We start from the raw sequence: 72,089 nt of genomic DNA, 5'->3' as shown, positions 1-72,089 counted from the left end.
TAGAGAAGAACCCTTGGCTACCAGGCATCATATAATCAGACACTTCTATCATGCAAAACCTGAAGATCCCTAGCCTATCACTAGCGTGATATCAGATAACAGTAAGGTATTTTCGGCTCTACTTATTGGCTCCGGTTGATCGTACACATCGCATACTCCTTGATTATTTTGAAAATTGTTTGAAAATCATTTTAAAAATCTATTTCCTTAGTTTGGGACTGGATTCACATGAGTGTTCCTCCAATTCACTCAAACCAAGACTCTTATACCAACTTGTAACACTCATAAAAATTCATGAAAATTTAAACTTTTTCAACCAACCAAAAATCATAATTGTTTACATTGTAGTTTTCAAAACGAGTTTAAACATCAAAGAAATCCTAAAATTATGAAAAAAAACATGAGGATGTGCACGATCACGCCTTCACTAGCTAACATGTACAGATAATCATACGGATCTAACATATCACTAACATGACAACCATCCTATAACCAGGATACAGATCTAACCGATCACTAACATAGCAACCATCCTATAACCAGGATACCGATCTAGCAGATCACTAACATAGCACAATCCTATAAACTGGGATACCGACCTACCAGGTCACTAAGCATATCACCATCCTAACTACTAGGATGTAAATCGATAAGCATATCATGCAATAAACCCGGATACAAATCATCCGATAAGGGTCAGCATTGGGGCCTTAGACCCCGTTGATATAGTGAGGAGAACTCACCTCACAAGTAGCCCGAGGCGATAAACTCAAACTCCACCAAATGCATCTCCAAGTCCAACACCTACATCCACCTCACAAGTAGTGCATAATTGATAATGTATGACTCCGAATCTCAGCTCCCGACTCAAATGCCTAAAATCATCATGTGACCAATTCCATCAAAATCCCGAAATACCCAAAATGCCCTCAAAATTCAAACTTGGTCAACCATGGTCAAAGTCAAAGTCAACGGTCAAGGTCAACAGTCCATGTTGACCCAACCCGTCGAGTGTACCAATGAACACACCGAGTTTCTATAGTAATCAGAAGGTCAGGAAAAACCCTAGCCAACACGCCGAGTTGGTAGGAAAACTCCCCGAGTTTTCCCCATCTTAATACACTCAACTATTTCTTCGATTCCAGGGACTCTAAGGCTCAGATCTAAACTCAAATGCTATAACAAAAGATAAAGTTTCCAACTTTATCCTTGAAGGCTACTCCATGTGCTTAAAAACCCATCCACAAGGCTTGAAGACTCAAGGAATTTACCATTAAGCACAAAATCCTTGAGATCTGAAACCCAACTTTTCCAAAAGAGATTCTAGCCTTAAAATCATCCCAAAGTTGGTGCTTTATAGACATGCATGTCCAATGCATGTCTTGAACCCAAAATGGGTCAAAAGGGAAAATATGGCTTGAACTCCATGCATGACATCAAAACTTGGCTAAAGACCAGATCCAAGCTACTACAAGGTCACTTTGACCTGGAGATTCATTAAGTTGCAAACATTATGAAGTCCATCCATAGCAACATCCAAGAATAAGGAGAAAAGGGACAAAACTCAAGATCTAGCTACATAGAGGAATAAAAATTGGATTTTGGACACTTACAAAGGTCCATAAGAGATTCAAACTGAAGATGAGAGCTTTGCTTGCTAAATCCTTGCTTCCTTCTTCCAACTTCCTTCTTCTTTTGCTTCAAAATGTCGCACAAGTTCACAATATGAGTGGGGAGGACGATTAGGGTTCATAATGGCCGATATGAGGGTTTGGAGGCTAATAAAAGATCAACCTTAAGGACTTAAGGAGGTTATATTGGGTGCAAAACCCTAAAATTTAGGGTTTCTAATCTAGCCATCAACACGCCGAGTTCCCCTCACCAACTCGTCGTGTTGGTCCATAAAAATACGCGCCCCAAAAGTCCTTCAACGCGATGTGTTGAGGCTACCAACACGTCAAGTTCAAATGGAAAAACATGCTTAAGGAATTAAATCTCATACTTGGGAATTGGGATGTTACATCAATTCTATATAAAAAGTCAAATAATGTTAGTATTAAGAGCAAAAGACGAGGGTTAGATGGAAGAAACAGACGAGGGTTTTCTTTCTCACCAAAGGGAGACGTCATTATCAGGAAAAGAGAATATGGATAAGTGGATATTACCCAACGGACCCTTTATATTTTAAATAAATCGGGTATTTCGGGTATACCCAAAACTGTATACATATACCTTATACCCGGTCTAAAAAATCTGGTAAACTGAATACCTGAAAATATATACTCGACACCCGAGTTACCCAACCTGATTTACCCGAATTAAAAACGGGTCGGGCGGGTAATTCACGTTTCGTTTATTTTCGACAGAGCTTGGTCTATGTCAAACCCTCTAAGGTTTGTTATGTGGGTTGTTAGTCACATAACTTTGTATTTTTGATGTGTTAGGATTTGAAACATGGACTTTCTGTGTGAAATTTCGCACTTCAACTACTAGGTTTTTACGGTAAATGCTTAAACTAAAAACTAAGTCATGTGGTAAAAGAACAATCGAGTAATCTTATCAATATTTAGTTTAAAATAAAATGTCAACTTACACAAAATCATTATATTATCATTTTTTTTAATATTCAAACTCTATTATTCTTGTTCTAAATCGAAAATCATATTTTTCAATTTCGTTCAACGTTGACCATTTCACCAGGATCCTCCTAGTTACTCGGTGTAACATGTTGACATGACACAAAATTCACCAAATTACCACTTTTTTTATACTCCATTGTTTTTTAAAATCAAACATCTTCATCTCAAAGAGCCTATTATGCTACTTAGATTATTAATTCAGTAACAGACGATTTTGGTGCTTCAAATCAAACATCTTCATCTCAATTATTCTTTTCCAATCGCTAAATGATCCACTTCATCAAATCGGATTAAAGCTAGTCAAGTCCATATCGACTATGGTTGCATTCGTGTTGACCGAGATCAAGAGACTACACACAGATCAGATCCATGCCTGGAAGTGGCTCTGCTTAGGTTATTTTGGTTGGTTCCTTAAATATTCTTTGTGGATACATGGTTGTTATGTTGTGTTTAGGGCTCCTTCCTAGCTAGTTGGGGCAAAATTCATGGTTGCCGAATAATTTGAACAAAATGAAAACTTTATAAAATTTTATAAAAGATAGTAATATAAATTTTGTAGAAACGATCCCATAAAAACAATTTTGTAAAAATATATTAAAGAAGTTGAAAAACAAAACTTCTAAAAATACTTTAAAAACCCTATAAAAGAAGAAAATTGAAAATTTTTTTTATAGAAAAAGGTTTGAACAAAATTTGTAAAAGCAAATGAAAGTTGGGACAAAATTATATAATAGAGAAATATGCTTGGACCAAAACTGTAAAAGAATTTGAAAATTGAGGCAAAGTTATAAATAATAAAACTTGGGTGTGATGGGAATATAGTTGCACATCGGCGGTTTTAGACCAGGTTGGTCTCAAAACCGTCCGATATTTTTGGTGTCAGTTTTAGAACTATCCGGTTTTTCGACAGGATTTGGATTGTCTCGAGTCGGTCTTTTTCGGTTCGGCCTCACAGGTTTTTTGTGCGCCTTTTTTGGTATGGTTCTTGGGTTTTTTTCGGTTCTATTTTGGTAATGTTTGGTTTTTGTTTCAATTTCGAGTTTTTCCGTTAACAAATATGTAATTAACATCAAAATAATAGATTAATATTTATTAAATATGATACACTTAAATTTAAACTTTAATAAAAGAAAAAAAATAAAAGAAGTTAAATAATGTGATTAGAAATATGTAACATAAAAATGATATGTTTATAAACTTTGGTTACTAGTTTTTTTTTGTGACCGGTATGGGTCGGCCTTGTGTCGATATCGGAATGACCGATTGTTTTTGGAACTATTCTCGGAATAGTATGTTTCTTTTACCGGATCTTGGGCCGGTCTTTTTTAGAATCGACCTTTTTTCGATTTGATATCGTTTTAAACTAGTTCGATCTCGATCTTTCTTGGATTCAATCCGAGAATGTTAGTATCCAAGTCGGTTTGCCCAATCCCGGTTTAGATCCACATAAGAAACACAAGGGAGTGAAATAAACCCGAATCTTTTATGTGGCAACACGACTAACATGTTATTTGTGTTCAAATCTACCACAAAATAAATATAAAGATAATCTGAAAATATTAAAATTTTATTAATGATATTTGATAATTATAATATTTGTATAATATATAACCTAGACGAGACAAATAAAAGTATGTATATATCACTTACAATTGATGTCATTACCTCATAAACTCATAACACAAACCATTAAATAATGATTCAAGAAATACTTTTTTTCCATAAAGTTAATTAAGAAAACATTTTTTAAATATATCTCGTTTTTTCTTAGTTTAATGGAATTGTGTATCTGGTCGAATATTTTATCTTTCGCTTTTAAATAATTGTAACTTTGTAAGTGTTTTTTTTTTAAATCAACCAAGAGGACATGAGAAGTCTATGTGGCGTGTTTACTTGTGTGAAGAAAGTAGAGGAAGTGAGGAACTGGCTGTTAAAATGATAAAGTGGTGGGGCTAAATTTGAAAATTGGTATAAAGGCAACGGCGGAGCACGACACAGCATAGCCCGTATTTTGAGGGTCGTCTTCTTGGAAACCTAAAAACCCCTTCCAACCCCATTTCCATTCTATTATTTCATTTTTATTTTATTATAAAATTTAAATTATGCCAACTTTTGTTTTTTTATATAGGAATCATCTGATTGACGATGTTTTTTTATACTCAACAAGTGAAACAGATGAAATTTGATGATACACCTAAACTTAAAATATATTATATTGAAGCTACGTATATGAAGATGCCATATTTTCAATTAACCATGCCATATTCGGTTCCATTATGGATATACTCCTCAAAAAAAATTTAGCAACGTTAATTTTTTTTGGAAAGTTTCGTTTTATGGTACGGTTTTATATCGAAAAAATAAATGAGCTATCCTAAAAAATTTCAGGTTATTTCTAAATGGACCAAAATACAAATTAGGTCAAACGGTTCAAAAATTTTAAGCCCACACCAATTAATTTATTGGAACGAAGAGGTATTAAGCCCAATAGTCTAATGAAAAAAAGGGACGTAATCTTGTAATCGGTATTCTGAATTGGATCGTCACTTCATGTATTCGTCAGTCGACTTCTCAATTGTCAACTTCGAAATCATCTTCTGCCCTTGCTGCAATCGTCGACATCGGACATCAAACATTCTCAATTGCAACATTCCGACCACCTCCTCGACTCTTCCATCACAATGAAACAAGTTAGTATAACCAAACTACTCATCCCTATTATGTATTTAGGTTAATTCGAATTTTAATTTTTTGTCATTATGTTTGAAAAATTAGAAATTAACAATTAAATTTGTTAAATTGGGGACTTAGGGTTAATACTTAATGATTATTTGTTGTTGAAACTTGAAATCAAGTTATAGTTGATATATTTTTGTTGTAGGTTACTATTTGTTCATTTGTTATTGAAACTTGGAATCAAGATTATAGTTGATATATTTTGATAATTGATAATTTGACTATAGGTTGTCGTTTGTTGACGATTGTTGAAACTTGAAATCAAATTTATAGTTCATATATTTTGATTGAAGGTTGCTATTAAAATGTTTTTCAAAAGACATTTAGATGTTGGAAACAACAATGGTGAAGGAACTTCCAAAAAAAAAAGGGGGGGGGGGGCTAATAAAAGTAATCAAGTTCCACAAACTAATCAACCAATACCAAAACCACAAGAAACACAATCTAATGAACCTACTCAAGTTCCACAAACTAATCAACCAATGTCAAAACCAAAAATGACACTATCTTTTAGTTTGAATAATCTTCCTTCGGACCCAGGGGATAGGCCAAAGATTATATCTTATAATCTTAATCAAAATAATGAAATAAGGAGAGCATATTTGATTAAAGGGCTTTGTCAACCAAAGGGACATAGTTTTTAATATACACTATTTAGTAATAAGCCAAGATGTTTTGTTGTGCAATGGTTTACTGATTTTCCATGGTTAGAATATAGCATTAAAAAAAAAGAAGGCATATTGTTTTTGCTACTTGTTTGGAGATATGGTAGGGAACAAGGTGGAAGAGATACATTTATAACCAAAGACTTTGACAATTGGAGTAAAAAAGGTTCATTCCGGAAACATATGGGTAATATTCAAAGTTATCACTATAAGACCCAAGAAAAGTGTGATTTGCTATTGAGAAAAACCAATCTATCGGTAAAGTATTGCATAAGCAAACATAACTTGAGAAAAGTAATTATAAAATTCGATTACGTGCTATAATCCGTATTTATAGATTTTTATTGAAAAATGCATTACCATTTCGTGGACATGATGAGACGGAAAAGTCTAATAATAAATGTCTTTTCATTGAAGTCTTATATTTGATTAGAGAAGATAATAAAAAGATTTTTAAAGTTACTTTAGAAAATGATCCAAAAAATGAAAAGTTGACTTCTCCTACGGTTCAAAAAGTTATTGTCGATTGCTTTTCAAAAGAGATAATAAAAGAAAAAGATAATCAAGTCTATTTGTGATGAAATTAGTAAAGATGTGTTTGTTATTTTAGTTGATGAGTCTAGTGATGTTCCCAAAAAAGAACAAATGGCTATAGTTTTGAGATATGTTGATAGACTTAGGATTGTAAAGGAAAGATTTATTGGAGTTGTTCACGTGTTGGATACATCTTTTTTGACTGTTAAAGCCGCCATTGATACCATATTTTCCAACAATAACTTAAGTATGGCTCAGGTGAGAAATCATAAAATATTTTTTCCTTTAAAATTTAATACGATATTAGTTTTATTTTTATTTCTTATAGTTTTTTATTAATTTTTTTTAAATGTATAAGTGAAGGGACAATGTTATAATGGAGCAAGTAATATGAGTGGTGCATTCAACGGTTTAAAATCTTTGATTTTAAATGAAAACAGTTCTGCTCATTATATACATTGTTTTGCACACCAACTTCAATTAGTGGTTGTGGCGGTTTCAAAGAAACATGATGGTGTTGAAGAATTCTTTGAACAACTAGATTTGGTGGTTACTGTCGTTTGTGGGTCTTGTAAGAGAAAAAATATGATAAGAGAGATGCAAAAAGAAACATTGATAGCTAAAATTGGTATTGGTGAAACTGAACTAGGAAGAGGGTTGAATCAAGAGATTTCTTTTGTTCGAGTTGGAGATACTAGATGAGGTTCACATTTTAGAACAATTGTAAGTTTGGTGAATTTGTTTATGGAGAAGGTGTTGCGGTACTTAAATATGTCAAAGAGGAGGGGTCTAGTTTATCTAACCGTAATCAAGCAAAGGGTATTTTGTCATATTTCAAGACACTTGATTTCGTGTTTCTTTTACACTTGATGTTGGAAATTCTATGCCTCCCTATACACTGTCACAAATTTGGAAGAATGCATTGCTAGTTTTTAGAAAAGATGGGTTTCCACAAATTTGGAAGAAGGTATGTGCTTTTTGTGAAAAGCATAGAATTGGAATTGTGGACATGTCAAAATATTATGTTACCCCAAGCAAGCATAAGACCAATAAGACTAATCAACATCATTTTGAAGTTGTGATTTTTAACACAATTTTAGATATGCAAATTCAAGAATTTGGAGATAGATTTAGTGAAGTTGGCACGGAGTTGATGGAGAACATGGCAGCTTTGAGTCCTTGTGACTTATTTTCTAATTTTGATAAAGTAAAGTTGTTAAAGCTAAGCGAGATATACAAAAACAATTTTGACGATTCATAAAGGGTGCAACTTAATGGGCGACTTGATATCTATTATCAATCTTTGGTCTATGATGAAAGATTTTTCAACTTGAAGGGAATTGCAGACCTCTCTCGTTTGTTGGTGGAAACCGGGAAACACTTATCTTTCCCTTTGGTTTATAGATTATTAAAACTAGATTTGGTTTTGTCCGTTGCAACCGCAACCGTTGAATAGTGTTTTTTTGCAATGAAGTTCTTGAAGACCGGTTTGCGTAATAGAATAAGTGACGATTTTATGAATGGTGCTTTCATTTGTAGTGTAGAAAATGCAACGCTAGAGAATGTTAAGACTTGTAAATGTAATTACTCGCTTTCGTAAAATGAAAGAGCGAAGAGGGGAACTTTAAAACATAACTTTGTTATGGAAGTTAAACTTTATATCTAATGAAATTGTGGTTTTTACTTTTTTTTTCTTATTGTATATTACACGCAAAAAAAATTCGAATACCACTTTACTTTAAACCTGGCTCCGCCACTGAACCATGATAAACTATCAAACTCATGAAAACAGATCACGAATTAACGAAATATCATTTTCTGATAACGATGATCATGCTAGATATTCATGAAATTCATTTAATTTAAACATTCGAACGAGTTTTCTTGTTGGTGATAGGGATGAAAATTTCACCCGACCCGGTGGGGAACCCGGTTGACCCGTCCCAATCGGGGACGAGTATTCCCCGCCAAAACGGGTACCGGGTACAGGGCTGAGGATCTCCATTACGTTAAAACCGGGGATGGGGCCAGGGCCGGGTATAACAATCCCCAACTCGCCCCGCCCCCGCTTTGATATATATATATATATATATATATATATATATATATATATATATATATATATATATCATCTATTGAATTTGAATTAAGTCCACTAAAATGAATTGATGTATATTAGACCATCAGAGATAGAGTCCGTATATCAAATTATGTTCTCAATTCCAATAGTTCATCAATCGTCATTTCTTTCGAATATTTGTATACAAATTGTCACTTTTCGTTTTGATGCTTGTTAGACTTCTTTATTGATGTAAACATAATCTGATTATGACATTTGGTTTTGATCGCTTATTAAACTTGGTTTTTTTTGTGTAAGTTGAGTTTATTATGTTGATAGATTGAGGATGGGTTGGGGACATGCTGGGGAAAATGTCAAAATACAAAAGGGATGGGATTTGATTCCCCGCATCCGTCGGGGATGAGGATAAGGATGATGAGGACGAGGTTAGACACTCGAGATGGGACAAAGATGGTCAACCCCGACCCAAACCCACCACATTTCCATCCCTAGTTGGTGATGCTCAATGAAGGTAATATAGGTAAAAAACAGAAAAAGTTGATGTCGTGCTTTGCCTTTTCGGGGCTAGGTTTATATAGAATGCGCAAAATGGTATTCTCTTTATAAATGAAAAAGGAGTTATCATGATGTTGGTGGATATTAGTATTAGCTTTTGTAGTACATAGATATTCTTTAAATTCACATATATAGCGAATGCATAACTTTTTCGTTATTTCCTAAGTTTGTAGAATTTTGCGAATTTTTAAACACGTTTACAAGTTTTTTTTTCTTTTTTTTTCTTTTGTTGATACAATTAATCATTTAAACTATCAATTTTTTGAAATCATTGTATGATTTTATTCATGGCTCTTTTTCATGCACGAATTGTTTTCATATAGATTTCAACTAGATTATAGTTTGCGTTAAACGCAAGAAACACATAAAAAACATATAATCGTCTACAGATATTGCATAATAATTATAAAAAATATATGGTTAGTGGTATTATTAAAATGTTTAGAAAATACATTGAAAACGATAAATATTTATAATCATCGAATGACCTCTTTGTAGACAACATTTTTTGTTTTATTAGTTGAATGGCCTTCATCGTCTCATATAGTCATGATATTGTTATATAATTATAAGCATTTTAATTAGACGTTTCTTCCATAATAAGGTTACCTAATTTAAGCTTAAATTGACAACCAATATACCGTTTTTTCCACTGCAGTAAATAATGACAACTATTTCATTTATTCAAATAAAGTCATATAATATAAATTATAGAATGTAAAATGTTATATGAATTTAATTTTAGTATATCATCAATGAAGATTCTTTTCTAAATCATGATTGGTTTATTTTAAATTGATTATGAATATAATTGCTACTTTTACATTTGTTCTTATTTATTTGGTGTTCGCAAAAACTTTACATTAGTTTTGATGCAACTTTAATAATTTTAATATATCATCAATGTAATTTGATATATTTTTCAATTATATGAAATATCAAATAATGACATTTCATTACTATTGTGATAATTTAGTTTATCTATTGTATTTTTACTGTAACTGTCTTATTTTTTTTTCTAATAACCGTAACGCTTTTACTAATTATACTTTTTACAAATCTCGTAATATCTTATAATTTTTATCTTACTTTATAATTTTTCATAACTATGTTATTTTCAAGATTGACTGTCTTAATAATTTTTTTCAGTCTATTCAATTTTATATTCATTGTACAACATCATCGTTTGTATGTATTCTGAAATTTCACTTTAAAAATGCTTAATGTTTACACCTTGATATTAATTTCTTTTAATAAACCCGTGTAGTAATTATGAAATATATATCTCGTTTTAATTGACATTTACTTCGTTCATTAAATCAAGTTCCTCATTAAACGAATATATTTTTGGAAATTAATAATTATAATGGGGCAGCATTATATAAGACGTAAATGCTTGATATACTTTTGGAGGAAAAAAAATCAGGATCGTTAAAAGATTTTATACAAAGAAAATACAAATTTAAATTTGGTGAAATTATGGATGAAATTACTGGCGAAAATTATTTTGTAGGGAGTTGTATTTTGTAAGGTATAATAATATTACAAAATTCGAAATATGTATGTTTGTTGTGTAAGTTTATAAATTTTATTGTTACTATATAGAGATAAAAAAAGTAGGTTGGTATGATATACAAAAACATAATAATTTCAATGATATTTTAAAATCATGCCAAAATTAACCAGATTCTTATGACATAAAAATTAAAAAAATTATAATCATCTCTAATATATAAAAGTAACATTTTCGTAATTAATGTCAGTTCCAAGATAGTTAATTTCTGTTTTGTTAAAGATACGTAATATCTTTTCCTGTTTATTTGAAAAGTTTCAGAAAAGTAGTTAACTGATTTCATGTAATTTGTGGCAAAAAAAATCGAAATATATGAATACATATATTTGATATAGGAACAAAAAAATAATCGAAAAAAATATAAAAAACAAAAGAAGGTACTGACCTTCTGGTGCACAAGAGCGAATGTTTGAAGAAGAGAATAATGATGGAACTTATAAACAATAAAATTTATATTGTAGGAGAAAGTTTGAAAAAAAAAAGAAACAATAGAAAATAAGTGTGAGCCGCGGATTCAATGATGAATCGTATATGCATGTGATAATTTGAATATGATTTTTTGGTATTAATGATTTCGTAATAAAAATAGATTTTATATTAATGATTTACTAATACAAAAGGATTTATATTAATGGTTGATATTAATGTCTTGATTGAAATGGTTTTGTTAGTAATATGTTTTTAAAATTGACCATATTAAAATCTTCATAACCGGGAAATTCAAGATTTAAAATATGGAAAGCTTTTTTGGAATTAAATACATTCTATTTCAACGGATTAAGTTATTGTTTAATGATTGGAAATCATTTGTTGGAATTAAATACATTCCATATAGGGAAGATGATGTCAGCAATTTGATCTAAAGGTGGAAAAAATAAGATTGAAATACAATCAATGATCCAGATTATTTAAAATGATGTCATAAGCTTTCTCTTTTAATAATATTTAAAGATGTTTTATTTATTCGTGACAAATGACTATCATATTACCGTTAATGTTCTAAGATATGTTTCGCGAATCAGCTTATTTTTCATGAAAAAAATACTTAACTTTTGAATTTTTCGGTTCCAGCTTTGTTTTTTGTTTGTTATCAAGCAAGGAAATATCAACAAAGGAACAAGAAATGAAAGTCAATGAATTTAATAAATCTTTAACATTGCAAAAGAATACCAAAATTAAAACAACTTATAAGAATTCATACATCGTTGGTAGTCTAAAAATTTAGTAACTACAAATTATAAGTGAGATCTACTATGACAGCTTTGCTATCTGGTACAATTATCCACCGGTTTGACAAATATTACTAAAATCTCAATGACTTTTTTCTCGAATGTTGGTGCACCTTCTAAGAGGAGTAGGGTCGGTTTCGGGTCTATACGGCGTGTGTGACCAAATATATAGGGCCATTGTCGATGAGGGGACCCAAATTTTTTATGTATATTATTAGTGACAAATTAGTGATGAATTAGTGTCAAATTAGCAATGAATCAATGACAATTTTTGTTTTGATGAAATTTATAATAATTATCGACTTAGCAATGTTTTTTGCTTATAAAAATATATTTAGGGTCCATCTTTACTTTTCGCACATGACCATCAAAATCAACAGACCGACTTTCAAAAGGTAGATTATATTTATTAAGATTAAAATTTATCTATTAGATATAATAGTTCATTCTATACCATATGTATATATTAGACAAGCTTTTGTTTTCAAGTCATAAAGCACAGTTAGCAGCTGGCTTGTTGATATAACAATTCAATCTCTTTCATGTGTTTTGTCATGCAATTTTATTAATAAAACCAATATATTTATCAATATACGAAGATTAGTTGGAATCCAAAAATTGTTTCGACATATTCTGTTGGAGGAATTAGGGATTATATTGGAGATCTTGATACCCCTTGGATCGTGTGAATACTTTCCGAACTGATATTTTTATCATATGCGTGAGTTACAAGAAACTCAGCCTAAATAATCCAAAAGGACACTTACAAATATAGACACAAAAATCGTAATCCAAATTGCTAGAAGAATTATATGTTCGTTTGAAGAAAAGTGAGCTGATGACCATGTGTTTCTTCTCAAAGAGAAGAGTCGTTTACATAATAAACGAGATTAGGGTTTGCCTCTTAGGGTTGGCCGTCATGGGTTGCTTTGGAAACAAGTCAGGGAAATCCAGAATTTAATGAGGATTTAGGGTTTCCAAAACTAACGAATTTCGTTAGTTTTACCACAATCACCCTCAAGAATTCGATTTTACCAGGCAGGGGTTCTGCCCCTTGGACCTCGCTAAGGGCTCTGCCCCTAGACCTCACCAAAGGGGCGCTGCCCTTTTGGAAACCCCAGACCCCCAACTTGTCGTCAAACTAGTTTCTAATACAATCTTATACATGCGTGCACTCCGTACAAACCCGTACATATATTAGAGTACAAATTATGAAGCTCCTTAGCTCACATGTTACTTCTAATTACATAAAATGACATGTTGACCCTAAAAACATATTCGATATATGTATAACCACATTAACTAAAATATGAATCTAAAAGCCACTAATGATTATCTTCATCTCAAATATCGTCTTCCTATCACGTGCCATTATTATATGTTACTAGGCGAATGCCCGCGCGTTGCGCAGAAACACCTATATAGTTGAAGTCTTTATAAATATATGATTTTTTAAATATCACAATAACGTTGTTGTTAAATTTGATATAATAATTTGTATATACTAAATTGATATAATATATTGATTATTTTGAATTATATGATAATATATACATTTATTATAACTTCATAATCTCAATCGTTTGAATGACTTCTACCCGCGAGTTACACATGAATAAAATTAAATATAATATATGATTTGATGTTATTTATAGTTGTTTTTATTGTTAATTAATTTTTTAAAATTTATTTGCTTAATGTTTGAATTTCTATCATTATAATTATTTAAAACATCAAACATTGTTTTTTTATTTTAAAGCTAACAATATAATCATTTATATAGAGTTGTTTTTAACTATTGTTATTGTAAGTTATTTTAAGCTATTTATTTGGAAACTTTCAATGATTATAAAAATATATTTAAGAAATATTTTATTTAAATTGAAATTACAATTTAGTTTTTGCTTTTATCACTACAATTTATCACTTTTAATTATTTACAAAATATTCTTTAGTTTTTTTAAATGGAACTGAAATTTATATTTGAGTTGACATTGTAATGCGCAGAAACACCTATATAGTTGAAGTCTTTACGAATATATATTTTTTAAAATATAACACTAACGTTGTTATTAAATTTGATATAATAATTCGTATATTAATTTGATATAATATATTGATTATTTTGAATTATATGATAACATATAAATCTATTATAACGTCATGATCTCAATCGTTTGAATGATTTCTACTCGCGAGTTACACATCAATAAAATTAAGTATTATATATGGTTTAATATTATTTATAGTTGTTATTTTTAACTAATTTTATAAAATTTATTTGCTTAATGTTTTAATTTCTATCATTATAATTATTTAAAACATCAAACATTATTTTTTGATTTTAAAGGTAACAATATAATCATTTATATAGATTTATTTTTAACTATTTTTATTATAAGTTATTTAAAGCTACTTATTTGAAATTTTTTAACGATTATATAAATATATTTAGGAAATATTTTAGTTAAACTGATATTACAATTTAGTTTTTGCATTTATCACTATAATTTATCACTTTTAACTATTTACTAAATATTATTTGGTTTTTTTAGTGGAGCTGAAATTTATATTTAAGTTGACATTGTAATGTTATATTTAAATTAACAATTTAAGTATTTTGTCCAAACTGTTAAAAAATTGTAGCTTTAAACTGATAATGGTTTACATGCAACAACATTGTAAATCTAATAAATTAATTATAATATGTTAAAATTTAAAAACATAACTTTATTAATAGAAGTAAATATATTATTTTAAAAATGAAATTTAGTCTATTTATGATTACACTTTAGGTTTGATATTTATTTAACCTTATTAACCAACTTACAATCATTATTAGAAAGACACTACAATTTATCACTTTTAACTATTTGTAAAATAATTTTTTGGTTGTTTAAGTTAAATAAAATTTATATTTAAGTTGAGCCTATAATGTTATATTTTAATTAATAATTTAAGTATTTTATACAAATTGTTCAAAAATTATACCTTTAAAATGATAATGGTTTACATATAACAATATATTAAAACTAATAAATTAAGTATAATATATTAAAAGTTAAAAAACATAATTTTATAAGTAGAATTAAAGATATTGTTTTAATATTGAAATTTAGTTTATATATGAATACACTTTAGATTTGATATTTATTTAACTTAATTACCAAATTATAATTATTATTATAAAGAAATTGAAAAGTCATGGGAGTTTCAAATGAATGTCGTGAAAGGAAAAAAGAATGGGGGTTTCAAATGCATGAGATTCAAGAAAAAATGTTAGCTTTATAAGTATGTATGATATGATGAAAGTAAGTTCAATGAAAATGGATTGTATTTTTAGAACGATTAACTCACACATTCATCTAATCACACTCTTAAATCTAAACATTTTGTCCATTATAGGACTTGAACCCTCACCGCTTGGGAAGAGACATACTTTCGAACACATGATACCGTAGACCGATCGAATAATATTTTAATTTTCCATTATTTCTGCATGAAATTAAGTCTAAAAACCTTATCTGGTTTGACAAAAAAATATCCATCAAGTCTAATGCCTCTTCACTTGTTATACTTGAGGTACTATATGTATCTCATGGTATTGAAATTATAAATTGATTTTCAGCTTAAAATATAATGCATCAACCTCTACGATTAAATAAACTATATCAAGAAAATCATGCTATTACTTATGAATTACTTGAATTATAAAAGTTAGGGATGAGTAAAAACCGAACCGACTAAAGAAAAACTGACAAAACCGCAACCGAAAAACCGAAACCGATGCAAAAACCAATGGTGCGGATTTAATTTTTGCAAAAACCGAAGGTCAACGGTGCGGTGCGGTTTCTATCCTAAAAACCGATCCACCAAAACCGAACCGCACAACAAGCGTGTATAGTAATAAATCAATCAATGTAGATTATATACATGCTATTTAAAATAGTTATAAACGATAATATATTTATTATATGTTTATTTTGTGTTTGTATAAGACTATATGGGGTGCAAAAGAAATGTTCTATTGTTAGCCAAACGTACTAATCAATTACATGTAATAAGCTTGTAACAAATTAAGTCAAAATCAACCAACCTTCAATCATTAATTAGTTTGTGAGAGTAGTCACAAGTTGTATTTTAAGCGACTTACAATTTTTGATTATGTAATTTTGTTTTGAGCTGAAAATAAATGTATTAAAAAAAACAGCACAATACAAGCTTATATGCACATGGTTTTCAGTGCTTACAGTTTTAAAATACCGCACCAAAAAACATAAAAAAAACTGCACCAAATTCTTAACACGGTTTAAAAACCGAAACCGCACCGATACAAACCGAAACCGCATTTAAAAACCGAAAAACCGAACCATTGCAAAATCGCACCCAACGGTTTTAAGAATGCAAAAACCGCACCATGCGGTTTGCGGTTTAGTTTGATTTGAAAACCGCACCATGCTCACCCCTAATAAAAGTTGAAGCCAATAGGTTGTGTATAATTTGTCCACTCTCGCATTGAATAGTACTATCGAAATGAAAACATGAAAAATGGACAAGTTACAAACTCGAAAGCATATCGTGAATGTCGGATTGGAGATGTAAATGAAGGCACAAATGTGTACCGAGATATATAACATACTGATTGAATGAAACATATGAGAGAATAAGATAAGAAAGTTGTCAACTTTTTTTTTTGGAGAAAAGTATTACATTTATAATCGTATGTTCGCAAAATAAATGAATTATGCAATTAGTATACATGACAGAGTTAATGATGGTAAGTCATGTTTAAAGTGCATCGTGAGGGGCATCATGGGGGAGGTGCTTTTAAAACTTTCAATAACTTTTGTACAAAAGTTACTTCAACAACCAAGTTAAACAACCCAGTTTGTAAGATTCACATAGTCATAACAATCAAACAAAAAGTATAAAGTATTTCGTATGGAATAAAATTACAAACCATACATAATGATATGTAGTGGTTGGGCTTTACGTCAAGAACTTACTCTACTTCGACATAAGATTTATCCACCGGGCAACGACTAAGAGCCATTAAAGAAACGAGGAGCCTTTAATAGTAGGTTTCAAACCTTATAAAAATACATTATAGTGTAATGTAGGGCTGGCAATTCTCGACACGACACGCGACACGACCCGCGACACGACACGAAATAAATGGGTTTGGGTTGAGTTTTTCAACCCGCCAACCCGCTAACCCGCCAACCCGCCAACCCGTTTATTAAACGGGTCATATATGAGTTTCTCAAAAAATAAACGGGTTGACCCGCCAACCCGTTTATATTCTTAATAAAAAAAATTATTTTATTTTTAAATGTATTTATGTATCAAGTATTAATATTTAATAAGTATTATATAATATATATCATTGATTCATAGACCATTTGACTGTTTTGACATTTTGACTCGTGATGGATGGTCTAAGGTCGTAAGTCGTAACCTATAAGGCTAAGTTTGTAACATGTTTCTATGAATGTTTTTACTTTTCATTTGGATGTTTAAGACTTAAATGTCTAAAATTCGGACCCACGAACCCAAATTTGACCCATGAACCCGCCAACCTGTGAATCCGTATAAATAAATGGGTTGGCGGGTCATATATGGGTTTATGCTTCAAACCCGCCAACCCGTGACCTGTATATTTAAATGGGTCGTGTTTGGGTTGACATATTTTAACCCGCCAACCCGCGACACGCCAACCCGAACACGACACGATTGCCAGGCCTAGTGTAATGGGATCAAGTTCACTCTTTTGCACTTGCAACGGTTATCTTGAAGCTAACATCCAACTAGATATTATAATTTTCAAGTATGTAAGTGAAGGAATTTTTAAAGCTTTTATATGTATAAGAACCAGATTGATCTTGATTATTAGCAAGCAAATATGTGCAAAATTGTCAATGGGAATTTGAAAAACCGAAGACGATTACATATATGATGTTGGCTAAAAAGACATCCTATTTTATCATTTAGATACCTTATATAGTTTTTAAAAATATTTTTATTGGTTGAAATTGTATTGTTTTTTGAAAAAGATGATTATAAATAGTTATCTATAAATTGAATTTTGATAAATGTGTCTATGGGGTGTCTTAATAGCAGCATCCTACATATATACATAAGCTACCAACGTTTACTAAAAAAGATAATGGAATTTGATCAGGCCAGTTGGCGGCCTCCGAAATAGGCTCATTAACAGCCTAATTAACTTTTTCAAACTTCTTCAACAATCTATACCCAATGTGTCTTTATTTTTATGTTTTTGTGAAATTTCAAAGGCTAGAACAAATATATGTACTTCTATACTTCCACAATGATTTTCAAGTTTCAAAACGATTGACGATTTTCTAAAAGGATGACTAAAAAAACATCATGTCTACTACAATAAATGAAAATCTTTTTGTTATATGTCACAATCTCATTGATTTGACTACATGTCATTTGTGGTTATTTTCAATTAAATTTTTCCACATGAAATTTTGTGGTTTTTTCTATTTATTTTTAAATTACATATAATATTTAAATTTAATAATTACAATAAATGTAATAATAAATACATATTATTTCATTAATTGATTTTCCTTTTAATTTCAAAATTTCTAAATTAAAGCCTTTTTAGTTTTCTTTTTTATTTATCTAAATTATTTGTTTAAATGTAAAAGAGAAAAAAATAATTTTTTTAATAATTCAATATTTTTCTAATTTTTCATACAAATTCAACTTCTCAAATGAATTTCATATATATATATATATATATATATATATATATATATATATATATATATATATATATATATATATATATATATATATATAATATATGAGTGTTACATCTAGTTTACCATATAAAAATCATGCTCAGTTATTCAATTATTTTTATTGATTTAAATTACATTGTTTTCTGAAAAATCTAATTATAAATAATTAATCATATATTGACTTTAAATATAAAATGTATATATGAGGTGTCTCTTTTTCATAAATATTTGGTAAATTTTACTTTCTATATTTATTTCCATAATATGCATACATGCAACCCTTTTCAAGACAGATACAACACTTTCGGCCGATGGAACATATTCTACATCAATGCTAAGTTGCTAACACAACATATTTTGACAATCTTCTTAATTATTCTTTCAAATAGGATTGAATGGTAATTCTCTCTTCTATTTGACCGACCTATTTAAGATATTATCTCATAAAACACACAGATATTGTTATAAAAACTATTATTTGGGTTTTGATTTGATTATCATTAAGTCAAAAAGATATTAGAGCAAATGCATCAACGCATACAATTTGACATAAACTAGTTTATTAATGCATTTTGCAAAACTATCTATGGAATAATAGGTCATTAAAAACTGGACATGGTGGCCCATTAATTCTATATGGGCTTGATCCAATACACAATCGGAATTCGGAAATCTGGAAAAAGCTATTAGGCAAATTAGAGTAGTAGGGGGAAAAACCGGCAATTGAACGGCGAGAGGATAGTGGCGGAGTAAAAGAGCAGGAAAATGGCGGCGGCGCGGTTAGCGGCGGGGACTGGTTTGGTAAAGCTACCTCCAGTAACGTTTGTGACAGGAAACGCGAAGAAGCTTGAGGAAGTTAAAGTAATTTTAGGGCAATCCATTCCGTTTCAGTCGCTTAAGCTCGACTGTATGTATATTATTCAATTACTCCTCCCTAATAATCTCCGAAGCGCTATTGAATTATCGGGCAGTTTGATTGATCGTTTTGCTAATTAACAGTGCCGGAACTGCAAGGCGATCCTGAGGATATCGCGAAAGAGAAAGCTCGTTTGGCCGCTAACCAGGTACACACTCGTAATTTGTAATCTCCATTGATATTCTTCGAGAGTTGCAGTTTGCTGATTCGGAATGTGTGTATGTGAGTAGGTGAAAGGACCGGTGCTAGTTGAAGACACTTGCCTGTGTTTCAATGCTCTTAAAGGCCTCCCTGGTTAGTATAATAAGATTCTGGATCGAGATGAGAATTACAGTTAATTTGAAGTCATTATGGAATTATCTGTTGATTGATTCTACTGTTTGATTTCATATCTTCAACCATTGTTTTGTTTGCAGGACCTTACATGTAAGTCTCCTTTGCTGCACTTCCTTGTTCATTGCCTAAACTGATAAAAACAATTAACTTTCTCTTACATCAATGGATTTACAGCAAGTGGTTTCTTCAAAAGCTTGGACATGAAGGTACTTAAATCAATTCCTATTCAAAATGTGACCTTGATCTTATCATGTTTGTTAAGCACTTGAAGAATCACTTTTGTAGGTCTAAACAACATGTTGATGGCATATGATGATAAATCAGCGTATGCTCTGTGTATATTTTCTCTTGCTATAGGGCCAGATTTTGAACCCATTACATTTGTGGGAAAGACCATGGTATGCTTTATATATATATATATATATATATATATATATATATATATATATATATATATATATATATATATATATATATATATATATATATATATATATATCATTCTTCTTGTTTGCTTAATTTGTATTACAAAGAATTTAACTCAAAAATGTACAATTTCTCAGGGGAAGATTGTTCCTGCAAGAGGACCAAATGACTTTGGATGGGATCCAGTTTTCCAACCTGATGGCTATGATCAAACGTAATCCAATTTCTATATGATCATATGCATAATTCTTGATTGATAATGACAAAAAAGTAGCAGATTTATTTGATGTTTTTTTGTTGTTGTTATAGTTATGCTGAAATGCCTAAGGAAGAAAAGAACAAGATTTCTCATCGTTCAAGAGCTCTTGCATTGGTGAAATCCCACTTTGCAGAGGCTGGGTATGTTTTTGAATAATTTCACATTCTAATACATTATTTTTGTAGTTTTAAACAATGTATTATGTGGGTGTGGTTTCTACTTTGTATTTTTGGGTTAATAACTCTATATGACTGAAATCTTTTGCCACTTTTGATGATTGATGTAGGATATATTGGTGTAAAATTGTAAATATAACAAACTAAATAAAATGGGTTACAAACCCGGGGTTGCCCCGGATCTTGACCCAAGTACCACCCAATTTTTTTTTGACAATTTTGACTAAGGTTTTAAAATTTTGTTCCAAAGCTTTTTGACAAAGTTGCCAAGTTTTTCAAAACTTTGTTTTAATATGTTTTTATAAAATCAATTATTTTTACAAGTATATTTCTTTAAAATTTTCCTTTACATGTTCTTTTTCCATTTTTTTTTTTCACAATAAAATCCTCTTTCCCTAACTTTTTCTTACAATGTTGCTCCAATTTTTGTTACAAATTTGTTTTTGTATGTCTTTTCAAAATTAGGTTTACCCTTTCACAAAATAATGTGATTTTTTACATATTCTTTTGCAATTTTTTACATAATTTTTAACATTTTTTGATGATAAACCCCTTTTTTAAAAACATTAGACAAATTTTAACAAGTGCATTTATATATTTTTTTTCTAACAAACCATGGATAAACACTTTTATGTGATTAAATTTAACAGTTTTGTAAATAATTTTTTGTTGTCGTGCATACATACGGTCTCCGATGCATTGCACCAAGTGTAATCCCTAGTTATGTAGATATGTAATATACTAAATATCATTTATTAGTATATTAAAATAGTTTCTAACTTATTTAATTAAAATGTATATAAATAAATAAAAAGTCTATAAGGACTATATTGAAAAAAATTTAGAAAATTTAGTTTAGAAAGTTTAGATTATGCGATGCAAGATGAGTTATTCATTAAAGTGATAATATTAGGGTTCGTTTTATCATCACATAATCAAAGAAATCTGAAAACAACCATTTAAATATTGAATTTGTGAACCAAAGGGATTGTAGCATAGCTGAAGTTTGATGAAATTTGTAGCTTAGAAATAAAGTAAAAATATTCCAATTCTGCAAACTTGCTTTTGTCTAACATCATACCTTGTGAATTTTATTATCTTGCACTGGAATCCGATATTCTTTCCGTGAAAATGATTAAAATGTAGTTTTACAGAATATAATGAAATGCGAAAATAGTTTTAAGATAGACATTTCTGTAAAATGTCTTTAAAATTTAAGTTAAACTAAATGCAACACAAATGTTAAATAGGTATCATTCTTATGTTGGACGGCATGGGTTCGATTCCCCATGACGCTCTGTTTTTCTTTTATATTTAGAGCAACAAAAAATCTGTAGAAAAAAGGTTTGTAGACATATAAACATAGAACCTAACGAGAGTCAAACACTCAAACATCATAATCACTTTGGCTAAAAGTTACTATTTCTAACGAAAATCTGCAGAAAAAAGATTTAGGGGTCGTTTGATAGTTGCTGACTAAGAAAGTGCTGATTGAGAAAGGTCTGTCTGAGTAATAAGTTCTGACTGAGTAAGAAACTATGCTGTTTGATTATACATCTGAGTGAATGTGCTGACTGATACAAAATGACCATTTTACCCTCATGCTCTTTATAATAATAATAATAATAATAATAATAATAATAATAATAATAAAAGTAATAATAATAATAATAATAATAATAAAAGCAATAATAATAATAATAATAATAATAATAATAATAAAAGTAATAATAAAAAATAATAATAATAAAAGCAATAATAATAATAATAATAATAATAATAATAATAATAATAATGTATACAAAAAACTTCCAGCATAATAGACATTAAATATACTATTTTAGAGATTAAAACACAAAAAAACCCTTTAGCTTGCTGGTAAACATCATTCTATGTATAGAGGAGACCCAAGTTCAATTCTCGTAACCTCCAATTACACTTGTTTTTATCCAAGGCCAAGGGTATTATTGTAAACTCTTGCTTTCTTTCTCAGTCAGCCTCCTGCCAACTCCTTTCTCAGTCAGACATTTCTTACCGAGTCAGATGGCCAGAATTGGATTATCAAACACATTTTGCTGACCGAGTCAGCAAAAAACGTCTGACTTGACTCGGTCAGACGCATATCAAACGGGGCCTTAGACATATTAAACATAGAACCTAACGAGTCAAACATCTTAATCACTTTGACTGAAAGTTATATTTGCAAGAAATGCGTATCTTAGATAAGCGATCCAAGATATTATTTTTCACAAAAAAGAAAGAAAAGGAAATCTGAAAAGCCATTGAAAACCAACACGCAAAATTCGTGAGTTTTCGCATCGCAAACTAAATTTAGAAAAATGCAAAAAATATTTTGGTAAGAGATAAGATTGGAGAGTGGAGCATTGAAAAAGTAACGTCGCAAAGTCCATTGGATTTTTAATGAAAAAAAGTAGTTATTTTATGATATTTCTAAAAGATGAGTTATGAAATAATATGAAAAACCTACATATGATGTTCCAAATTCTAATCACCAACTAAGGTCGTAGGGTGCCATGTATTTTTTACCGCCAATATGCTGATTTTACTGTGGTTGAACACCACTCCCCCAATGATATTTTTACTGACAGTATATTACTGCCCGTAAATTTCTACGGATGAAAAAAAATGGTCTCTCTCTCAACACCACCTCTTATTTTTTTTTTAAAGTAAAAAATACAAATATATTACTATCAGTCTAGGTGACAAATATTGTCACCGCTAGACACCCTCTAGCCTAATGACCTAAAATCCAGAATATCATTAATATTATTTATTTTGTCAATGTTCCATATTTTGATTGCAAGTAGATTAAGACTATACGGTGTGGGAGGCTTTTACCAATGATAAAACCTATACGGCACTTTTACCGATGGTGAACACCACATCCAAACCTTTTTTTTGCCAATGATAAATCTTAGAGTTATTGTCATTGTAGCCCAACAAAGTTTAGTATATTTGTTTATAAGGTCATTTGTGACTTTTTTTGCCTTTTAAAGATACGAGCTTGTGTTTTACCGTTTTAAAAGATGTCTTTACCCATTTTAAGAGGTAACCATGCCTTGCCATCTGCCAACTAAGCTGGTGAGTCAACTAAGCTGCCTTGTCATCATTACATTACTTTGACTTTGAATACTCGTTAGTCAAAGTTTCGATGAGAATTCAAAACCGAACACATAAGTTCACCCGTTCTTACTCTATCCATCGATTTTCTCCTTTATCATTCTCACCACTTCCCGATTAAAACATGTCTCATAGTTTCCATCATCTAGAAGTTATGCTTTTTATTTTGATCTCAATTTCTGTGTTTACAGTTTCCTCCCGCGCTATTGCCACCATCCCAAAAGACCACGCTACAATCAGAGGCGATGCTGTAATCGGAGGCGATTAAGCAAATGATCGTTGATGGAGGGTTCTCCAGTCAGATCGAATTGTATTTCCCTACCGGTGAGATCATGGCTAAGGTCTTAGAAACAAATACGTGTATTACGACAATGCCGGAAATAATATCACCGCCGTGGAGGAGATGAGAGCGTTTGATACAGAGTTCATGAATGTTCTTACAATCCACAATTTCCATAAACCCCCAAAATACCCATCATCCATCCATCCATGCAGCCTCTACCCAGATAAAATTTGTAGTTTTTGTTTTCGTTGTCCAAAACGCAAAGTGAAAGAGATGAAATCGTTGTTTGGGAGTGCTTAACTCAAAATGAACATGCCATATAGCAATGTTTGCTTGTATGTATCTGTCTAAAAGCTCTAACTTTTAAGTTGATCTTTATCAACTTCAGCTATCTAATTGCAACAATGTGACTACAAGTGGTATGGCATTTCTAAATTTTTGGTGGTGGAATTTTGGTGGGGAGAGGGCAGTGTTGTCATTGTAAAAGGAGATTGAGTATGAGTTTGCAGTTAGATTTTTCCCATGTCTATTTTCTTCCAGTTCTTTTTTTCTTCCCCTGTTTCCTTTATGCTCTGTTTTTTCTGCATAGTTTTCTTTCTATGTTTTTCCTGCACCTGCACTTAAGTGACCAAAGGCTATTGAAGGTTGAAACTAACAGTGTTCAACGTCTTCCCCTACAAATCAAAAAAAAATATGGAAATCAAAGTCAAGTAGATCTAATCATATCTGATCGAGGCGAGTACTGTTCATCGTCTTCTACATAACGATTTCAATTGATTCAGATTTAACAATGTGTGTATGTGTGTGTGTGAAAGTGTATGTTTATCGTGGTGTGTCGTTGGTTCAATGTCCCATGTGATGTCCACTACTTGGTGCTTGCCAAACCAAAGATACTCATCATCTTTCCTGCCACCATCACACCGGAAAATCCAGTCACCACCACCACACCCTTCTCTTTGTTTACACCCACCGCCACATTAGAAAATATCACCTACACTTCCCCGGATTCTGGTTTTGGAATTACAATGTAAGAGAATTACATGGCGTTAATGATGAAGAAGAAGCTCCATTGTTACTATACGTAAGCCCTTTAAGGAAAAGCTCAATTGGTAACTGATGATTAGGTGGCATATGCAAGATGATGATCAGGATAGGGGTCACCGGGTGACCCCTTCAAATTTTACATAATGACCTTTTAAAACATAAAAATACAAGTTCGTACCCTTGAAAGACAAAAAAAATCATGATGACCATTTAAACCAATATACTAAATATTGTTTGACTACAGTGACAATAACCCTAAATCTTATAGGTGAACTTCTACCGATAACAAATCTCAATTGTAAACATTTTCTTATTTCTTGCTTGGTCATTGCAAATTTTTTTTTCTTTTTTCTTTTTAACATAAATACTGCTATATATATCATTAGTAAAAAAAACCACCACACTCCATTCATACACAAAGTGTGACAAAATTTGTAAAAACTTTTGTGATGCTTATATGACATCCTTTTACCATTGGCAAAAAACTATCACACCTTTTAGGTTGGAAGGAATGATGTCATATTTGTCACGGTTTACGTAGGCAACACGTCAGATTTGTCACTCTTTCAAAAAAATTCCATTAAATGACACGTGTTGCCACATTTACCAGTATTGTTCTTTTTAAATTAAATAATTTTAAAAAATTAACATTTCGAACGTACTATTTTTTAAAAAAACTAAAATTTTATTAACTTCAAAAAAAATCACACACTTACACTTAAAAAAACAAACACATCTGAAATTAAAACAATACACACTTAAACTTCAAAAACATAACACACTTGAAATTAAACTAATACACATCTAAACTTAAAAAACATAACACACAAGAAAAAAAAACTAAAATTAAAAGACAACGAGTTTAAATTTGATCAAATTTTGGGGATTGTCTTACAATTTGCCAAAACTCAACAAATCGGAAATCTTTGTTAGTTTGAACACAGTAAACCTCAAGAACATTCTCTAGTAAAGTATTTTCATTTTCACCATTTTCAGCTTCATGCATCACCCTACGAAACACACTGTTAAAGTGAGTTGTAGGTGTGTGCGTGCCTCCATTTGGAGTAGATTTCTTCTTTACCTTGAGGGACAAGGGCTTTGTGGTTGTATTTTTCGGTGACTTCCTCCGAAAGGTTGTCGGATGGAGGTTAATGCGGATTGGGTCTTTTGTAACATCAACCCATGAACGAGCCAACAACATCTCTTCTTCAGGAGACCAAAAATGAACCACACGAGCTATTAGCGGTGAGGTCTTGAAGAAGATGAAAAATAAGAAAGTTATGAGAATTGAATTAAGAATATTTGAATGTGATGAAGAATGGACAAGGATGCTGGTATTTATAGTTGAAGATTGAGGGTTTAAAATTTAAAATTTTGAAGAAAAAAAAACAATTATATTTTTGAAATTGATTGTTTTTTGAAAAAAAAAATGACTTTGAGTTAATGGATAAAAAAACATTTTCTCTCTCATTGGTAAAACATTACCGTGGTTGCCGAGCCAAGCTCGACATGCTGAGGCCCAGGCCCGGTGTTCGCCGAGAATGCCAAATTTGATGTTGAATCCACTCCAATGAGCCTTTGGCTAATAAGTAGACTTAGTAAATATGTCATGTCGTGTCATCTTAGGTTGAGTCGAAACATTAAATTGATTAAGAGAGCTTGACCATACTCCACCCCGTTTAATTATCGCGTCGTCTCGTATCAACCTGTTTATTTTCATGTTAGGTTTCCGTGTTAGAGTTCAAACCTTGTAAATGTGTTGTGTCAGGCCGGGTTGAAAGATTAGGATTTTTGACTTTATTTTCCACTAAAGTTTCAAAATTGTTACCACTTAGCCACTAAAGTTCCATCTCGTTAATAAAGTCTTTAAACTTCCAATTTTATCACCATTTAGTCATTGATACATGTTATATCAAGTTCAACATGGTTACCAACCTACATGTTATGCAACATAAGCACCTTGCTTAGGTCCTTATTTTCTGTTTTTAATGCTAATGTCTTGATGAGTGTTCAGAAAAAAAGTAATCAATTTTTTATCACCTATGTCCACATGGCGTTGACATGGCATTCATGAGGAATTTACAAAAAACCTTTTTAAAATTAAATCCACTCTAAGTATCAATCCTAACTTTCATCAAGATCATCTTGCATTAAACTCGAACTTCCATCCACAATATTTTTGTCATTGGTTAACAACCACGATCACGGGCTACACTCAGCCTCCACGTCCACAACTACTACCATCATAGGGTTTTGGGTTCCCTTCCTCCACCGAAGTGACGACTTTGGTACTAGGATGATGCCATACCAGCATAACTGCACCAACAAAACCATTGTCCTTGTGTTCCTCATCATAAAGTCTCCTACCTAATTCAGATCTGTGAGTTGGGTTGAAGTCTTAAACGAATAAGAGCTTAATGAGGGAAGTTGGCCAACTGGGGAGTACGTTGGGCGTACAAGTTGGTACGCTGAGCGTACAAGGCCCAGAGCGAGTACGCCCTGCGTACTCAGCAGTGGGCTTTAAATTTTTGGGCTTTTTGGTATTGGGCCTATGTTGGACCTTAGGAGTCGAGGGCTTTGTTGGGCCATAAGAATTCTATTTTTGGGCTGATGCTATTTTATTGGACTCTTTTGGTTGAAGGCCCATGAAGGGATTTGGGCCCAATTTGGACTCTAAATTGGGCCATATTTGGGTTTTGGGTGATTATTTTGGAATTTGGGCCTTTTGGACAGTTGGTTTGGGCCTTGGCCTTGGGCCAAGTTAGGTAAAGGTTAAAAAGGTCATTTATCCTAGTTTGGACTCTTAGGGTGCTTTTGGTACAGAGAAATAGAATTGCAAAAGAGAATGGAAATGCAAAGAAAAAGAATTAAGTTGGAGAATGAGAATTGATTCCACTGTTTGGTATAAGTGAGAATCCACTAGTGAAATGTTTTTAAGAATCATTTCTCTTATTTGGCTGTGCTAAGTAGCGAAATGGAAATGAGTTTCTTTTACCCTGTTCATTCTTTTTCAAACAACAGGTTTTTTTCATATATATAAATAAAAATGAATTATGATATATATCTTAATTTGTCAAAATATTCATCTTTTATGTTTATATTTTTCATTTTAATATTACCTATTACAATGTTGTATTTTATAAATCAAAAGCAAATTAACATAATAAGAAAATTTTAAAAGTGCATGGCTATAAATGGATAGATTTTTCAAGCATTAATAAAAAAAAAATAGAAGTACAGGTAGTAATAAAAAAGCAAAATGTTATCCTTTATTACTTTATAGCTTCACTCTGGTCAACCTCCATTGTTGTCTCTGGTAAGCAGATTTGTCAATTCTATTTTCTCATTTCTCTTCTTTTCTGTTTTCTTTATACTTTCTTATTTTGTTGGATACTTGTCTTCATCACTTCAGTTACATTTTCTACAATGGCTTGATCTTTGTTCATGATGCTTTCTAAAGCATCGTCTTTTTCGGTTGTATTTTTAGTTGTTTCTAATATTGTAAAAGACAGAATTAATACATAATCAAAAAATGGTGAAAATATATACATACTTTAGTTGTGTAGTATTGGATTTTAAATGGTGAAAATACATACTTTTCTTTAGTTGCTTTATTTCTTTCTTTTTCCCATTTTTTAATTCTTTGTTTCCATGTCGTTTACTTTTAGCTATTTTCTGAAGGACTACTTTCAGAAAACAACAACATAGGTACTTGCTGAAAATAAAAAAAATTATCATCTTCTTAAAAAGAAATCTGTCAAACCATGAGCACATAAAACAAAATTCACAAAAACAAATGAATTACAACTAAACAAGAGCAATTAAGGCCTGTTTTCAGAAAGCATCAACATAGGTACTTGCAGAAAATCAAAAAAATTATCATCTTCTTCAACAGAAATCAGTCAAACCATAAGCACATAAAACAAACTAGAATTCACAAAAACAAATGAATTACAACTAAACAGGAGCAATTAAATCGATGATATGGATTGTACTTTACCTTAATCGGAGAATCGTGGGTTGCCAAGATCGACCAATAGAAGAATCGTGCTATACAAACGAACACAAAAGGCATGACTAAGAACTAGACCAACATCCTGTCCAAACTCGAAGGCAAAATTGAACATGGAAGGCGGAATCGAACGCATAAGGAAAAAAATGAGTGTAGGGCTCCAGTAGCCACGTTTGATTGAAAAATCTTGATCAATTGCAGGTAGTGGGGTTCAAATGGGGGGGGGGGGGAATTTGATTTCTCCGCTTTTTTTCTTTTGATTCTCGATCATGACTTCTTCTTTTGTTTCTCTCTTTTTTCTTTTAAAAATAGAGAATGAATTTGATGGAAAATGAATTGATTTATTTCTCAATTCCTTAAATTTTTGTATTAAGCAAATAAGAGAAAAGGAATCAATTCCTTTTCCCTGTAGTTATTTCCCTATATCAAACACCCCCTTAGTGTGAGTCGGGATCCAATTATTAATTGAATGTTATTTTGTGATTGATAGCGCGGGGATTTTAGTAGGCCAACAGCCATAGATTTATCTGTGAGATTCAGTAGTCTGAAGTGAGTCTTTCTGACTGTGTTTAGCGAGTCGAAGACACCAATACTGACCTATGGTTTATTATGTTAGGGTGCTAGATGTCTGCGTGACTCTTGCATGTGCATGTATGCTTAGTGGGCGGGGCCCAATGGGTAATCTGTATGCCATTACTTGTTATACTTGTATATTTGTAGGTTGGGCGGGGCCTGTTGTGAGAGTTAGGGTGAGGCGCGTTATACTCAGTGGGCAGGGCCCGTTATGCTAGTTTAGGCGAGGCCCTATACTTAGTGGACGGGTCCCATTATATGTTTGATATGTGTGGTATGTGGTATTTGGGGGAAACCCGCTCAACTTCGTGCTTACAGTTTTCGGTTTATATTTCAGGTACTTTTGGTGCAAAAGGGAAGAGCTCGGGATGATTGCAGTGCACACACAATATAGTTCCGCATTTTCATGATAACTCTGATAATTTGTGATGTTTTGATACATTTGATCCTTTTGAGATTTATGATGAGTTTTTGGGCTAATGTTTTATTTAACTGGAAAATGAAATTTTTGGGTCTTATTTTTGGAACGTCAGAATTGTAAATGTTTAATGCTTACAAAAGGAAATCAAAAGTGTTTGCAATGATTAGTAGCTTTCAAGAATTCCCAAAAATATCCCAAAATCGCCAGAGAAAGCTCCCCAAAACCGTCTGTCTATGAAAAATGTCGATCTCCTCCAATTTAGCACAACAATTAACTGTTCATGTGCATTCCATGAGACCATCTGTTTTTAGCGTGGCCATGCCTTTTTCCCATGTGTTTTTGGCATGGCCATGTGTTTTTAGTATGGCCCAAACTTTTTGCTAAAAGTCCAATAAGTCTTCACTGTTGGCTCCTTCTTCAATCTAGCTTCACCATGAGTCATGTTGCTCAAATATAAGATGAGAAAGGACAAACACGACCCGTGTCGGTGTGACACAAATCGTGTTTCAAGCGTAGTTATTTACTATGATGATAATGCAACAAGGACTCAAGTTATGTCTTCATGTTTTCTTCCATGGCATGACCGGACCGTCTTCTCTTCATGCTTCAAAGCTCCATGCTCCATGCTCCATGCTCCAAGCTCCATAATGCTTACAAAATAAATCAAAAACAGTGAAGTACCAGACATTCTTAATAAAATATGCATTTGACCAAATAATGAACTAAATGCAAGAATTATGAAATAGAATGCTATGATAGGAGGAAAATAAACATGCAAAATAGGTGCATAAAATGCACCTATCAAACCTCCCCAAGCTTAGACCTTTTTTGTCCTCAAGAAAGAACAAAATGAAGAATCACTCTACAGAAGACAATAAGGGACTAAAAAAAACTAAGATGAAAAGAACAAAGGAAATGAAAAGGACCTAAAGGGAATTAAGAATGAATGCATGAAACAAAAGAAAAACTAATGAAAATAACTGTAACATCCCCCTCTGGCACGTATCACAATATTGTCTGCTTTGGGCCACTCGGCATGAGGACTTCCCAGGGGGTCACCCATCCTGGTACTACTCCCGCTCGAGCACGCTTAACTGCAGAGTTCTTATGGGATCTGCTGCCCTCACGGCTTTAAAACGCGTTGTGACATGGAAGGTATCCACACCCCTTTATAAGGAAATGTTTCGTTCTCCTTCCAAGCCGATGTGGGATCAGATCTAACCCACTTTCACCCCCCATTATAGGGGACGTCGAACCCTATAATGGGGGGTGAAAGTGGGTTAGATCTGATCCCACATCGGCTTGGAAGGAGAACTAAGCACTCCTTATAAGGGGTGTGGATACCTTCCTTGTAACAACGCGTTTTAAAGCCGTGAGGGCAACAGATCCCATAAGAACTCTGCAGTTAAGCATGCTCGGGCGGGAGTAGTACCAGGATGGGTGACCCCCTGGGAAGTCCTCGTGCCGAGTGGCCCAAAGCGGACAATATTGTGATACGTGCCAGAGGGGGATGTTACAAATGGTATCAGAGCCAGGGCACGGGTCGATGTGTTCGATGGGGACGTCGAACCCTATAATGGGGGGTGAAAGTGGGTTAGATTTTATCCCACATCGGCTTGGAAGGAGAACGAAACATTTCCTTATAAAGGGGTGTGGATACCTTCCATGTCACAACGCGTTTTAAAGCTGTGAGGGCAGCAGATCCCATAAGAACTCTGCAGTTAAGCGTGCTCGGGCGGTGGGGGGTGAAAGTGGGTTAGATCTGATCCCACATCGGCTTGGAAGAAGAACGAAACATTTCCTTATAAAGGGGTGTGGATACCTTCCATGTCACAACGCGTTTTAAAGCTGTGAGGGCAACAGATTCCATAAGAACTCTAATGTTAAGCTTGCTCGAGCGGGAGTAGTACCAGGATGGGTGACCCCTTGGGAAGTCCTCGTGCCGAGTGGCCCAAAGCAGACAATATTGTGATACGTGCCAGAGGGGGATGTTACAATAACATATGTACAAAAAGATTAACAAAGCTTCAAAGATTTTTTTCAAACATCAATGCAATAAACAAAATAAAACGAACATTATTCAATCCAATTAACCTCATTGTGTCATACAGTCGAAGGTGTACCTGTCATGCCTTGAGATAACTCGGCATTAACCCCACAAAGATATATAACATTTAAAACAAGATTTTTAGCCACTCCCTAACACAACTCAACAAAATAAAAAATTACAACACTTGTTCACTTTTACCGGTATTGGGTTAGCACATTGAACAAATTATGGTCTTACTCTCGTGAAAACATGTGACGAAAAACATGCTCAATCATCTTCATTTTACAAAGCATGACAATGAACGACTCCAACTATTTGTTGACTAAAAACAATCTTTTTCTAAAAGATATTTTCTAAAAATTCCCTAATATTTACCCAGATTGGTTACATGTTTCAAACCACTTACACCAGTCAAAGTAGTTCACAGTCAGTCCCGATGTCTTAAGTTCAAGTTCAAGGCCAAGGGGATCTTTTGACAGTCAAGCAGTTTTCCTAGTTGTATTTATTCATGCAACTTTTTTTTACTCTTTTTTTTTTCTCTTTTTTCTTAACTCGTTTATATTTTGTCCCTGCACAACTCCTTTGAAGTTCTATTCGCAAGTGCGCACTTTCAAAGTATCTGAAAATGGACTCATGCTTAAATGTCGCTTGACGCTACATACCAAGATGGTGTTCACAAGGAGGGCGCTACTATGGCATAAACAAAGTAGTACAGTGGCAAGGGAAGAGTACACATCTACATGTTTAAGTTATTTGCTTGGCCTAATTCTTTATATTTTTGTCCTTGACTTTTTCTATTGTTGGGTCATCTCACGGTCTATTACTGTGAGAGACTTTTAATACATTTTTCGGGGGACTGATGTAAACACGCAAAGACCTGTAAGTATAGTCAGAAACAATGTCCCCAAGCAGGATACTTAGAAGGGAATAGGTAGAAATGAGTTTTTAGAGCGTTGGAAGATTCGAGTCACTGAAATTCTATATTCATTTTATGATTCTTTTGAATTTGGATTTTAGGTATGATTGAGCACCTACTACTCATAAGACCGGTTGTGTCTTCCAAAGGCTAACATATACATGTTGTTATGCTTCGATGTTGATAACCTTATCATTTTTTGTTTTGCACGAGTATCTTTAGGAGACGTGTTCATGTGAGATTAGATTGTTTCAAGATTTTTTTATTGAAAAACAAAAAAGTTCTAATCTCAAGCTACGACTCATGTACCACTTCAACTGATTCAAGAAGATTAGGTTCCTTTTGATTGATTTTTTAAATGCAGAAAGATAAAAATGCAAAAACAGAAAATCTTTTGGAATTTTATAAATGCAAACTATGAAATAGTTGAAAACAAAATCTTTTTTTAATACTTTGAAATGAATGCATGAAAAAAGAAAATAAGCAAGGTAAAATCTTTTTGGACTTTTTTTTGAAATGTTTTTTGATGAAATGCATGTGGAAACTAGAGCCTATTGTACAAAGACCCCTCCCCAAGCTTAATATTAAGCATCGTCCTCAATGCTCAGAGAGGGTAGGGAAACCTACTAACCGCAGGGGGTCCAACGCTGCAGGAACTACATAATCTCATTATGGTTATTTTGTATCCTTTGTGTCAATTGCTGAACGAAGGTGTTGGTTGCAGACAAGAGTTTGAGATATCTCATGGATCAACCAAATTTGAACATGAGACAACATATGTGGCTTGACGTAGTCAAGGATTATGACTGCGAGATTCTGTACCACCCGAGGAAAGCGAATATGGTCGCGGATGCCATGAGCCGCAAGTTGGCTAGTTCTTCTGTTAAGAGCCTATGTATGAGGATTTTGATTGATTTGCCATTATTGAGGTTAATTAGGGAGGCTCGGGTTGAGGGAGTCAAGAAAGAGAATTGGAATCAGGAACGAATCATGGGCGATATTGATAGGTTTTCTACCAACAACCGTGGATTGTTGACCCGGTGTAGTCGGGTTTAGGTACCAGATTCTAGTGGGTTCAGGCAGATTGTACTTAAGGAGGCGCACAAGTCTAGATTTTCGATACACCTTGGAGCCACCAAGATGTATCGGTATTTGAGACTTAGTTACTAGTGACCGTGCATGAAGGGGGAGATAGTCTGGTATGTTGAGGGTGCTTGACCTGTCGGATGGTCAAGGCCGAGCACCAGAGGCTGCATGGGAAGCTTCAGCCTTTGGAGGTCCCCATGTGGAAATAAGAGTAGATCACCATGGGTTTCATCATAAAGTTACCTCGGACGGCTAAGGGGTTTGATGCAATTTGGGTGATAGTGGACCGTCTGACCAAGAGTGCCCACTTATTAGCTATTCGAAAGAGCTCCTCTACCGAGAAATTGGCCGATGTTTATGTGCGCGAGATTGTCGCTCGGCATGATATTCCAGTTTCCATTGTGTCCAATCGATATGTTTGGTTCACTTCTCGGTTTTTGGAAGAGGTTCCATGAGGAAATCAGTACGAAGTTGCACTTTAGCACTTCTTATATTTGCATCCTGATGGCCCGAGCAAGAGGACCATTCAGACGCTCGAGGATATGTTACGAGCCTGTGTGATCAATTTTGATGGGATTTGGGACTCCTACCTTCCCCTAGCTGAGTTTTCATACAACAACAACTATCACTCCAGTATCGGTGCACCGTCGTTTGAGCTTCACTATGGGAGGAAGTGTCATACCCAAATCTTTTGGAGAAGGTCGGTCACAAGGTCATGGGAAAGACCGAGGTGGTTCTTCATATGACCGATTTTATTCAGCAGATTAGGCGGAGGTTGCAGACAACTAAGAGTCAACAAAAAAGTTATGCTGAAAGGCGTCAATCGGAGTGGGAGTTCTAGTTCAGCTACATGGTTCTACTGAAGGTATCACCCTGGAAGAGTGTAATACACTCTAGGAAGAGGGGTAAGTTGGGGCACCGGTATATTGGACCATTTCGAGTGATTGCCACGGTTGGCCGGGTGCTTATCGGTTGGATTTTCCTTCGGAGCTCATACAGATTTACAACACCTTCCATGTTTCTCAGCTTTGGGAGTGTATTGTTGATGATTCAACGGTTGTTCCTATGTATGATATTCAGGTTGGTTCTTGCATGAATGATGTTGAGAGACCAGTGGCAATCTTGGATAGGAAGATGAAGGCCTTACGCAACAAGGTGGTTTTTTTGGTAAAGGTCTAATGGAAACATCAAAAGGGTTCTAAATGGACTTGGGAACCCGAAGTAGAGATAAGAGAGCACTACCCTAAGTTATTCACGGCAACAGACTTTAAGGATGAAGTCTGATTCAAGTGGGGGGAGAATTGTAACATTTATAATCCATGAAAATTACATTTTTGACCCTTATACATGAAAATTATTGCAAAATTGGTCCCATGGTGGATTAATGAGGAAAGCGCCTTTTTCCTAGTACGTTGGGCGTACTCTTTGTACGATGGACGTACGTGGCTGAAGGCCAAACCCTAATTGTTTTGGTTTTGACACTATTTAAGCATCATTAACTCCTGAAGACTCATTCTCTCATCAGCCTCCAGCCTCATTTCATATCTTGCAAACCCTAATCCCCCTTTGGGATCATTTTACACCTTAGAGTGTGTTGTTGATGTTCTTGAAGGAGGAATAAGGAATTGGATTCACCTTAGAATCTCAAGACCTCTTTGGATCCAAAAGCATCTTTCCCTCAAGCATCATTTAGAGGTATAAAGCTTTAAACTTGTTGGTTATTTCATTAGATCTTGTTAGATGTGGATTTTTGTGCTTTTTAGCCCCATAATCTTGGTCTATTTAAGTATGAGCTACTCTAGACCAAAGGAGTTGTCCTTTTGGATGTCTTAGAGTGTCTAGAGTGATAAAAATGTGATCTTGACCCTTTTAGTCCTTCCACGCAAAGGTTATGATGTCTTAATGGGTTAAGAAGTTATGGTTTTAAGGTTGGGGAACTTAATAGCCATGCAAGGTCATAAAGTTGGAAACTTAATGATTTAGAACACTACTTAGGACTAGATTTGGGCTTTAGATGAAAGGACTTAATAGATTAAATTCTTTTTAAAAGGAAAGGTTGGCAACAGAGTACGCTAGGTGTACTTCTGAGTACGTTGTGTGTACTCCCTTAAGTCCCCGTATCTGGAGTGTGGGTGCGTTGTGCGTACATGATGAGTATGTTGGGTGTACTAAGCCTGAGTTGACTCTTGACCTTTGACTTTGACCATGATTTTAAACAAGTTTAACCTACGGGAAATTTGGGTATTTTGAGCTATAGTATGAGTTTTGGTCACTGTTGTTGTAAAGGTGACCGATAGAGTTAGTATTCGGATTAGCATGTTGTTCAGCTATTTCGTCAGACTATGAGGTGAGTTTCTTCACTATATATGCGGGTCGAAGGCACCAATGTCGACCCACTTGATTATGTATCCTGGTATATAGGATGTTGTTATGCTGTAATGATTTGTTAGATCTGTATCTTGGTATATAGGATGTTGTTATGCTGTAGTGATCTATTAGTTCTACTAGTGATCTGTAGATTTTCATGTTTGCGTGCTGATTGGTTATATGTTTATATGTTGTATATGTCAACATAGTATGGTTTTGGGTTGAGGCTTTATTGCTATGTGCGTGAGCTGACAAACCGGGGGTATTCCAACCCGATGGCTGTGGACCTGAGGGTATAACAGTCCAACGGCTGATTGGGTCGTTACATATTGGCATTCCAGTCTCTAATGACTGATTGGGTCGGGGGTAATCCAGCCCAGTGGCTGTGGACCCGAGGGTATTCCAATCCGATGACTAGTTGGACCTAGCATGTATGATTATATATGCTCTGGTTGTGTGTGGTACTCGGGGGGGGGGGGGGGGGGGAGACTCACTAAGCTTTGACTTACGGTTTTTTCAGTTTTATGTTTCAGGTACTTAAGATGATTGAGGGAAAGCAAAGGCGTGGTCATGCACATACTTCTGATTTTATGTTTTTGGATTTTAGGATACTCTGATTTTTTTTTTTTAAACGACAAATCTAATTTACTCATAAACTACTCCTTAAACCCGCTTATGTCCACGACGAGACTTGAACCCTCAACCTCACAGAGGGAGGGGAACACTGGATACTGTTGAGTTAGAATCCCTTTGGTAGGATACTTTGACTTGTGATTATTTCTTTTGGGAACAATGATTTGTAAACAATTATGGTTTTTGGTTGGATCTTAAAATTTTACTTTAATTTTTAAGATGTTACATTTAATGTTGTCTAATTATCCTCATAAACCAGGAGAAGGGATGGTTTTCAAGAAGAGGTAACATGTTAGGAAAGATGACAAGGTGGAGGGATAGGTTTCACGTGATTGTCACATCAACGCCAAGTGGACATATGTGATCATAAATTGCTTATGTGGCATGACACATAAGTTGCTAACCTGTTAAACCTGATATACCATGTATCAATGGCTAAATGGTGACAAAATTGAAAGTTTAAGGACTTAATTAGTACAATTTGAACTTTAATGGACATATGGTGACCATTCTGAAATGTCGGCGGACAATAAAGTCAAAACTACAAAATATTAAACTAGTTGAAAGAGTATGAGTTGGATACATAGAAATGAAAAAGTGAAAAGAATACGAAGTGGGAGTAAGTGGGAGTAGCCGAGTGAGATGTTGGAGTGTTGAACATTACAAAGCAATTCAACCCAAAGTTTTTCTTTTATATTTGATTTTGCTTTTTAGTATGTCTAGCTTATCTAAAGAATTAAACTTGCACATAAATAAACAGATCATTTTTCAATTAAAATTTTCAACGTTATCTAAAGAATTAACTTTAACCGTTTAATTTTTGTGTCGTGGTAAAACTTGCTTAACTAATCTGATTGAAATCTCTCATTTTATTTTGTATGAGTTCATATCCAATTAAATCAGTTTTTTGTCACATCTGTATGTTTATCTTTAATCTTGCGAATAAAATAAACCAAAAATAAATAATTTTGCATTTAAAGAATCGCTTAAACATTTAATAGAATTGGTAAGCGTTCATGTAAAAATTGTTAGGTATTGAATGGGCTCTTCGGTATACGGATAATGTCCAATTAGACACGTTTAATTAGACTGCATACTTTTTATATTCGATTTTTTGTATAGATTTGGACTAAAATGGCATCATTATTTTAAGTTTCGGATTTATAGGGCATCCAAGAGGATTATTTCTGTTTACGAGAGAGACATCACATGGTGACGGAGAGAGATGGCTTCACGCCAAAGACAATTTAATAGCAAAACCCATGTGACATTCTATTTAATTTTGCATAATAATTATTGTTCTTATAAAGGTACACAATGAAAGTTACACTTTACAATAACAAACCGATTGCTTCTTCTACTTATTTTCTTTTTTTGCATTTACATTTTCATGGTATGAATTTCACTTGGCAAAATTCATCTTGTGAGGAAGAATCGAAAGTTCTAATTAGAGAAGATGATTACAAGCTTTTCTAGAAGAAGAAAAATCTTCCGAAATCTTTTGGTGGTAGTAAAACAAATGTTACTCTTACACAATAACACGAGGTGGTGTTAGAAGTATAACAACTTTTAAATGGTTTTCAGACTTTTTTAATGAACCTAAAGCTTAATTCAAATGGATGCAAATGAGAAAATGACATAATATTCAAGCCATCCATAATCTTTTTTGTCAATAAAAAGTTGAATCTTGAAGAATATGTTTTGATTATAGAGAGCTAAATAAGAACAGTATCAAAGACAACAGTGTACTTTGAGTCCCATACTCCCATAGGGTTTCTAGGTTGGGGTTTGGGGGGTTGGATTATAAGATTTACGAACGAGTGTGACATGTCTATCTACTTGGATAATTTTGGTGACACATGTTTGGTAGATTGGGCATTGGTGAGTTGTACACTTGTTAGACAAAGTACACTGTTTGTTGTCTCTTGTTATCTACTATACAAAGGTAGGCACTCAATGCTCAATAGGGCTCTAAATAACCTGTCTTCTAACATGTGATATTTGTACCCTATTAACTGGATCTTTTTTATTGGTACCTTGTGCATGTGTAAGTTGTACGCTCATAAGACACCAACTAAATGACTAATACGTATTTACAAGTTAGACCTCCCATCGCATGGTGAGTTGTGAGTTGTGACACCCTCACATTACATGCGATGCGAGAGATGCTTTCACGCCAAACATGTGACATTGTATTTCAAGTTTTTAGCTTTGGATATGAATTATTATTGTTATAAAAATACAAAAAAGAATGCTAAAGAGTATGAATGACTTTAATTTGCCTTTACATTTTTATGAATTTTCACGTGGCAACAGTTGAAAAAAATCAAGTTGTGAGGAAAAAGAATCCAATGTTCTTTTTTAATATTTGAGACAATATCATTATTGCCTTTGACAAAAGAAAAAAAAAGTCTTCTGAAACCTTTTCTTGGCAGGATCACACTAACACATAATTGTAAACTGTAAAGTATCGAAAACCAAAAGCATCATCCCTCCAACAAATTCAAATTTAACGCCAAAATAAAAATAAAACCTCTCTTTCTTTTCCATTCATGCATGAATCATAACCCAAGTAGTTTCAAGTTTCAACATTCGACTCAACAAAACAAAAAATTACATAAAAAAATAAAAATAACATTCCAATTACCAATCTTGTCCCCTATATAAAATCAATAAACCTAGTCAGATGAGATCTAAACACAAATCACACGATGAACAACACTTCAAACCTGCTCCTATCCCGAAATTGTTGAATATGTAACGTAACGTAATGTAGTTCATGTTTTTTTCTAATAAAAAGCTTGGCCGAGGTTGCACTTGCACGACACAAAAAAAAAACAATGAGTGTGTAAAAAAAAGCACACTAGAGGAGTGAACAAACACACTGAACAAAAAAAAAAAAAAAAGTAAAAGTGAAAATGGTGAGAGAGGATGACACGTGTAAGGCTAGCATTGGTGGCCCCTACGACAGTTAAGAACCCCAGCACTAGAAGTAATACTAGCAACCATGTTTGACGATTTTGCCCCTAGACTCGAAGCTCTAGCATAACTAGCAGAAGCACCAGCTCCAGATGGAGTAAAATAAGCCCCATTAAGAAGTAAATCACCCTCGGATCTCCAGTTCCACCCGTGCCAATTTCTCGCATCTGTATCCACCCTCTTTGTAACCTATATACCCGACCCGTTTAATTTCCCATTTTTATTTAAACAATAAATTTAACAACGAACGAACACTGAATTGCAATTTAAGTAAAGTAAAAGCACACGTTACCTCTTTCGCAAAAGGATTGGCAGGAGCAAGGTATCTGTTGCCTTGGCTGTTAATAGTAGGGCTTGCACTTCCACCAATCGCATACATTTCCCAGTGTGTGTAGTCATTATTCACAACATGAAAATACCCATGCCTACATCTGCAATTAAAAAAAAAATTAGTTTCCCATATCAGATACTAATATTTAAGTAATTAATAATCGTACCTTGGCATTCTTTGAATTAGACCTTTACCAAAATGGTTATAAGCGATTGTCACTTGCATCATTTTATCCCTAACATAAGAGTCACTGTGTCCCAACAACATAACCTCGTTATGGTGAGCAAAGTGATTATTGGAAATAGTGATAGCAGTGGACCCCATAACAGCATCCACAAGTCCATCAGCACAATTAGACAAAGAATTATGATCGATCCAAATATGACTCGATCCAAAAATCGAAATCGCATCACCATCTGCCATTGTTCTCCACCCGTAATGCGAAGGAGAGCTTCTAACCAAAGCATTTCCAGTAGGTTTACAATCATGAATATGCAACCCATGAATGATAACATTAGTGATAAACTGTAAAGTCAAACAAGCTCCATTAGCAATATGCACGTTGACTCCACGTGCATCGATGGTTTTGAAGCTGTTCATTATAAGTTCTTGTTTTAATTGGATGACCATGTCACGTTTGAAGACGATCCACAGTGGCTCTGTTTGGATGACAGCGTGGCGGAGGGTGCCAGGTCGTGGGTTGACCGGGTTGTCGTCGTGCGCGTCCGTTACGACGTAGAAGCGGCCATGGCGGCCCCCGATTGCGTTGCGACCGAACCCGATACCGCAGTCGGCTAACCGCTTGCGGTTGCGGTGCCAGTTTGGGTCGCACCGCCAGCAGTCGTCGATTGGGTTACCGGTCCCACACGAGAAGTATCCTAGTTTCCTTCTCTCGGTGTTGTTTCTCATACTCCTGTATAAGGGTAAAATAGTCATTTACGTTCAAAATGTCTTTGATATATAATGTATCTCTTTATGATCACATGGGGTGATGGTGGCGTGTCACATGGGAAAAAGATAGGTTTGTTGAATACCAAGATTATTGGAGATATGGATGATTTAAAATAAAGAAAAGCATGTCACATGGACGTGTATACTTATAGTATACGAATCGAATATATGTGGGAACATAGTGACTTTAGCTCTCGTAGTGTAATAACTAAAATTTAAATCAATACCTAACACTGCAAAAGGGTAGTAAGTACTGTATTGACCATCAGTCATTTTGCTATGTAAAGAAATCTGTGTAAGGGTAATAATGACATTTTATTTTAGGATAGGTTGTAAAGACGTCAAATTCAATCAGAAAAATCATGTGGGAGACAAGAAGAGTATGTAGTCCGATTTCGTTTAGGTCTTTGTTATGGACATCATGGGCACATGAGGTGATTCACCTTTTATGGTAATTTTGACAAAGGGGTAAAATGGGAAAGAAAAAGAAATGAAGTCAAAAAAACAAGGTTTGGATTGGTGATTTTGGTTTCTTGAAATAACATGACGATATTATCTTTCATCTATATAGTATGTAAACACGTGGCTATCATTTAATAGCTACAAAGGATATCAAATTGGCTCTTTGTACATTAATAAAATAAAAATATTAGTAGTTGTGAAAAATTATAGTAATAAGTTAATTTGATTGGTTAAAAACTTAAAATAATATGCCAGATTTCCTCAATCATTATTGACGCATGAATTTATGCGTTTGAGAGAGAATGTCATTTAAAAAAATATTAATCAAATGATCTTGTTATGTGTGACGCCGAAACTAAATTCATGTGATTTTTAGATGTTTCTCTCTCAAACGCATAAATTGGAGGGAATCCGGGATCATTTTTTGTGATTCTTTTAACTTTAAACAGGTGTTAATTAGATTTAATCCCCCATTTACCCATTATATAGAAGCTTATAGAGGTTCTTACATTTCAACAAGGGAGACGACTTCTTCAGGATCTTGAACTGCATTTTCATTCAAAGTTTCCATCTCCTTTTCTCTGCATCGAATGAAAACTCAAATCAGATTTCGAAAACAACAACAAAAACACTTTACAGGAATCACGATTTGGAATACGAGATTCTTATTTTATTGAAGTGCTTTCACACCTCGGCAAATCACATAATTACGTTACAGCGTATGGTGGGAAGAAGAGTGGGGGAGACACAAAAAGTACACCATGTCTGCAATCAGTGAAAACTGGTGTGTGTTTTTTATTTTCGTGTGTGTGAGAGAGAGAAATACAACTCCATTGCTTTTTTACAGTTATAACTGACAAAAAGTGGATAGAGAAAAAAATTGGAAAAACAATAATCAACCGAAAACGGTTCTTCGAATCTGTTCGAGGAGAAATGAAAGGTAGGAATCAATAAACAAGAGGAATCTCGAGATGAACAACCGAAAAAAACCGTCTAGATCTTAAAATTCAGTATCTCAATGGTTAAATTTTGTTTTGTTTGAGGTTTTCTACTTTTCTGAACGAATATGAGTGCTCATTACTCTTTGTAGAAGATGAATTGCTCAAATAAGACTAAAAAGCGCGAAGGTAAAACATATTCAAGCGCATGAGCACTCAGGTCCGGAGACTCGGTCGACTCAGTGAGTCGGTATTCAGTATTGTTTGTTTTTACCTTGCTGCCATTGACGAGTTGAAGTTCAGGCTCTGTAACTGCTCTGTTTCCACAGTCCTGTACCATTTAAAAAACAATGTAAGCTTCTCTATCTAGCTAAAGAAGAATCTCAAGCGAAACGATCAAGCGTGCACATTCAACAAAAAGTAACTCCGTAATTTCAAGCTACATAAGCTTCGCATTGTCGATTTTCACCATAGATGAGTTCAGTTCATATTGCAACATTCTCTTACAGAATTCAAAAATTCAGATGATGAATAACTAAAACATAAGTTACGTTTACACTGATACACAGAATTGAGCTGGAAAACATAAAAACCAATAGATATTAGTAGAGAGAAAGCGATACCTAGGGTTTGAGGAGTTATTTTTCTGCACTACGGCGGCGACGGCGGAGAGCAACAGGATCAGAAACAGAAAGGAGCAGAGAGCGAACCACTTCTTAGGTACCTCCATTGTCATTGCAGACACTCCACCTCCTCTGTTCACCTTTGAAGATAAAACTTCTCACGCAGTGTACGTGTTTGTGCGTGTTTCTGATCTGGAATCGGAGAAGGGAGACAATGAGGGCCGGTGGAAGTGGGGAGTCAGAACAGCAGCCTTTGCGTAACGGCCTGATTTATAGAGCTAAAGAGGAAGAAGTTAACGGCCGTTAAATGTTCACTATGGTTAGGTTACCTGACTCAATCCAGTTAACAAATATATTGCAAAAGAAAAAATTGACAAAAAAAAGAATCTTAACTTTTATGTTGATGTATTAAAATGTAATTTGGGATTAGTGTTCAAAAACTTATGTTATAAATATATGTTATGTCAAATAAAGAATGTTTTACTAATAAAATTATATTTTAAATCGATTTTTTTTAATTATCATTAGTTGAGCGTTATGCTTATATTTACGTGCAATGACCCCTTTGAAAAAGTGCAAATGTGACCAAGAAATCACCATTTTATTTTATGAAAAATAATTATAAATTACGTAAAAGAAAGTTTTGACTATAGTTCACAAGTTAGAACTTTCAATTGGAGTTTTGAATTTTGATAATCATTTTTAAAGAAATTTATCTGCATATTAAAATATAATTATGATTAAACGAAATTTTTAACAAATATATTGGTAGCTTGTCTTATAATCTGCCTTCCATCATCCAATCCATGTTCACTTTATTTGTTGTTTCCCCAACAAAAGTAAATTGGATAATGGATATGTAATTTAGTTTATTACTTTTTAAGTTTTTATGTCTCAGGAAATTAAGACATGTACAAATTGGACATGGCTTGACAATGGTTTTAATTACTTCAGCTAAAAACAACGACAATGGTTTTTGGTGATGATGGCGACGGTTTGGTAGGAACGATAAAATGGTATGACAAATAGGAACAACAATATCTACTCTTTTTTTGGGTTTGCTGTTGACACTTAGGTTGATGTTTTGAATAATTATTTGGTACTTTTAACTTAAAATGTGGCAACTAAAATTTCTCAATCGTTAGTGTTAGTTTAGTTGGTTGATTCTTATTCATAAGGGCGGACGTAGTCGAGAGAGTTACGGGAGCATGGTTACACGGTTTCGCCAATATCACCAAACTATGTGAATGCTCGTGCGTTGCGCAGTGGGATAATTATGTAGTTTAATATGGTTATATATGGTTTAATGTATTGTGAATAAGCCATACATAAAACTTGTATGCGATTAAATAGCATGTATATTTTTTGATTTATAGATTTTTTATCATAATAAATAATGAAAACTTTTTACTATCAGTTTAAAATTTTAAATGTAATTTTTATATACACATTAGTATCTAATGTAATTAGTTGATGATTGATTAGATATAGATTCTCATATGTGGTCGTCTATTTATGTTGAACCGCATAAAAATACATATTTAACGACTTTTGTTAGTTTACTATTGAATAGAAAATGGTGCCGTATTTTAAGTAAGTATAAAAAATCTCATTCTCAATCTATTTTAAGATAGTGACATATTTTAAGTTAATATAAAAAATTATATTCTAGAACTAATGAAAAGAAAAAACGGAGCCAAAATTTTTAACTATAATAAAGTTGATTCCAATTAAAAAGTGCTCAATCGAAGATAATATCATTCAATAAACATCATAAGATATTACGTTATATTCAAATTACAGACATCATTTTTGTAAGAGTCATTCAAAATATATGAGACTATAGTGTCTAATACAACAATGTAATAACCAAATGACCCTAACATATTTTAAATGAAATATAATTATAATATATTATCTATGCAACTAAATTTTTGCACAACATGTGAGATTCGTCTACTATATGGTATACCGTGTTCTTCTAATATATTATATTATAGTATAAACATTATATTTGGAAAACCACTTTGAGTTATATTGTAGTTTATAACATTAAATTTGTGATGGGTTGTATTTGACACACATTTGTGTATTTATATCTATATTCTATAATTAAAACAAATCTTATATAAACATCCAACCTAAATATTCATCTTCAAGTTTTCTTTCTTCGCCACGTAAACAAACTTTTGTTATAAAGCCAAAAATGGAATAAAAGACGCTTAATTGTATGATCATGATATATTGTATTTTGATTAGGGCTTGTACAAAACATGCATGAGCATATATTATTAATTTATCTCTTGTTTTGGGTAATTCGAATAAGATAGCTTCAAATCCAACGTATCAAACGGATTACCCATTTACTAAAGTCTAAAACCCCAAAAACTCAAACATGTTTTAGTACCATACAAATGCATGAGGTTTTAGCAAATTATTATCTCATATGAATTACCATTGATTATGTGTGATTAATTATTAAGAAGGTGAAAAGGTTTGGGGTTTCAAATGCATGAGGTTTTAGCAAATTATTGTGGGGGGTTTCAAATGCATGACAATCAAGGGAAAATGCAAGTTTTATAAGTATGTAAGATGTGTAGAATCTAAGGTTACGTGTGATGTTGCTCACATCTCCTCTGTTTCTCCTCTTTGTGACCATTCAACTACTACTAATATTTAAACATATATATTTTTTTCTTTTTATTACCTCTGTAAACAACTATCTATCACTCCAAAAGCAAACATTCATTCAAAATTTATTCCAACTATCTCAAATTCAATGGGTTTATCATTTAGTTAAGATGAGCATGTGTGCATCAAATATGCTATAAAAGTAAAAAAAAATTCCATTTTTATCCTACGATGAACAAAATAATATTCAACTTTTGTCTACACTTGTGCTCGAACTGCACACGCGCATGTTCACGATATTGTAAGTTTAAACGTGTGTAAAAATTCGAGAACTATTGTAAGGAGAGATCGTGAAGTTGCTGAAAAGCAGCCGATCCGAGATTACTCTGCTGATAATGCAATCTTTGGTGACGAACATTTTTGGAGAAGGTTCCGGATAAGCAAACACTTGTTTATGCGTATTGTTGGAGTTGTAGAAATAAATTATCCATATTTTTAAACAACGTCGGGTTTTAAAAAAACTTTCAATTTGTTGCAAAAATACACATCTGTCATATGAAAACTGACGTACAAGAAAACAGTAGACACGTTGGTTGGAAGAGTACTTGAATTTATCGGAAAGAACTTCACATGAACGTCTTCAACATTTATGCTATTGTGTTTTCCAGCTTTTAGTATTTGGTTTTATATATAAATGAAACTAAGTAATTTAACCACTATAAATGAGTTTTTCAAGGAAAATAACCATTTTTTCTAGTTTTTGAAATAATGACCACTTTCCTCCAAATGAATCATTCCAGACTATTATTCATATTCCGAAGTTCTTCTCTTTTTTCCAAGTTTTTTCAAAGAAATCTTTTTACTTATATTTGCAATGTCTATTTCGAGGTGTCTAAATGAAAACTTACTCCCGAATGCTACATTCCGGATTTGATCATCAAATTTTGAAGTTATTTTTTTGGTTTTTTTTCAATATTTTTTGAACAAATATCCTTACATATTGTAACATCCCATTTTTCACAACCAAAATTTTCATTTTTATTAAGGTAAAACTTCCCAATTTATAAATTCATTATTAAAAAAGCGGTTTATTCCAAAATACATTTATTAAAAATCAGAGTATCATAGAAAGCGTGGAACCCTCAATGCTGATGATGAGTGTGTACAATCCCGCATTCACCTTCTCATAGCCACCGATGATACCTGAAACGATAAACAACTGGGTAAGCATAAAGTTTAGTCAGTTTCCTCTAATACCCCATACGATAAACATACAAGCATGTATCGGGTCCACTCAGCTATTGGGCTGGAATACCCAGGGTTTGTTGCCCTACCGCCTCAACCCAACCGCTTTCCTAAGCCTCAGTGCCTATGGCTTAGCCTACAACACAAAGCATGACCGCCTCAACCCACTACCACCATATGTCGACATATAAACAATCAAGGATCAAGAAAGCACATAATACATTAGACCATTCCATGTGATCGCCAGGGTAGGCAAGGTAGCCTACGGTTGGACTTGCCAAGTGAGCTCAGTCAAATCCACAACACGTTCCATTTCTCTCAGTTGCAGAAAGTGTGTGTTAGAGGGTTAGGAAGTGGTCCCCTTGGATGATATTCAGGTCGATGAGCGCCTAAATTACATTAAGAAGCTGGTGGCTATATTGGAGAGAAAAATGAAGGTCCTACGCAACAAGGAGATACCTTTGGTAAAGGTTCAGTGGCAACATCGAAGAGGCTCTGAGGGGACCAAGGACCCAGAGGCTAAGATATAGGAGCATTATCCTGAGTTATTTGCAATGGCCGACTTCGAGGACGAAGTCTAGTTCAAGTGGGGGAGAATTGTAACATCCCAATGTCAATGTAATTTCAATTTCAACCCTATGTTTGAATAATGTTGTATTTTTAGCCATTGTGATTGGAAATGTTTTTAAATTCCCCATAGTGGCAATATAGTAATTTTACCCAAGTGTAGTATAGTGAGCGTACATTGCGTACTCTAGGCATACTAGGGTGCACCCTAGTACGTTAGGCGTACACCTCGTATGTGGGGCATATGTGAAGAAAGGGAAAACCCTAAATATTTAAACCTCATTATAGCCTCATATCTCATGTCTTCTTCGGCCTCCCTCTATGAGAAACGAACCTAAGCAAACCATAAGTGAAAGAGTACATTTTAGAGCCCTTTGGAGTGTTTAGAAGTGTTCTTGAAAAAGAAGAGAGTAGTAAGAAGAGCTTGGAGTTTGGGAAGCATCTTGGATCTGAGACATCCTTCTTGATAGCACTTGATCACTCCGTCTTGTAGATCTATACATTTCTTCCTTTAAGACACTTTTTGTCCCAAAATGGTGATTCTTGAGCATGGAATGTTATTGACCCAATGAGTTGTCCTTTCAGACCTTATGAGGGGTCTTGAGTCATAAAAATGTAGTCTTGAGGGTTAGCTCCACTCCATGCAAGCTATAGAAGGTCTTAATGCATTAAGATGTTGAGGGTTTGTGTTTTTTGCACTTAATGGGCATGCAACGTCATAAAGTTGGAAACTTTATGACTCGTAATGGTATTTTAGCCTTGGATCTGACTTTGGACACGAAGATTTTGAGTATTAATCTCTCAACGGAAAAAGGGTTGAACAAGATGCGTATGTTGGGCGTACCAAGTGGTACGTTGTGCATACACGGTCAGCCCCCCGTAAGTTGGTCAAACACCGAGTACGCCCCGTATACAGAAGAGCAGGCCTAACGTACAGTTGAGTCAACTCGGTCGGGTTGGCTCGACTGGGTTGAATTTGCAAGGTGTTAACTTTAAATTTGATTGGATATCTTACTGCATAATCCAAAATACCTAAAATACCCTGTTATATAATAGTATGTCATTATGCTCTAGAGATCTGTTAGATCGGTCTCTCGGTATATAGGATGTTAACATGCGGTAGTGATCGATAGTTTTTCCTATTGTTTGTTGACTAATTATATGTTTATCTGTTATATATATGTCGATATGTTATTGTTGATTGGGTTGAGGTGATCCTGCTTTGTGCTAAAGGCCAAGATACCCAGGGCGGTCCGGATAGGCAGTAGGCCCTGCGAGGCAGTCCAGTCAAGCCGAAGGCTCAACGAGCGGTCTGGATTGGTTGTAGGCCCTACGAGGCAGTCCGCTCATGCCGAAGGATCGGGAGCGATCCAGATAGGTTGTAGGCCCTATGAGGTGGTCCAGTCAGGCTGAAGGCTCATTTATGCATGTCGTTGTTTATTGTGTTTATATAGTGGTACTTTAGGGAACTCACTAATATTTGGCTTACGGTTTTAGTTTATTGTTTCAGGTACTTCTGATGATCGCGGAAAGGTGAAGGCGCGACCTTACACATCCTCCTGCTTCATAGCCTTATGATTTTGGGATAATTTGATATTGTTAAATACTTTGGAAACAATGATTTTGTAAACATTTTATGATCATGGGTTGTTTTGACATGTTTAAAATTGTTGTGATTTTTTAGATGTTACAAAACCTTAGATCTAGCCACAAGGAAACATAAAACTTGGATGTTGATTACTCACATTGGTCCAGAAGTGTAGCTAGAGGTTGCAAATGAAACTTCCAAGCCGAACCTATGCTTCCATGATGATCTCTTCCTCTTCAAGCCACCAAAACTCCACCAAAAGTTCAAGAATCCCACTAAGAGGCTAAGGTTAGGGTTTAACTAATTTTAGGGACGGGGGAGGCTGTTTAGAAACCCTAAAATGAGGTTTATGGGGTTTGAATACAAATAAAACCCTAAAAGATCATGGGCTTTGGCTGCAGGGTATCTCACGTTGTAAGCTCCTAATGCTCACGCTGTAAGCTCGGCTTAAATCGGAATCTTAATTAATCTTTGCTCACGTCATGACCTTTTTACGGCTCACATCGTGAGTCTTTGTTTTACCCAAAAACAGGCCTTGACTCCTTGAAACCGTAAATCAAACTGATCCAGAAAATTGGGTGTTACACTTATGTCCGAAATGTCCATTTTGAATATTTAATGTCATCGTTTTTAATAAAATTTCTTATTTTGTGCATTAGGATCGTATATAGTTAACAATTATTATGTTTTTTTAGCTTTTTGTTAGATTTAACTAAAAAACGAATTTTACCCTCGAATTTTTGAAATTGTTCATTGGATTTTATACTTGTTTTTGAAATTCAAGAGTTTTTTTTTTTCAAAATCAAAAATTTCAATCCGGAATCCGGAATATTGGTTCGAAATTTCCGAATATCAGCCTAAAATATTTTTTTTTGTTAGAATAAATGTTTTTTCTTGGTCCAGAATGCCTATTCCGAACAAAATGGTTATTTTTGCTAAAAACAATTTTTTTGTTATTTTCTTGAAATACACATTAAATTGTGGTTAGATTATTTAATTCCCATTATATAATTTTATACATTTAAAAGTTAACAACTACTTTTTCCGAATACTTATGCACAAACACATGTTTAGACTTAATTTGATCGATTGCATGACTTCTCTGCTCTAAAGCAAGGTTTGGTGAATGATTTATTAGTTGATGGTGGTTGGGTGTTTCCTTAGTGTCGACCAATTAAAAGGGGGATCGAGACTGGGCAATTCACGACTATGATGGATGTTCTTGATCAAGTGGTGCTATCCCTAGGTTATGATAAATACCGATGGGTTCATGATCCATCAGACTTGTTTACTGTGAAGTCAACTCGAGATCGTATAGATGATGTCACTCTTCCATCCTCAACTGTTGGTACAAGGTGGGATACATCTCTGCCTATAAAGGAATAAAATAATCTTATTATGTTTTTCAAAACTTTAACAATATGATTACAAAGAAGGCCTTAAATAGGATGGAAAACCAAAGGAATAATAAATAGAAAGTAGTAGATAAAAGGAAACACAATCAAGATAAAAAATAAATCCAATACTCCCCCTCAAGATGGAGTATGTAGATTGCAAGTATCTAACTTGGTTAATAGAAAACGAAAATGTTGAGCTCCAAGACCTTTTGTGAATAGATCAACTAGTTGAAGTGTGGTGTCAACATGCATAAGTTGTATTTCTTTGGAATTGACTCTCTCACGAACAAAATAACAATCCATTTCCACATGCTTAGTTCTTTCGTGAAAAAACTGGATTGTTAGCAATATGACGAGTTGCTTGATTGTCACAGAAAAGAATGGTAGAAACACTTTTCTCAATCCCTAACTTCTTTAACAGCCAAAGCATCCAAATAATCTCATTGCTAGTAGTAGCCATGGCCTGATATCCAGCTTCAACGGAAGACCGTGATACCACCGATTGCTTCTTTGTTTTCCAGGATATGAGAGCTCCTCCAAATAGAAGATAACTCGTTCTAGATCGTCTGGTCATTGGGCAGCCGAGCCAGTCATAATCTGAGTAAGCAACGACATTTGTTCCACCAGAGCAAGGTAAAATGATGCCTTGACCAGGAGTAGCTTTGAGATAACATAGGATTCGATAAAGGGCGTCGAGATGAGGTTGGAAAGGATTGGTTACAAACTGACTAAGAATGTTGATAGGGTAAGCAAGATCTAGTCTGGTTGCCTGTAGATAAAGAAGTCTGACAATCAAACGATGATACTGATTTGCATCAACCTTTGGCTTGCTTTCATCCTTATCAACTTTCAGATCTTGTTCTCTAGGAAAAGATTTAGAACGAGAGCCTAACATACCACTATCCTTTAAAATATCAACAATAAAATTTCTTTGGCTAAGAACCAAACCTTCAGGGACTTTTCCCACCTCAATTCCAAGGAAATATTTTAAAGTTCCTAAATCCTTGATGCTGAATTTCATATTCAAACACTCTTTAATCTCTTGAATTTTGTTGAAGTTGTTTCCAAAAATGATCACATCTTTTGTAAATGAAAAGAGAATGATCAAATTTAGACTGTTGAAAACCGATATCCAAGAGAGCATTGGTGAACTTTTTTTTACCAATTTCGAGAGGCTTGATTAAGGCCGTAAAGATATTTTTTTAAACGACAGATTTTAGTGTCATCTGTTGTGGTGAAACCTTGAGGAAGTTTCATATAACCTTCTTCTTCCAAGTTCCCGTGCAAAATAAGCATTGTTAACGTCAAGTTTTTGGATCATCCAATCCTTTTTGGTGGCGATGGCTAGCAAGGTCCGAACAATAACTAACTTTGCAACGGGAGCAAAGGTGTCATGAAAGTCAACTCCTTCAATTTTTGTGAATCCGTAAGCCACAAGTCTCGCCTTGTATCGCTCGATTTCCCCATTTGGTTTGTATTTTATTCTATAGACCCATCTTGATTCAACTACTCGTTTTCCTTTTAGAAGTGTCTCCAAATTCCATATGTCATTTTGCTCAAGTGCATGTATCTCTATGTGAGGGAGGAGATGTCGTGACATGGGGTGATGATCTCGATCGTGTCAGACTGATATGTACGTTTCATTTCCAGGTTCTGGAGGAAGTTCCATGAGGAGTTGGGTACGAGATTGCACTTCAGTATTACTTACCACCCACATACAGATGGACAAAGTGAGTGGACGATTCATACGCTCGAGGACATGCTTCGGGCATGTGTTATGGACTTCGGTGGAAGTTGGGACACATACCTACCTTTGGCAGAGTTTTCTTACAACAACAGCCACCATTCGAGTATAAGTATGCATCCCTTTGAGCTCTTATATGGGAGGAGGTTTCGAACTTCCATCTGTTGGGGAGAGGTAGCGCAGCGAGTGATGGGTAGCACTGAGATAGTGCTTAAGACGACTGAGCAAATACAACAGGTCAGGCAGAGATTACTGACAGCCTAGAGCCGCCAAAAGAGTTATGTAGATAGGCGACGATCCGAGCTCGAGTTTTAGGTTGGAGATTTCGTACTCCTGAATGTATCTCCTTGGAAAGGAGTGATCCGATTCAGGAAAAGGGGCAAGTTGGGGCCCCGTTACATTGGTCCGTTAGGGGTGACTACGAGAGTCTGTAAGGTAGCATACCGTTTAGAGCTACTTGCGGAGTTGAGCCAGATTCATGATACCTTTCACGTATCCCAGTTGAGGAAGTGTATAGCCGATGAGACGACAGTAGTGCCGCTAGAGGATATTCAGGTAGATGCGAGTCTGCATTACATTGACAGGCCAATCACGATCTTGGATTGGAAGATCAAGGTTCGGAGGAACAAGGAGGTGCCTCTGGTTCAGGTCCAGTGGCAACATCGGAAAGGGTCCGAGCTGACTTGGGAGCCGGAGACGGAAATACGAGAGCAGCATCCAAAGTTGTTTGCGGAGTGAGACTTCGAGAGCGAAGTCTGATTCTAGTGGGGGAGAATTGTAACATCCGAATTTCCAGGTAGCATAATTTTAATATTTGTTTTGAGATGAGAAGAGGGACTCGATGAGTTGGCGCCTAAACTCGTCGGGTAGGATCGCGACTGATGACTCGGATTAATGAATGGACTCGACGAGTCGGAGAGTCGACTCAACGAGTCCGCGCTGTGGACAGAAACCCTAATTCCTTGGGCCAGTGCCCTATTTAAAGGACCTCATGGCCATCATTTGCGGCCATACACCCACTTGAGAAACCCTAACGAACTAGAAAGCATAGAGAGTGAGGGAAGGAGCTAATTACATCACCATTAGTGCATTTTTGCAAGAAGGAATGGGGGGATTCAAAGCTAGGATGATTGTGGAGCTCAGATCTACTATCAGTTCATCAAAGGTTGCTATTTGAGGTATGAATCCATGCCTATTTTCGTGTATATAGTAGATCCCATGAATCTAGGGTTTCTTTACCCATTCTTTAGTTGGAATATTGGGCATGTGGAGTCCCATTGAGGAATATACTTTAGATCTGGAGCTTGAGAGGTCCAGAGAGTCCCAATCATCTAGTTTTATGCAGTCCCATGAGAGTTTTGAGTCTAGGTTACCATTTTATGAGTTATTTCTTCAAATAGAGCCATATGTGCGATGCATGAACGTAAAGATAGGACCTTTACGTGACTTTTGGGTGTTGGTAGGTCAGATCTATAAGTTAGAGAAACGGATCTGACCTCAGATGGTCGTTTGAGCATTGTCATGGAGGAAACTCGCCGAGTCCATGAGAGGACTCGACGAGTTGGATCATGTTGCTCCGCGATTCATGATCAGTGGTAACCCGTCGAGAGAAAGGTTAACTCGACAAGTCGAGTGAGGCCTTAGGAGAGTTCAGAGGACACACATGGACTCGTCGAGTCACCCGAGTGCACTCAACGAGTCTGGTCAAGGTTGGACCGTTGACTGGAGTTGACTTTCGTTGACTTTTAGGGTTTGGTCAAAGTATGGACTTTTGGACCATTAGAAGGGTAAAATGGTCTTTTAGACTTCTGAAAGAACATAGGGAGAGTTTGGTCTAGCCTTGAGAACCATTATTGATTCGAGATAATTACTTTTTGTAATTAAGCGAGGGCTAGGTCATTGTTTCGAGTTTGGGGATTTAAGCACGTGAGTTGCTAGACATCATACGAGGTGAGTCTTCTCACTATACCTTACCTAGGGAGGTAATTATGTGTGACCGGAAGGTCTTATGTGCTATGACGAGTATGTGTTATATGTTTCTATGTGATATGTATGTTATGAGTAGTATGATATGGACCGGAAGGTCAACAGGGTATGGACCGAAAGGTCAGTAGTGGAGGGACCGGAAGGTCAAGATGGTATGGACCGGAAGGTCAACGGAGTAAGACCAGAAAGTCTACTCAGATTATGGGACCGGAAGGCCCTAAGACACATTGACTGGAAGGTCTCATAGAGCTATAGCCTCGAGTGGCTTATGTGTTGTATGTGGTATTTCAGGGAACTCACTAAGCATTTATGTTTACCATGTTATGTGATATGTGTTTCAGGTACCAGCGATGATCGCGGGAAGGCACCAGCATGATCTGTACATACTAATGGAGTATTATGTATTATGTATTTGAGATTCTGGGACATGTTTTTATTGCGATGACAATTGATACATTTGAGTTTTGAAATTTCTTATGAGATGTGTTATGTTTTAAAAATGAAAAATTGTTTTGGAAATTTACGTTGTTACATCTTAAGTATAGATACAAATATATTTTTTACAATGTTGTAACTTTTTCTTTTGCCGTTAAAAAATAAAACAAACACACAACTACCGGCAACTGTTTGCTTCTTTTTACCTTTTTGTTAGTTTTATAAAATCCTAACCCTTAAAAATTTGACATTACCGATACCTCTTGGGTAACACATCGAGGATATCAAACAAGTGTTTTCATGGTAGGAGTTACATATCCATCAAATTTTGCTACAAATTGTAAACCTTGTCATGCTTTATGATTGTAAATTAATGAAAAAGGTACAAGTTTCCATAGCTTTTGCTTTGGATTAACCATTCTTGAGTTTGTATGATTTTGTTTCACTGATTTGTAGCAACTTTCTTCATGATACCTTTAACTTGAAGCAATAAGGGGGTTGGTTAGTGGGGCGAGTTTTGTTTGTTGTACTTTATGCCTAGAGCGTTGTACATTATGCATGGGGTGTTATACCATGTACTCGATTGCATCTTTTACATAATGAAAAGTGAAAGGCATGGATCTTGTAGGGTTGCTGTTGGTAACAAACAAATTTGGCGGGTCGCTTGTTTTTACCTTTATTTAAAGAGATTTATAGTCAAGTCAAACTTATGGTCAAACTCAGAAATATATAAAAAGACACCAAAGGGAAAAAGAATAGTAGAACTTGTATTAGTTTGTAACCATGGTATTTAATATTTTTAGCAAAACAACCATCGTATTTAAAACATATTTTACACTAATTCATACAATGTATTTCTTAACGCACATCTGCAACATGTTTTAACTTCCATTATATTTGTCAATTTACTTTCATCATTTTATGTAGAATAACAATACAATTTAGTATTTTGTCCATTAATAATGATTTAAATGGTTAAATTTCTGGTTTTTGATCCCCGCCGTTAAAATAAATTGCTGGTTTTTGATGATTGCGCCGGTAGAAATTGCCTACAAATTTGGTCTTCAAAACAAAAAACTTATAATTATTGTTATTTGGATAATAAAATAAAATGACAAATAAATTGACCTAAACTATATTTATATTGTATGCGTGTAATCCAAAACTGAATACCCTGGTTACAAATCATTATGTTTTGCACGTACATAGTCTTTGGTATTTCGTATTATAATATTATTTCATATAAAAAGTCAAATATGATAGTTACTTTAGAAAAATGGCTAATGAAGTTCAAATTGAATCTGGATAATTCTGGAAACATGTATAGCCATTTTCTAAAGTTTGTAATTTCGAACATTTTGTAATTTCGACCTTGGGATTATACGAAATCACCTTTGGAATAATCCATAAAACAATATTTTGATTTAGGCAAAATCATATATACAAAACACATAATACATGTTTTATGTTCCACACAATAATCTTGTAAATAAAGTATAAAAGAGAAAAGGTATATTTTGCAAAACCTAAAATATAGTTTTTAGTTAATTTCAATAAAAATGACATGAAAGGTCGCGCCATGTCACTTAGGTTTAACGAGAACGTAGTCAACAACTCTGCCCCTTGGAACCCTATTGGGTAGAACTATTCACTATTCGGAAAAAACCGAATTATCCAATTGGACAATTTGGATTGGACTATTTAGTTCGGATATTCGGATTTTTGGATTGGTTTTTAACAAAACCGAATTATTATTTTGGATTTCGGATTGGTTTGAGTTTATAAAATAAAAACAGAATAAAACACTTATTATTTATCTATTTTGTAATTTGTTTTTTCAAATAGGTTCAAAACGTTTAACCCTGATAAAAAAACATTAATATGCATTTTCTCTCAAAAATTTTGTATCTATAAAATATTTAATTATAATATATCTTCGTATTAATTGTTTATAAATTTCAAATTACAACTAAATAATTTATTTTTGCTTCTTGTGTAAAGTTAGGTAATATTATAATTATATATCGTTTTAAAATGTTTTGGTTTTTGAAAACCGAATTATAAAAACCGATCCAACCGAATTGTAATTTGATCGGATCGGATTTGAATTTAGTTTGGACTATTCAGATCCATGTTTTGAAAACCGAAATCAATTTGGATTCACTTGATTGGATCGGATCAAACCGATCCATCCAAACGAACACCCCTACTATTGGGGACTACCCTTGTTTCCTTAAATCAAATTAGCTTATATGAGCATGCAATATTCACCTCCCAAGCACACAATATTGCTAAAATTGAGCTAAATCTGTCTCAAGCTAATCATGATGATACTATATAGAGAGAAGTTGTCCCTATAATGAGAGTCAAATGATTAGGGTATAAAATTTCATATAAGATGTAAGAGGTTCAAGGTTCAAACTTGTGCACACACAAAATATTGTCATAGTCACAATTTACCCAAATGTGGTGTGTCGTGGTTAGGTTTGGTGTGTGGCGTAAAGAATGTGCAATGTACCTTTTTATAGAAGAAATTCAAATAAAACCAACAAATATTGAGAAACGTGAGATCCTGATCTCAACTGTTAGTAATTTAACTTAAGGGTAATAGTTAAGGGGTGTTGGCCGATTTTTAGGTGCTTAGGATTTGCTATTTAAAAAGATAGTAAACTAATAAATTGTTATTTATTGTTTGAAATGTCTACATATAATATGGTAAACTGATTAAAAAAATGTTGGTGTTTTAATGAAACGAGGTTGTTATGATGTATAAACTTCCAAGAGTTAAAAACCTATAATAATGAGTTTCTATAAGCTAAAAAAAACAATTTATCAAAATAAACCTTACTTATTAGTGGTATTGAAACAAGATAAGCTAATAGACTTTTTAAATATGGTAAAGACTTATACGGATTTCTTAATTGTATTTTTTTGAATTTACAAATTGTGTAAAATGTATTTAAATAAACTTTTTTACTAAAGTTTATGAAGCAGTAAGTCGATCAAGTTTTGGAAGGATATGGAGCAAGGTAACTCAAAACAATAATCAAATCATCAATAGAACATAATCAATAATGGACATAAAAGATTAACAAAACGTAAACGGCAAATATAACAAAATAGACCCTATTTGTAGTTTATATTTATATACATTAATACATATATTTTAAACGTATTTTGTCGTTGGTAATCCACACGAAGTGGCTTCAAAAGGCCGCATTTGCCCCTAAATCACCGGCGATTAATCACGTATCCACTCATCATTCCGTAATCTGGAATGTCACAATTGTCACGGAGCGATTGGCGGGCACATGCAATCCCAGCCGTTGATCCATTCTAGAAGATGCAATTGCTGCATAGGATACGTTGACGACTTGTATACCCTATCGTTCCCCATGTGATCTTGTTGGGTGGTACGATTCCAAATAAATCATAAATTCAGTCCCACAAGAAAGAATATTATATTACATAAATAAATTAAAAAGATTGAAGTTTCAATTATTTTCAATCATCAATTATTATTATATAAATTTTTAATATATTCAATCATCAAGTAGCGATTGGCAATGGAACTGATATGTGATGGGTATTAATATGAGTCTCATAACCCGTTGTAGAGTTTTTTTCAAATTTGTAGGTAGACTCACGGGTATAGACATTCTATTTATGATATTAACAAGCTAATATCATGATAATTTCAAAAGATAATTAGATTCTTTTAAGAGTAAATTACTGAAATCGTCCCTATGGTTTTGCCAAAATTCCACGTTTGGTCCCTAATTTTTTTTCTTACACTCAGATCGTCTCTATGGTTTGATTTTGTTGTGTTTTTCGTTCCTTACATACATAAAATTGAGGACCAAACGTACAATTTTGACCAAAATATAAGGACGAAAAACACAAAAAAAAATCAAACCACAAAGACGATCCAAGAGCAAAGAAAAACTTAGTGACCAAACGAACAATTTTGACCAAACCATAGGGACGATTTCAGTAATTTACTATTCTTTTAGTAATTCTAATTTTAACAACATAAACAATTTTACTCTTTAACAAATGTTGCATAAATTATTCATCACCAAAAAAATCCAAACTTTGAGGTAAACTAAGTTAGGAATACTAAAAAAACAATATCAGTAATTTATATTTTTATAAGTAGTAATTACATAATAAAATTTATATTTATTATATTTCATATAATATTTAATATAACTTTGAAATCAAATCTATTAATAATAAAAATAAAAGTATAAGTATTATAAAATATAAATGGTTTGAGGACGGATAAATACGAGGAGAGTATGCGATTGGACAATCAGAAATATATAATTCTAATATTATAACCATCCAAAACCTGATAATTTTTTTAGGAAATATCCCATACTCAATCTCATAACCATTTATCCGGCGCAAAACTCGTCTTTTTCCTGTTGGGTTCGGGTAATTTTGTCATCCATATATATAACTATTAGGTTACTGAACTGTTTTATATTTGATTGGTTAAGAAGGTTAATCTTTTTGTTGTTTTCATTTTAAAACATATAGATTTTACTAAGTGGATAGAAACAAAAAAGAACAATAAATTATACTTTGAACGAACAATTTTAACATTTATAATTGTAATTTTAGTGTAAGATAACCATTAAAAATCGTTTTATTAATTTATTGATATTCTTTGGTTATTTCCAATCCAAGCCACCTTTCCTATGGTTAGTCTTCCACTCTCCCTCATTCCACCGGAATGTCAGTGAAGCAATGTTAATTCTTCAACGTGATCGCAAAAACCAACATTGTTAATACTTAATAGCTTCATATCCGTGATCGTGTTTTGCTTTTGCATATTCTTTTCCACAGTGGTTCATTTTTTTTTTTGGCACAAATTTTAAAATGATGATTATAACCAATAATTACATAGTGAAAATTTACCATTAGTGATGGCAAACTACAAATTCCCCATAAAACTTATACTAAAAAAATGATAAAAACTATGAGCCGATACTTTTGGTTATGTTTTTTTTTGGAAAAGTCGAACTTTGTTGAAAAACTAGAAAGGTACTAGAAAATAAGCATTACATAGGATAAGTAATATCATTAGGGTTGTGTTACCCAATCCATCAAGTTCAAACCAACACTTTTGTTCCTATTAAAATAAAAGACTATCGTATCAAAAAACTCACTTTTTTGGTTTAACCACTCCTAACAAAATTTTATTCTTGAAGTTCCAACGAACCCACATAGTAGTGATAATGATCGCATCAAAATATCACATTTGAATCTCATTCAAATTTGAATAATCTTGTCAGGTAATCAACTCCTCAAAAATCGAATAAATAAACAAATAAGGAATAAGTAAATTCCACCTTCCTATTTGTCTCGAAATTGAATCCCCAATTGGGCATAAAATAAAAAGATAGTTATTAGTCTTCGTATTTAGTATCACAAACTGGGCATAACATATAATTGATATCAATATCTTTCTCGATCAAATTAACTCGCGTATTATAATTTACCCTCAACCTCCAATCCAAGGCATTAAGCTTTTACTAGAACTAGAGAATTCCATCATGTTTGAAAATTTCTTATAGAAGACACTTGAAAAACTCCCTTTGAATTCAAGTCCCAAATTCCTCTACATAGTTAATATAGGATAAACAAAAGAAAAATTAAACACTTTAGCTCGGTCAATTGGATATTTAAAAAACTTATCTTTAACAAATATTTGAAAGTTATTCAGACTTACAAATCTTCCTTAATTCAGCTTGAACCTATATGATAAAAGTCATCAAACCATCAATATGAGTTTGATATTAAAAATTATATTGTTCATTCGATCTCTAACTTTACATAATTCTCTTATAATCTAAAATTGTTTAAAACAATATTGTTTGCAGTTATATTGAAGCAAACACAAAGAAATCATCATCAAGACTTTGGATTTTTTTTATTATGTGCTCTAAGGTCACATATAATAAAAATTAATTGAAGTATTAATTATAACAAATATTACCATAATTAAATGTAAAATAAATCAATTATAAAAAAATATTATATATAATTAATATTTATCATATTTATTTATGATAGTATTTTTCATAATTAACAATTCAATTAATATTTCTTATATTTGTAGGACATATATTAGAAAAAAATCTCTAGTTTTAATCATTTGAGGTATTAAACACTTTAAAATGGAGCTGTCTTAAGTTCAAATCCCACAATGTTCAACCATAGTGTAGAGTTTCGTTAAAAAAAAACATTGTTTTCTTCTTTTATTTATTTTGATTTTTTTACAAGTCAAAGTAAATTTAACGAAAAATATCCTTAGAAACCATCTCATTTTTAAGAAATGATTCAGACATGACACATAACTTTTTAATTGATTTCAGTTACATTAAATCCAACCAAAATTGTTTTAAAAATGGTAAACGACTTATAACTTCAATCCAATTATTGGTATCTCTAAAATTGCAGGCATAATGGACAAAACTGTCATCCAAATATGCAAAATTACCAAATGAATCCACCAAACTACAAACAACTCAAATAAGACAACCACATTTTGATACCATTAACATCAAATCGTGTGTAACTTAACTTTTATACCACTGAGTTCAATTTTAATTTTTAATTCTAAAATTTCTTAAATAAAAGGTAATCCAAATTTCAGGACTTTTTGTCAATATCAAAACTTTAAACAAAATTTAGTTTTTTATTTTAATATATGTTCATTAGTGCTTGTACCATACAAACACACCACCAATGGGCCCACCAAGACCCCTTCACCACCGACGAAGAGCCACCGACGCCCCACGCCTACTCCTCCCCCTTGCGCATTGTGTCAAGAAGATGAATTCCCAATTTCCAATCTTTCATTTTATTTTTAAAGTTCCTTTTTTACCCTAAGCTTACTTGTTTATTTGTTAACCAATAAATGACGTTGATGTAAGATACTAAGACAATTACGTCGTTTTAGTGTAAATGAAACCAAATTGAAAGTAGTATCATAGTATGACTTTTTTTCTACTTTCTAAAAAACTTTTGCATACAATTATTACATTATTAAAGCATTCGGCTTTAGCAATTTTTTTTTTCTTTGACCATAATAACAATTATATATTGTGTATTTTCTTTTAGTTTTGTTAATTTTTTTTAGAAAAAGTTGTTAAATAAGTATATTTTGTAGTTTGCTTTATTCTTTTTTTGTATTATATATATATATATATATATATATATATATATATATATTCATTCTTTTTTGTCAAAGTGAAGAGATGAAAACCATAATGTGAAGAAATTTATTTTCAAAAAATAAAATGTTAGTTATTTTAACATTGTGACAACGCAGAAAACTTGACATTTGACTGTTTTTTCAAGAGTGTGTATCATGTGTTCGTAGTTGGCACCAAAAACTCAATGCCACATCATAGAAAATATTAGGACTGTCAAAATTGTACCACGTAAAACAACAAACATGTTATCAACTAAACCAAAAAAATTAGTAGTCAATATAAGTATTTGGTAGTCAGTATGTTTGGTTGGAAGTACGGTACCAGTTCAGCAATTTTGGTACGGTAATTGTACAAATGTTTGAATATCATAGTAATAACGTACCAACCAATTCTTTATATATATATATATATATATATATATATATATATATATATATATATATATATATATATATATATATATATGCTTGGAAAATATATGACTGTTATGTAACTAATATTAGGTATAAAACCATCAAAAACTACATAATTTTAACAAAAATCAATCAAATGTCCATACTATCCATCTTGTATCATCTATTAGAGCTTATGTTAGGCTTTGTATATAATTTTTATGGAATTTTATAAGTTTAATTTTGCACCACAAACCATAATATTTTACCAACTACATGTAGTTTGGTATATTGAAATTTATTATAGAAAACTATAGTGAAAGATTGAAATTGTTCAATAAAAACCCTATAAACCTCTTCCTATAATCCATCATAAAAAAAAACAATGTAAGTATACATAAGATAGATGTCGGAAGAAGTTATGAATCTTCTACTAGAGGTCTAATAAAAAACACATTCGAAATACATAGGTGTTGGGGATGAATTCCAAAATAAACAATAATATGATTTCACAAGCAATAGGAAAAAGCTAACAATGAAAGAAAAATGTATACAATCAGTTTCACAACCAAGCATAATGAATTTGAAAATCAAAAGTGAAATTGAGAGTCAAGATTATGAGCACTGTGAACCAAATGGGCAAGCTTACGGTGTATAAAAGCATGTTCCTATTGTACGATTAAAAAACCAAAAAATATAATTAGAAAAATACCAATTACAAGACAAAAATTAAAGTTAAACACACAAGAACAATCTTGCCTTGTTGGACGATTTTCCCCCTGTCCATGGCAACGGACTATAATTGCATAATTTATTGAGTTGATGAAGTTGAATTTATAGTTGATGTTCCTGATCCTAACTTTCAAAGATGTAGGGTGCCATAATTCACATTTCACAAATAAAAGAAGTATGTAGGTCTAAGAATTTGAGTTTATTTATAAAAATGAGATTCCATAATTCATATACAAAGAGCGGATGGGTTGTCAAAATTATATAATTAGATTCAATTATTACATGTGTGACTACATCAAACTCTAGTTTAAAAAAAAAGGAAATCAAAAAAAGATTGAGAAAGAATCGATCAAGCATTCAAGTTACAATTTTCTCAATTTGGGCATTTCATCGAGCACCTTATGTGCACAAATTACCTTCTTCCCCTACTTACCTGGCCGTTAAGTGAAGGTCATTTCTGTCTTTTCACTACCACATTGACCATTTATGAAGTTTTGCCTTATTTAAAAAAAATTAATTATTTAATATTAAAGGGTCTCTCTCTCTCTCTCTCTCTCTCTCTCTCTCTCTCTCTCTTTCTCGTGTCACCGGAAAAAATCAAAGGAGGAAAGGAGGGATGTCACCCTCCATTCAAGCTACTTGTAGCAGCCCCTCCACCTCCTTTCTTCATAAATTGTCACACTTAAACAAACTCTACTCTCTTGTTTTGCATCAACCAACACACCCCAACACCTCCCTAACATGTTGTCATCCTCTATTACCAGTAACAGAATGCAAGGGAAAACCGGCAACAGGAGGTTGTCGGAGTGCTTACTGCCACCTCCTGCCATCCAAGCATCACCCATACCGGTGCTTCTGATGTGCTGCTGCTTAGTTTTCTTCATCTCTCCCATCCTCCCGCTCTCGTCACCTATTGTCAATTAGAATAAATAGTGAAGGCAGCAAAGTTGCCACCTCGTCACTTTCCCCCATTCTCACTTCACCAGTGATGAGTACCACCATAGCCGATGATGGAAGTCCCTCTGCCTCCCTCCTATCGTGACCCACCACTACCAAACGCCATTGTCGCTGCTGCTTCCTCTTGGTCCCTCGTCGCACATCAGACAACAGGAACGAAGCAGTAAGGCCGCCCACTGCCACCAATCACAGCCACCACCGCTACTGCATTCCGTCGTCGTTGCCCTACTGCTTCGGTAAGTCGTCTCCGCCCTTGCCATTGTGATTTCCATAAACCTACGTCGATGTCCATTCGAGACCAAGAGACCCAACAATGGGTCTCGATTTTTGTCAAATCTCAAACTAGCAAATCACGATTGGTAACGAATCTGGTTGAAATTGGGGGTGGGTTCTTGTGTTCACTATATAGTTTAGGGATGAATGAACTTGTTTTGCCACATATTCCCGTTTGATTTTGGGTTTTTGAGATCCATCTGATGAAGATGAAAGGAAGCACGCGGTGGAGAGAGAGAGAGAGAGAGAGAGAGAGAGAGAGAACATTTGTATATTAAACAATAATTTTTTACTTTTTTTTTTTAATTTTTTAAATAAGTCAAAACTTCATAAATGGTCCATGTGCTTGTGAAATGACAGAAATGTCCTTCACTTAACGGCCAAAAGTTAACGGAGTTAGTGAAAATGACCATTTGTTAAAAGTTTTGAAACCATAGGGACCACCTGTGAGGTTTTTAAAGATTAGGGACTAAACTTTAGATTTTTGGAAACAACATGGACCATTTTTTAAGTTTTGTCAAAACTAATTGGTCAAAAATTAGAATTAACATCAGAATGACTAAGAGCACCCACATTGGCTTGCAAATTAGTCTTGCAAATGAAAATCAAAGGCCACCTAAGCCGTCCATGTGCTTGTGAAATGACAGAAATGTCCTTCACTTAACGGCCAAAAGTTAACGGAGTTAGTGAAAATGACCATTTGTTAAAAGTTTTGAAACCATAGGGACCACCTGTGAGGTTTTTAAAGATTAGGGACTAAACTTTAGATTTTTGGAAACAACATGGACCATTTTTTAAGTTTTGTCAAAACTAATTGGTCAAAAATTAGAATTAACATCAGAATGACTAAGAGCACCCACATTGGCTTGCAAATTAGTCTTGCAAATGAAAATCAAAGGCCACCTAAGCCAATCTTTGCAACAGTTGCAAGGCTTGCAAATGAAACATTAATATTCTATTCTTATTATTTATATATTATATATAATACATATTCCACACACACTCATATATATATATATATATATATATATATATATATATATATATATATATATATATATATATTATAATTATGTTTATGTAATAAAAAAACTTTTATTATATTATATATTTTATTTCTTAAATTATAAATTAATATATAATATATTAAGAATTTTTTGATTAATTAAATAGTTGTAGATGTAGCAGTGGGGACCACTTTTGAAATATGAGTGTTACTGTACTGATGTGAGTAGTCATTGCAAAGCTGATGTGGCACAATTGAAAGGTTAGTGGCATTGCACTGATACGGATACCTAATAATGCAAGGTTTTGAAACCATAAGGACCGATGGTGTAACGCTTTCGATAGATATACTCAAAGTGATACTTTTTTTGAAACCATAGGACCAATTTTGAAATTATTTTCTTTTTTTTTTTTCGAACTCCGAAATTTTAGTTTAGAATCCTAATGTTGTCCAGAATCCGAAATTAGTCAAAAAAATGTTTTTTTTGACCGGAATACCCCATTCCGGACAAGATGGTTATTTTTGCAAAAAAATTTATTGGGTTATTTTTTTCAAATATACATTAAAAAGTAGTTAAATTACATAATTCCCCTAAACTATTTGTTTCAGCCTACTACATCAAGAATGTATCATAAAAATGAATTGTTGAATGAAGATGAAAATGATATTTTGGATGCCGCGAGGAAACAATACATAGCGCAAAGTGATGAGGCAGACTTTGCACACTCAAACGCTTGGAATATTATAAAATATGTCCAATATTTATTTTGTTAGTTGTCGAATGTAATAAATAGTGATAGTAATTGTTTATTTATCTAATTATTTATGTCCGTTTGTAGTAGTAGTAGTATTTTAATTATGTGTTTTCATATTCGTATTAGCGTTAATTTAAGTTTCTTTGTATTCTTATTAGTATTTGAAATATTTTATATTAATGTTTTATTTATGTATCTTCTTATTATTCTTGAACAGAATTATAACTAGAAAACTGTTCATTTGAATTCATATTACTTTAGTAAAAATTATAACTGAAAAAAAAAAACATTGATATTTCATTTTTATCTATATTTTATATATAGACTGGTAAGAATATACTAAACATGTCAAACATCATATCATAATCTAAACATACAAAATCATAAAATAAACTAACATGTTTTTATTAGGAAAATATATATGAAAAAAAAAAAAACTTCAAAATCGTAGGTTTAGCCGGAGGAAATGTCTTAGCCATTTGCAATTTCGTTTAAAAAAAATCTTGTTTTTTGTACCATACACTACGATTGAGCTGAATGTGGGCTGAAAATAAGCCGAATTCAAGGCCCATTTTGTGAAATCGCAAGGGTAATTTCATAGCCGCCAAATCCATTTTTGAAAGGGATAATTATTTAAAAAGGTTATCACTAAATTATTAAAATTGTTCATATTTTACCTTTATAACCGGTAACAGTCGGTCATAAGGGTAAAATATGAACAGTTTCAATAGTTCAGTGGCAAATAGATAATAAAAAAAGTTTAGTGATTAAATATGAATAAGGTTGAAAGTTTGTTTCCTCTCAAATATCCTAATATTATACCCCAAAAAAGGTATAAAAAACAAAAAACGAAATCAATTTTATATGTTTAAGTTTTATGTTATAAAACTATGCAATATTATATGTATAAAAATTATCCTAATATTATATATATAAATTTTTTGTTATAAAATTATTCAACATATAAATTGACATACATTAAATCATATACATTGTTTATAAAAGAATACATACATACATTAATACATTATATATGTTGTTATGCTTCATGTATTGACATACATCATATTAGTATATTTATTATTAAAAAGGATATCGAATGTTTCATATTACACACAACATACATTTAGAACTATTTTTAATATTATTATTCTTTTTAATTTTTATTATATAACTTGTGTTAACATATACATACACATAGTTGAAAACATACATACAGTCAAACACATACATACGGTCAAATATATAGATACATAAATGGTCCATATTATATTACAGTTTCAAAAGTAGCCCCGTATGTAAAAAGTAATTATGGAATTCTCCCACATTAGTTAGAAATTTTTTATTTTATTTATTTTTTTTCATTTTTAACGTTTGTATTTTAGAAATAAAATGGTATAGTATTAATTTGTCTACGAGTTAAAGCATCTTATTTTCTTTAAAGGATTAAAAACGATAAAGAACAATATGGTATTTTTATTTTAAACATACACAAAATAGTTTTTCTTGACCATTTTTATATAGGAAACACACATAGTCAAATATAAACTCAAACTGTTCAACGAACTAACCAACAAAATCTAAGAGGGGAAAAGAAGTTGATTTTTTAATGAAAATAAACAACAATATCAATTTTAAATATATTATCAATAACTATTGGATATACATTAAGAATGTCGTCTTCATAAAGATTTCATGCTAACTTGCATCAACTCAAACATGAAGTTGAGCATCGATATTCAGATAGAATCAAAACACCTTATTGGTAGCCAATAATGTTAGATTAGGTGTTTAAGGTCAAAACTAAATTGATATAACTTTATTAACTAAAAACAAAATACTTTTTGGGTATCCCTTAATAACTAGAAATAGTTAGGACAACTAGCGTGATGAAATAATTTGTTTTTTTATACCATTTTCGGGGTATAATATTAGGATAATTTGAGAGGGAAATGAACTTTCAACTTTGTTCATATTTAGTCACTAAACTTTTTTTCATTATCTATTTATCACTAAACTATTGAAATTGTTTACATTTTACCCTTATGGCCGCTTGTTACCGGTCATAAGTAGGGCTGACAATTCTCGACACGACCCGCAACACGACACAAAATAAATAGGTTTGGGTTGAGTTTTTCAACCCACCAACCCGTTTATTAAACGGGTCATATATAGGTTTCTAAAAAGATAAATGGGTTGACCCGCCAACCCATTTATATTTTTAATAAAAAAATATTTTATATTTAAATGTATTTATGTATCAAGTATTAATATTTAATAATTTGATAAATATTTTATAATAAATTACTTTAGCACTTTAATTATCTATGTTTGTATTAATGTTTAGTTTGAACTTGTTTCTATGAATGTTTTAAATCTTCATTTGGATTAAGTGTCTAAAATTCGGATATGTTTGCATCAACCATCAAGAATTTATTCATGTTTAATTCTCAATTTTATTTATGGAATCTGACCCACGAACTCAAATCTTACCTATGAACTCGCCATTACCCTTTTAAGTCATTATCCATTTTTGAAATTGTTTAGTTTTTGAAAAATCTAATTTTTTGACTAATTTTAATTAAGTGATTAAGGATTTTGATTACATTTGTATTTTTTTTTAAATAAGTTGCTAAATTTAGAAACATCTAAAGACTTGTTAGAAAAAAGTAAAATGCACAATAAATTTGATGGATATTTGATAATAACATATTTCTTAATTAATAAAGAAAATAGAATTAATAAGTTTTTTTTTTTAAATCCCACTAATCTTAAAAAACCTATGGGTGAGCATATTAACCGAAAAATCGAGTCAAAACCAAATTAAACATAATAACCGAACCATTTTAACCGATCCCTTATTAAAAAGGATGGTGTGGTTTCTATTTTTGGTTAACCAAATACATATGGTTCGATTATGGTTTTCATCCAAAACCGAATCACTAAAAACCGAATCGAACTAATAATATTAACAAATGTTTTTAATATAATATAATATTAAATATATGGTATGTAATTATATTTTGAATTGAAAATTTAAAGAGTAATTATATGAAGTTAAATAAGATATCTAATCTTCTATCATATTAATAAGATTATAAACACCGAATCGTTTATTTTTTATAACAATGTACTTTATATTTTTCAGTTTTTATATCAAAGTATTTTTTTTTATCTCATTTTTGACAATTATGATTAACCAATATTAACCATTAACCAAACCAATATTAACTAATACACAATGGCTATAAAAACACATTAACCACTTATAATGATTATGGTTCGGTTTTAGCTGAAAACCGAACCAAACCGCCTCATTACACACCTTTATGTTGTTTTATCCCAATTATATAAATATATTAAAGGAGGGTTCCCAATTGAACAGTTCTTGCTGTTGATTGGACCAAACTTTTTTTTTTTTTTTTTTTTTTTAATTTTTTTCTTTTGTTCCTCGCTGGATTTCTACGGTGGATTATGTGTCATTAGCTCTGACCCTTCTCATCTACGTGTTTCTCTCTGTGAGTTTACCTTTCTTTTGGCCAATAGAATACCTCCATATATCTCCCACCAACTACATCTCTATCCTCTGCCCCTTTACCTAAGGCAGTGTTTGATAAATGTCTGACTGGGTCGAGTCAGCAAATTGGGCTGACTTGGTCAGACCCGAAGTGTTTGATTTGTGCTTTCTCGGTAAGATCAGTCGACCCAAATTGCTTTCTCGCTCAGTTCCTTCACAATCGCTGACTGGAAATTAGACCATCCTACCCCTCCGTCTTTATTCTTTCTTCCCTCGTTCGTGTTCCCTTCCCAGTGACCTAAGGCTGCGTTAGTTGGGAAGAACTGATTGGGATAGAACAGGAAGGGAACACGTTCTTTACTTTTCCCCAATTAACCCTACTTGGAAAGCATTCCCGCTTTTTCTTCTTATCTACCATCGCACATTATCACGATTTCTCATCAGGGTCATCAGATTCTCATCGTCTCAAGGTACGTTTTTCATTAAACTTCATAATCTGCATATCTTTACTTACATGCTAAACGATTTCTTGATAGTTATTCACTTACCTGCATGTATTAGCTTATGATTTTTGTTTTTAATTTCTCGTTATTCACTTACCTGCAAAAAAAATTCATTACACTATTGATTACGTTGTGATTTATGTTCATTGAATTCATCCATACACTTTTCAAAGAGAGAGAGGGAAAATGAGGGAAAGATTTGCTTGTGTAGTTAATGTTAATTTATATAAACAAGAAAAGACCCTTGATTTTTCAAGGCATAAATTCTCTAATCTAGCAAAATGTCTAATTTTTAATTCATTATATTCTGGAAAAAGCAATACTGCATTGTTATTAAGATCACCCTATATTACATAGGGAGTGCATAAGAGATGCCATAGGATTGCACAATTCGGACGCAATTGCCCTTGAGTTTTTGTTCCTGTCCTGTTTATGATAGAGATGCTTGCTGGTTCTGGAGGAGCTTGATTAAGCATATTGTTCCTACCTAGTTTGGTACCTGATGATTTTATATTGTTCTTGCCCAATTCATGTTTTAGATACTCAATTTCGGATGAAAATGCTCCTGAGTTTTTGTATGTGTACCTGAGTTTTTTAACTTGTTAATTGGAAGAGTTGATTCACTTTTTATTAGCTTTTGTATCTCTTAATTTCTTTTAATATTATTTATTTCGATTATTTGGCATTAAAATTGTTTTAATATGAGAATTTTAAATAAATTTTTTTAATTAAAATGTTAATTTTGACGTAATATATGTTAAATAAAACATCCAGTCAGATGTTTTAGGATGTTGGTTTGGATCGAGGGTGGAATGGTCATTTGTTATCAGTCAGCATATCCAGTCAGATGTTCAATCAAACAACATGATTTCCTACTCAGTCAGGATTTCTTACCCAGATAGATATTTCTCAGTCAGCAACTAACAAACGGGGCCTAAGTCTACCATGGTCACCGCTCACCATCCTTCCCCGTCGCCTCTGTTATCCAATATCTTCCGATTCAGACTCCATCCATCGACTCTGCATAAATCCATTTCTGTTTCACCAAGAAATCGAAGACGAAAGCAACCTCAATAGCCCCCCTCCTACCCTCCTGGTCTCTCATGTTCATTTTCCTATTCTGCTATTAGGGCTAATCACCTTCAAGGCTTGTATCTTTTTCGACTGCGACTGTGGCGCCACCAATTAACTTATAGGATTTTGAACTCATTGCCTACATCAATTCCGTACTCAAATGGTTAGTTTCCTCGATTAACAGATATTCTTACTTACTTGAACCAATTTCTCCCTTCCGATGTTTATCTCGTTTCAGTCCACCGCCTTCATATTGTCGTATGCCCACACTTCATCTACATCGTGCTTCTGCCTCCATCTTTATTGGAAGTCGTCCGGTCGAACCGTAGACGTTCTCTTCCTCATCTA

General features: G+C 33.2%; 2 protein-coding genes and 1 pseudogene across 2 annotated transcripts; 2 read left to right on the top strand and 1 right to left on the bottom strand.

Moving 5' to 3' along the window:
* The first annotated feature begins 19,474 nt into the window (after positions 1-19,474).
* On the top strand, positions 19,475-20,991 carry LOC111915918 (inosine triphosphate pyrophosphatase). Its single transcript, XM_023911561.3, has 8 exons — positions 19,475-19,694; positions 19,787-19,851; positions 19,934-19,997; positions 20,120-20,129; positions 20,214-20,245; positions 20,325-20,437; positions 20,603-20,679; positions 20,775-20,991. Exons 1-8 carry the CDS (start codon positions 19,553-19,555, stop codon positions 20,878-20,880), a joined length of 609 nt encoding a protein of 202 aa, XP_023767329.1. The 5' UTR covers positions 19,475-19,552; the 3' UTR covers positions 20,881-20,991.
* Positions 20,992-31,729: 10,738 nt separating this feature from the next.
* On the top strand, positions 31,730-31,847 carry LOC128131207 (5S ribosomal RNA; annotated as a pseudogene).
* An 8,100-nt stretch (positions 31,848-39,947) lies between these two features.
* On the bottom strand, positions 39,948-43,969 carry LOC111915917 (probable pectate lyase 8). Its single transcript, XM_023911560.3, has 6 exons — positions 43,711-43,969; positions 43,362-43,418; positions 42,659-42,730; positions 40,903-41,649; positions 40,698-40,836; positions 39,948-40,594 (listed from the first exon to the last, which is right to left on the bottom strand). Exons 1-6 carry the CDS (start codon positions 43,821-43,823, stop codon positions 40,373-40,375), a joined length of 1,350 nt encoding a protein of 449 aa, XP_023767328.1. The 5' UTR covers positions 43,824-43,969; the 3' UTR covers positions 39,948-40,372.
* Between the last annotated feature and the right edge of the window lie 28,120 nt (positions 43,970-72,089).

This window comes from Lactuca sativa, chromosome 1 (genome assembly GCF_002870075.4).
Source record: "Lactuca sativa cultivar Salinas chromosome 1, Lsat_Salinas_v11, whole genome shotgun sequence".
NCBI lineage: Eukaryota > Viridiplantae > Streptophyta > Magnoliopsida > Asterales > Asteraceae > Lactuca > Lactuca sativa.
The sequence above is the reverse complement of the archived record's forward strand: the minus strand, read 5'-3'. Positions and strand labels throughout refer to the sequence as shown.

Bases quoted from the DNA above. Each gene is read 5' to 3' on its own strand.
- LOC111915918 (XM_023911561.3), top strand. From the start codon at position 19,553: ATGGCGGCGGCGCGGTTAGCGGCGGGGACTGGTTTGGTAAAGCTACCT. The intron at 19,852-19,933 runs GTACACACTCGT...GTATGTGAGTAG, and splicing joins CTCGTTTGGCCGCTAACCAG to GTGAAAGGACCGGTGCTAGT. The intron at 20,680-20,774 runs GTAATCCAATTT...TTGTTGTTATAG, and splicing joins CCTGATGGCTATGATCAAAC to TTATGCTGAAATGCCTAAGG.
- LOC111915917 (XM_023911560.3), bottom strand. From the start codon at position 43,823: ATGACAATGGAGGTACCTAAGAAGTGGTTCGCTCTCTGCTCCTTTCTG. The intron at 40,837-40,902 runs GTACGATTATTA...TTTTAATTGCAG, and splicing joins CTAATTCAAAGAATGCCAAG to ATGTAGGCATGGGTATTTTC. The intron at 40,595-40,697 runs GTAACGTGTGCT...TCGGGTATATAG, and splicing joins CCAATCCTTTTGCGAAAGAG to GTTACAAAGAGGGTGGATAC.